Source organism: Carassius carassius, chromosome 49 (genome assembly GCF_963082965.1).
Source record: "Carassius carassius chromosome 49, fCarCar2.1, whole genome shotgun sequence".
Taxonomy (NCBI): Eukaryota; Metazoa; Chordata; class Actinopteri; order Cypriniformes; family Cyprinidae; genus Carassius; species Carassius carassius.
Genome location: NC_081803.1, coordinates 6,379,291 through 6,451,379, shown reverse-complemented (window position 1 = coordinate 6,451,379; position 72,089 = coordinate 6,379,291). Strand labels below are relative to the sequence as shown.

Genomic DNA, 72,089 nt, shown 5'->3' with positions numbered 1-72,089 from the left:
ACCTCAATCACTACGGAGCCATTCTTATCTACATCTGCTTGGGCAGTGAAACAATTGCGGTCAGATTGTGACAACTCACACAGGGCAGGTCTAAGGTAAGATGGCACTGTCAATCAACAATCGTGGGAGCCTGTGTGACGTCACTAAGACAAGAAGCTGAGAATGGCCTGATTTGAAAAAGGGGATATTATTTTTAGGAATTAGATAAAAACCACTGGGTGGATTTTTATCATTATAAGGTACATGTGTACATACACTTCCAACACACATTTATGTTAAAAAAAATTGTAAAAGTGAATTTAGCATCCGATGACCCATTTAAAACTATATAGTAATTTGATCAAATAAATGCAGCCTTAATGAGCATAAGAGGCTTCTTTGAAAAACACTTGATTAATATGAATATGAAAATAAGTCCATACTTACCAGCTGATTAGAGACATCTGAGTGGTCTTTGCGTGTCATTCCTTCACCAATGGCTGACTTCATCAGTCGAGACAAAGAAGGTAGTACATTGATAGGAGGATAGATCTGCACCGAAATATCAACAATTACTATAAAACAGCACATGAGATTCAATCGTACTATATAACTAATGTTCAGACTGTAAGCTTGTTTCTTGCCTGTCTGTTATGCAGCTGCCTGTCCACATAAATTTGACCCTCAGTGATGTAGCCAGTTAAATCGGGAATAGGATGGGTAATATCTGTGTTTAGGTGATGAAAATAAGTAAGTTATGATGAGTTATATCATAAGATTTATGATGGTTAAAAAATTAAAACAACACTAGGTAGGAGTAGGTTTGCTAACCATCGTTGGGCATAGTGAGGATTGGGATTTGGGTGATGGAGCCATTGCGTCCCTCCACACGTCCAGCCCTCTCGTATATTGTTGCCAGATCAGTGTACATGTAACCTGGGAAACCACGTCGCCCAGGAACCTCTTCTCTAGCTGCTGAGACCTTCAAGATGATAGGGTTTAATGCATGGTTGTAAGTAAAATTTAAGTAAAATTAAGTAACATGTTTAACTTTAATGTTAATGGCATCCAGTATAAATTCACACATCATACCTCTCGTAAAGCCTCAGCATAAGAGCTCATGTCTGTCAATATGACCAGCACGTGTTTCTCACACTGGTAAGCCAGAAACTCAGCTGAGGTAAGTGCAAGGCGAGGGGTGATGATGCGTTCAATCCTGCGTCAGGAAATCAAACATTGTGGTCCAAGTCATATCAAAATACATATTTCTGAGTCATTATTTACTCACATTCATGTCATTCCAAACCTGCATGACCTTCCGAAAATGTGAAGAAATGTGTGGCAAAGTATGGTGACCCATACCTGGAATTTAACACTTCCAAGTGCACGCACTCAGTAGTGAACAAAAACACAGTGAACACACACCCGGAGCAGTGGGCAACCATATTGGTGCAGTGCACGGAGAGCAGTTAGGTGTTCGGTGCTTTGCTCAAGGGTCGTACCTCAGTCGTTGTATTGGGTATGGAAGAGAGTGCTGGTTATTCCCTCCCCCACTGACCAGACCCGAGACTTGGGGTTACAAGTCTGACTCTCTAACCATTAGGCCACAACTGCCCCAATGCCACACTACTGGTTGCTCACCTGTTACTCATTTAATTTTGGTCCACTTGGAATCATTTATGGTACTTTTATGCATATTTAAAACAAGGGATGTCCATATTAACCGTTTAACTGTTAACCGAATGTAAAAAAAAAAAAAAAAAAGATTTGACTGATTAATCAGTTTAAATAATTTAAAATGTATTTTTAAAGTATTTTCACCCCGAGTATTTCAAGTAAGTTTGCTGCATGGTGAAAGAAAAGTATGTTATACATTTTTTCCAACCGGGAAAAATCAACCCAGGACAGCATCCAACACGAGGTTGACTGATCATGGGTCGAGAGTAGGATAGATGACTGACAGACCATGTTGGAGTATTTGCTGCTCAGCAGATCCTGAACTCACTGACAAAAATCTGATCTTGTAAGATTAGATGTGCTTCTTTACATCGAGTGCGCGTGGACGCAGAATCAAAAGTGAACAGCGAACGCGCATTCAAAAGTGGTTTCAATACCCAAAATTTGATAGCGGGAAAATTCTAAATAATATAAGAATGTTTGCGGACGTGGTCAAAAAAATAAAAAAATGAGCAGGAGCGGAACTCACACGTCAGGGTCATGGACACTTATCCATTCTATTTTTATTTCATAATAATTTAATATTCTAATTTTATATCAGTTAATGGTTAATGTTCAAAAGTAACGGATGTCGGTCCGTTAACCGAAATGACCATCCCTATTTAAAAACCCAAAAGATTTTGGAATGACATGATGGTGAATAAATGATGACATTATTTCATTTTTTGGTGAACTATCCCTTTACTTTGAAGAATATTTTAGAAGATACTGACGTGGGATCATTGGCCAGATTTAAAAAGAGGCACACGTTGTCCATAGACCCGTTCTCTTCAAAATCAGACTTAAAAAATCTTGCAGTTTCCATGTTGACCTGAAGATACAAGTCAAGTCATGAAGATATCCCATTGGGATGGATGTAGATTGCTAACTTTTAATCAGAGGTGTTGCTCACCCCCATGGCAGCAAACACAATGGCAAAGTTCTCCTCACTGTAATCCATCACATCTTTGGACTTCTTCACCAAACCCGCCTGACGACAGATCTGTGCAGCAATCTGAAAAACACACATTACAATGAGAAAAAAAATAGGTTCAGGGTTCAACTGTAAGGTAACTACATTAGACATGGTAAAATGGCCATTTTGGGTATTTTCCAAAATCGCTTTGATTTGAGCCACTGTGTCTGATTAACGGTGTGTTTATTATTTTTACATTTGCTATTGCGACATTGCATTTACATACAATACAGTTCAAATGTTTGGTTGTCAATAAGACTTTTTAATGTTTTTGAAAAACATCGTTTCTTTTGATCACCAAGGCTGCATTTATTTGATAAAAATTATTGCAATTTTAAAAAACAGTTAATTATTTGAGTGCATTTTAAAATACAATTTAATCATGTGATGCAAAGCTGAATTTTTAGCATCATTAAATCAGTCTTCAGTGTCACATGATCTTTCAGAATTCATTTTAATATGCTGCTCAAGAAACATTTCTTCTTATAAGCAATGTATAAAAAAGATCTTTTGGGGGAAACCATGATACATATTTTTCTCTGGATTATTTGATTAATAGAAAGTTTAAAAGACCCATTTATCTGAAATGTAAATATAATATATAATAATACTATAATTATAAAGCAATACTATAAATGAGTTTACTGTCACTTTTGATTAATTCATTGAATCCTTACTGGAAAAAAATAATTTAATAAAAACAATTCAACATGTGTGAGCATTTTCAATGAGAATCAACTTTTATGTAATCATGTTTTTACATATTCAACATCCTTCATACCTTTAAGTTAAAAATGGAAGAGAATGAAACAAAATAAAACTGAGAGGGGTCTTACCTCATTGTGAGGTAGGCCAGCTGCAGAGAAAATGGGAATTTTTTGGCCTCTTGCAATACTGTTCATGCCATCAATGGCAGAGATGCCTGTCTGGATCATTTCCTCAGGATAAATACGACACTGAGGATTAATCGGCTGACCTACATGAAGCAGGAGGAAATTGGATTGTACACATACCATCGATACTCAAAAATGCCACTGATGACAATTTGTGAGCATGATCATTAACGTGGCCTCATTGAAATTTACCCATAATGTCCAAGTAGTCCTCCGCTAGCACCGCAGGCCCTCGATCAATCGGTTTTCCTGACCCGTTGAAGACCCGACCTGTAATACACTCCTAGTGTTAGCAATACACATGATAAAAACATCAGATGTCTTCAGAACGTCTCCTTTTTTTATTCTTACCAAGCATATCCTCAGACACAGGTGTACGCAAAATGTCCCCTGTGAATTCACATGTGGTTTTTTGGGCATCGATACCAGACGTTCCCTCAAAAACCTACAAATAAAAAAATGAAAGATGCTACTGATGAAATTTCCACAATGGAGGAAAAAAACCTAGTTGTTTCAGAAGGTCTCGTTCCCTGACCTGAACCACAGCTTTGGAGCCTGTGACCTCCAGCACTTGTCCGCTCCTCTTGGTGCCATCAGGAAGAGTCAGATGAACAATCTCAGCAAACCTGGGGAACTAAACCAGATATACACAATGCTACTGAGCAACAGGTTAACGTTACATCAAGAACCTCAGAGTAATCCAGTATTTTCCAAACATATTATGAGATGATTGCCTCGGCTTCTGGATTCCTGATTGTAAAGACAATAATGAACATCTTAGTAATGGTAAACCTCTATGGCTGTAGCTAGATGGGTTATTGTGTAGATGTGGGCTAGCTATCATTACCATTTATATAAAAATGTTTTATATTGTAACATTTTATATTTTTATATTGAATAAGTAAGCAGAGCGTTGTGGCGCCAGATTCTGATGCATTATGTTTCTAAAATACAACACAAATCAAATCAGATGTATAACAATGGTAATAATAATATAGAAATCCAATACCTTCACTTGATCCAAAATCACCAGGGGTCCATTAACACCAGCAACAGTTTTATATGCTGTGCACACAGTAAACAATGTCACAAGAGTGTTTTTAGTCTAAATCAAATTACAAAGTTATTATTTTTTTTTAATTACATGAACAAAGTTCAGTAAGCACTGCATTGATAAAAATAAATAAAGTAAGAAAAAAAAGCACATATCACCTTATAAAATATGACATCATGATATGGTCAAAGTGTCTTTAAAAAGAAAAAAAAAAGAAAAAGAATGAGAATGTCGTTTATAATGTATAAAAACATAAACCCATATAGAAATAAATAACAGACTGAGATGATAATAATCAGAAAATAAAAGTTCATGATGCCTTATAAATGTTATTTGTAAAATTGTATTCATTGTTTGTTTTAAATAATGAGTTTTTTTTTTACTAAAAATACTCCATATTTGAGAATCAACCAGTTTAAATTTACATTTTTTCAAGCTCCTTGCATGTTGTGATGTCATCAGTTCATCTGATGATGCTGCCATCTATGGCAAGCCAATTTAACATTATTTCTTCAACTAACTAATATGTATTTTTATGTTACTAGTAGGGGTGTAACTGTCATGCCGCTTGAAAATGTGTTTGTTTCAGCAGTTCAGTGTGGTTTGTTTATCTTGTAACCATAGTAACTTAGTACTAGTGCATGTGGGGAAATAGGAAGTAAAATTGCCATGCGGTAATCAGCTACAGGAATGTGTGAGCTCTATCAGTCGTTCTGAGTCGATCGCTTTTCCTTTTTCCTTTTTGCTAAGGCAACGTCTGTAAGTATTTCTCATCGTGTAATATTTGGTTACTGCTTACTTTTAAGTTAGTAAGATTATTGAGACGGTTAAATTAGTTTGTTTATTGCTGCTGGTTGTTTCTACTAGCTTGATTGTGTTTATCATATAGGCTACACTGCTATGTTAGTTAAGTGCTGCTACTTACACTGTTATTGTGTATTTGAGTTTGATTAATAATATAGACATCTCATTGTACTGTATTGCAGTTTCACAAAATTCCCAGTAAACTTCATGGAAATGAATCAACTGTGTCCTGGAGTTTCTTGGGAGTGTTTAAGCTGAATGGAACATAGCCCATGACAGTGAAAAGACGGCATCACAGCTAATGAGGGACACAAGGATTGCCATCCTACAGAGCAACTCAATACCAAGAGATAAGCGGCTAACGCTACAGCTCCCTGTCAGCTACATACTAGCTTCCTTCTCCTGATATCGAAAACGCGGTGAGTCACAATGTCACAACGCAACAACAATAAAAAAGGAAATGGAGATAACCAGACTGAGACTGTGCGCTCAAGAAGCAGTCGCTCATCTGGTACATCGTCCAGCTCGAAGATGAGCATGGCCGTCGCCATGGCAAAGGCAAAGGCCGAAGCAGCGCAAGCTAGAGCGGTACATGCGCTAAAGGAAATTGAACTTAAAGTGGAGCAGGCACGAGTTCAAGCTAATCTTGATGCATTAAATGACGAAAAAGAAAAGGATGCTGCCATTGCAGAGGCAAATGCTCTCGTGGCTGGTTTACAAGATATGGGCTTTGAAGTATGCAGTAAGGCTAACAGCCCAGTCCCCCAATCGGTCAAAGACCAGCTCGTCGCCGCCTATGTGTCGACACAAGCCAGCCTATGCAGCAGGGGTCTATCCGTCAGAAGAGGGAGTGACTATGCTTCGCCAACGCTTCATCCTCCACACCAACCAATCAATGTTATCCCTTCAACACACCACCCACTCAATGCAAGTCAAACCCAAGCTGCTGCTTCCGCTGACATTATGCCACACCAAGTTCCTCAGACCAGTGGGGCACTGCCACAACAAAGCTTCAAGCAGCCTCTCAACTCCTCTCCAGCTCCTCAGCTTGGTGGGAATCTTCCGCAACAGAACATCAAGAAAGATTCCTCATCTCCTGCACACCTGCCTGCTCACAGGACGCCTTATGGAGGTAGCTATGGCCATTCTACGTCCACTGGAGACCTCATCAAATACCTTGCTCGCAGCCGCCTGGTGACTTCAGGCATCACCACATATGATGACCAGCCAATGAACTATTGGGCCTGGAAAACATCGTTCCTGAACGCTATCGCCGATCTAGACTTGTCTGCTGCAGGAGAACTCGACCTCCTCACCAAGTATCTGGGAAAAGAGTCAGCAGAACAAGTAAGAAGGATAAAAACAGTCAACATTAAGGATCCAGCGATTGGACTGAACATGGCATGGGGGCGCCTCGACGAAATATATGGCTCGCCAGAGGCCGTCGAGCAGGCTCTGTTCAACAAACTAGAAAACTTTCCAAAAGTCACAACAAAGGATCCACAGAGACTCAGGGATCTAGCCGACCTGTTGTCAGAGCTACAAGCTGCCAAGGAAGATGGCTACCTTGCAGGCTTGTCATACTTGGATACCTCCAGAGGAATTAAGCCTATCATTGAGAAACTCCCATACAACATGCAAGAAAAGTGGCTTTACTTTGGTACCAGATACAAACAGGAACATTTTGTTAGCTTCCCACCCTTCTCCGTGTTTGTAAACTTCATCGCCATGGAGGCAAGGGCTCGCACCGATCCAAGCTTTAACCTCTTCACGCAAGCTCCAGCAGAGAGAAAGAGTAAATGGGAGAGGCCCATAAAGACATCGGTTTATGTTCACAAGACGCAGGTCTCAGGAACTGCTAAGGCCGAGTGCAGAGAAAGTATGGAACGAATTGATCCAAATAAATACTGCCCTTTGCATAAAAAGCCCCACCCTCTGAGGAAATGCAGAGGCTTCCGTGAGAAGAGCATAAACGATCGCAAACAGCTTTTGAAAGAGCATTACATCTGCTTTCGCTGTTGCTCCTCCACAGAACATCTTGCAAAGAACTGCACTGCTGAGTTAAAATGTACAGAGTGTGAGAGCACTGCTCATGTGACAGCGCTCCACCCCTGCCCACCTACCTGGAAATCTAAGTCGTCCCCTTCCACTTCAGAGGACGGCGGCGAGGAGGACAGAGCAGACATCCAGGAGGTCAAGTCGACGTGCACTCAAGTATGTGGTGAAGGATTGAGTGCCAGAGCATGTGCCAAGATCTGTCTCGTCAGCGTGTTCCCAAATGGATGCAGGGAGGAGTCCAAGAGAATGTACGCCATACTGGACGAGCAGAGCAATCGCTCCCTGGCGCGGTCGGAGTTCTTCGAGGTTTTTAAGATCTCCGGAAGCTCCTACTCATATACTCTCAAGACCTGTGCGGGGCGTTCAGAGACAGCGGGGAGGAGAGCCAGCGGATACACTGTGGAGCCGGTGGACAAGAAATTGAGCATTCCTCTGCCTACACTCCTCGAGTGCAACCAAATCCCTAACGTTCACTCCGAGATTCCTACGCCGGAAGCAGCCTACCATCATGCCCACCTGAAGCGCATCGCCGACAAGATTCCGCCTCTGGATCCAGACGCCAAAATACTCCTCTTACTGGGTAGAGACATCTTACAGGCACACAAGGTCCGAGAACAGATAAGTGGCCCAGGAGATGCACCGTTTGCTCAAAGGCTTGACCTAGAATGGGTTGTCGTCGGCGATGTGTGTCTTGGAGGTGCCCACAGACCACTTGAAGTGAGGAGTTACAAAACAGCCATCTTAGAGAACGGTCGTACGAGTTATCTTCAGCCATGCAACAACCAGATCAGAGTGAAAGAGGTATTTGGTCAGGTGCCTAAAACTCAGCATCATCCTGCACCTACCTCCACCTGTGGCTTAATGATGCTCAGTGGAGACTGCCTGGGGCAGACTGTCTTCGCTCGTACTCCCGACGACCACAGACTCGCCCCATCCATGGAGGATCTAGAGTTTCTGAAGATAATGGAAGCTGAGTGCTATCAGGACAGCTCCAAAAGTTGGGTTGCACCTTTACCCTTCCGGTCGCCAAGACAGCGGCTGCCTAACAACAGGAAACAGGCTTTCGACCGTCTTGTCTCACTCCGGCGCTCATTGGAAAAACGACCACAGATGAAAGCCGATTTCCTAGAGTTTATGGAGAGGATGCTTAAGAAGGCACATGCAGAAGTTGCCCCGCCAGTGCAGCTTGGACAAGAGTGCTGGTACCTGCCCCTGTTCGGTGTGTACCATCCTAGGAAGCCAGATAAAATCCGTGTGGTTTTCGACAGCAGCGCGTCATGTGAAGGAGTGTCACTCAACGATGTTTTGCTCACTGGGCCCGACCTTAATAATAGCCTTCTAGGTGTTCTTATGAGGTTCAGAAAGGAACAGGTGGCGATCACCGCCGACATTGAGCACATGTTCCACTGCTTTGTCGTTAAGGAGGACCACCGCGATTTTCTCCGCTTCCTGTGGTATAGAAACAACGACCCTACCTCCGACATAGTGGACTATAGAATGCGAGTTCACCTCTTTGGTAACAGTCCCTCGCCTGCCGTTGCAGTGTATGGTCTGCGACGGGCAGCTAAGGAAGCAGAAGCCGACTATGGCAGTGATGCAAGAAGATTCATCGACCGCGAGTTCTACGTTGACGACGCTTTAAAGTCCTTCGGCACAGAGGAAGAGGCCATCAGCGTCCTCGGGCGAGCACAGAAGATGCTTGCAGCTTCTAACCTCAGGCTGCACAAAATTGCTTCAAATCGACTGGCAGTCATCGAAGCATTTCCAACCGAAGATCGCACCAAGGACGTCAACAACCTAGATCTCTTTGTTGATGATCTGCCCATTCAACGTAGCCTTGTATTGTTCTGGAACATGCGCACAGACACCTTCATGTTTCAAATCAAAGATGATCAGAAGCCATTCACTCGCAGAGGGGTACTCTCAACCGTGAACAGCCTCTACGATCCTCTAGGGTTCCTTGCACCCATCACGGTTCATGGAAGACTGATACTCAGGGAACTCACCACGCAATCAGAGGACTGGGACTCACCTCTTCCCAAAGACATGGAGATTGAGTGGACTAGATGGAAACAGTCACTCCAAGACCTAGAGGGGCTCCAGATACCACGCCCCTATACGTCCTTCTCCACCGCAGGTGCGCTAAGAAGAGAGCTCTGTGTCTTTGCAGACGCATCAGTCAAGGCTATAGCAGCCATTGCCTACATAAAGGTGACAAGCCACCAAGAACAGACTGAGATTGGCTTCGTCTTCGGGAAGGCAAAGTTGGCCCCCCAACCTGGTTTAACTATCCCTAGACTTGAGCTCTGTGCGGCTGTACTCGCCATTGAGATCGCCGAGATGGTAGTCACAGAGATGGACACAACATTCGACAACATCACCTACTACACAGATAGCAAGGTTGTATTAGGGTACATCCAGAACCAAACAAGGAGATTTTATGTCTATGTACACAACAGGATCCAACGAATCCATCAATAACCTTGTTCTGGTCAGTGGAAGTACGTCCCAACGCACCTCAACCCAGCTGACATTGGGTCAAGAACTGTGACACCAGCTTTGCTTAGCAGCACAACTTGGCTCAAAGGACCAGCCTTTCTCCATGATGCATCTTCGTATTCACCTGAGCTTCCAGAGACTTATAACCTTATTGACCCTGACACTGACTCTGAAGTGCATCCTCAGGTGGTGACAAGTCTCACACATGTTACCAGAGATGTGGTGCACCCACAACGCTTTGAACGCTTCTCCAAGTTCAGCACTCTCCTCACGGCCATAGCGCACCTCATCCACGTGGCTCGTTCCTTTGCCCACTCCACCCAGAATGAATTTCAGGGCTGGCACATCTGTCGCTCTACAGAGGAAGAGTTGCTAAGGGCCAAAGTGTGCATTGTGAAGAGTGTCCAGAATGAGTGCTATGCAGAGGAACTTAAGTGTATCAACTCAAGATCCAACATCCCATCTTCCAGCAGCCTGTGGAAATTGCACCCCATCATGGACCACGATCAACTTCTTAGAGTGGGAGGTCGGATTGGAAAGTCAGATCTGAGCACGGACGAGGCTCATCCCATCATCATTCCTGGCCGACATCATCTCGCAACCCTGCTTGTGTCTCACTATCATGAAGCAGTGAAACACCAAGGAAGACATCTGACCGAAGGTGCCATTCGAGCGGCATGGTTCTGGCTGGTAGGAGCTAAACGCTGCATCAGCAGTCTGCTTCACAGATGTGTCACTTGTAGAAGGCTGAGGGGGAAGACTGAACATCAGCAGATGGCAGCTCTGCCGGCAGAACGGTTACAAGTAGCACCTCCTTTCACCTACGTAGGTGTCGACGTCTTTGGACCATGGGACATTGTCTCACGCCGCACAAGAGGAGGAGTCTCCAACTCTAAACGATGGGCTGTGATGTTCTCATGCATGTGCTCAAGGGCAGTTCACATCGAGGTAATTGAAGCAATGAGTACCAGCAGCTTTATCAATGCCTTGAGGAGGTTCTTTGCAGTCAGGGGCCCTGCAAAGCAGATTCGCTCTGACTGCGGAACTAACTTCGTCGGCGCCTCTCGTGAGCTGGAGATGGACAAGACTAATCCAGGCTTCAACAGTGTGGAAGAGTACCTGGACACACAGAGCTGCACCTGGGTATTCAACCCGCCCCACGCGTCCCATATGGGTGGCGCCTGGGAACGCATGATTGGCATTGCCCGCCGTATTTTGGACTGCATGCTGCTTGAGCAGAGGAGGTCTCACCTTACACATGAAGTTCTGACCACACTTATGGCTGAGGTAGCTGCAATCATGAATGCTAGACCGCTCATCCCAGTATCATCGGATCCGGAATCGCCTGTCATCCTCACCCCAGCAATGCTCCTGACTCTCAAGACAGGATCTGCTCCTCCTCCTCCGTCAGGAAGCTTTGAGGAAGCGCATCTCATCAGAGAGGAATGGAAACGGGTTCAGGGCCTAGCAGACATGTTTTGGAAAAGGTGGAAACATGAATACCTCAAAACATTGCAGCTTCGGCACAAATGGCAAGGAAAAAGGCAGAACCTCCAGGAAGGAGACATAGTTCTCTTGAAAGACAATCAGGCAAAGAGAAATCAATGGCCTATGGGCATCATCACAAAAACCTTTCCAGGAGAAGATGGACTGGTCCGGAAGGTTCAAGTGGAAGTCGTCAAGGATGGAACCAGAAAGGCTTTTTCTCGGCCCATTAAAGAAGTGGTTCTGCTTCTCTCTCCAAAGACTGATTCTGTTAATTAATGTAGGATCTTTAAAGACCCCAAGCGGGGAGTGTCATGTCGCTTGAAAATGTGTTTGTTTCAGCAGTTCAGTGTGGTTTGTTTATCTTGTAACCATAGTAACTTAGTACTAGTGCATGTGGGGAAATAGGAAGTAAAATTGCCATGCGGTAATCAGCTACAGGAATGTGTGAGCTCTATCAGTCGTTCTGAGTCGATCGCTTTTCCTTTTTCCTTTTTGCTAAGGCAACGTCTGTAAGTATTTCTCATCGTGTAATATTTGGTTACTGCTTACTTTTAAGTTAGTAAGATTATTGAGACGGTTAAATTAGTTTGTTTATTGCTGCTGGTTGTTTCTACTAGCTTGATTGTGTTTATCATATAGGCTACACTGCTATGTTAGTTAAGTGGTGCTACTTACACTGTTATTGTGTATTTGAGTTTGATTAATAATATAGACATCTCATTGTACTGTATTGCAGTTTCACAAAATTCCCAGTAAACTTCATGGAAATGAATCAACTGTGTCCTGGAGTTTCTTGGGAGTGTTTAAGCTGAATGGAACATAGCCCATGACAGTAACGGTACGTGTATTCGTAGTGGACCGTTTCGGTACAGGGCTTTCGGTACGGTGCACGTGTATACCGAATGACCGAATGCAATATTTTGTTTGCGGAACATATACATTTTCGTGTTTCCAAACGAACATATTAAGTGTCTTCGCGTTCAGCGCAAATCCCGCCCTGCAGCTGATTCTAAGGCCGGTGACACACTGGCTGCGTGGCGTGAGCGTGGCGTTTCTGCTGTTTGTCAGTTGCGTGACGGCTGCTTCACGTTTTCTGTGTTTTTACACACCAGAATCGTGCCTGACGCGGCGCTGACACGCTACTGCTACTGTAGGTGACATGGAGGGAGACCGCCGAGGCGCCGACTGACCAGGATCTTGTCTTCACTACAACAATATCTATACTTCATGTTGAGCATAAATATAAAGCCTACTGATAAAAGGACACCGTCAACAGTATTGACGGTGTTTGACAGGTGCAATATGTGTGTCACCGGCCTGAGGTTTTCAAAAGGCATCACGCGAGTGTGAACATCACTACAACTAGGTAAAAAACGATTGTAATTCAAACGCAGCTCCCGTCGGCATTTAAACAGATCTTTGCTCTTAATTCTGATCGGTCCAACGCAATAACGAAATCTGAGCAGGTCTAAAAACTGAAACTGTTCATGCTGCACTTTATACTTTGGAAAAGTTATATATATTTTTTTAAATATGAGCAGGCCTACAAGCTGGGATTGGTAATGCTGCACTGTAATCATAGTTATTTATTTATATTTTTTATTATATCTTATTATATGATATTGGTTTGAGACTGAGAGTATTTTATTTAGTGGAGAACTTTTAGTAGTATAGTAGTATAGTAGTATTTTATTTCTTATTCTTTTTGTATTTTATATATATTTTATTAAAAAGTATTAAAAAAAGTGTAAACAAATTGTTAAAAAAAGTTTATAGTAATAAACAACCTGCAGTTTAATGTTTGCATTTCTTTCCCTTACTGTACCGAAAATGAACCAAACCGTGACTTTAAAACCGAGATAGGTACCGAACCATGATTTTTGCGTACCGTTACACCCCTAGTTACTAGTACTTATTTTTTGCCTTAAAGGGACTTTGCTTATACTTCTTTTAATAAGCACTAGTATCTTTCCATTTTAGGCCTAAAAAAAAAATTTGTTTGGTTCCGGTTTCCGACCGACCCTGTCAATTTATGTGCGACCCAAATTTATTTTATGAGACTGGGGAAGAACGGTCTTTCACACATCGTTAATTAAATTACAGTTTCCTTTAAATGCTGTTTTACACTTAAGTAATCCGTTAAAAACCATTAAGTATTGCATCAAAACCCTTTAACTGTCAATTCCTAAAGTGAGCTATAACTTAAGGTTTGGAAATCGTAACATTAAGAGAAACACGGGGGGAGGGGGGAGTCAACAATATATCGCGGAACAGAGAGGGCACTGACAACATGCTGACAGACAGGACATTAACATTACCAGCTTACTTTTAATATGAAACAAAGTCTCATTTGGTTATTTCACCTTTCAAATGTGGTCATTTTTTAAAGAAATGTAAACAATAAATACCGTTTTGAGGCTCTTGAATGTGTCGAACAGATCGCTGTAAGTTAGATCATCAGTTAAAACTAACTGATCGTCTCTTGCTTCTAGTTAATTTATAGCATCAAAATCAAATAAACCACATAAATGAACATAAAGAATGTTGTTTGACTACAAAAAGATGTCTGTACACTCCGTTTTTCAAGTTCAAATCCTCCATGTTAATCTACTATGAGATCGCCTGTCAAACTCCCGCGAAGGCTTTTTGTGTGTGTGTGTGCGTTTTGCGTGTCTATGGCAACAACAGACTTTAAACGGGAATACAGAATCACTGTCGTAAAAGTACCGGTACACACATTTAAAATCAGCGCACGTGTGTGTGTGTGTGTGTGTGTGTGTGTGTGTGTGTGTGTGTAAAACTGCCACTGGAGAAAAAATAAATAAATAAAAATAATAATAAATCCCTACCGACCAATGACCTCAACTGACAACCAACCGGAAACCAAACTTTTTTTTTTTTTAGGCCTTACTAGTAACTTCTTATTGAATACTAGTATGTATTTCTTTCCTGTCCTACCTCCAGTAGTAAAATATATCTATTCCATCGTTACTGGTAACAAATTTTACATTTTTGTCATTAAATTTGCTGTGGTTCAGATATTGACTATTCACTTAACCTAGTATTCCAATTGTTTTTGGCACATATGAGTAACTTTTTTAAATAGGTACTAATACTTCTATGTTACTTTATATGAAATATTAAGTAAATAAAAGGACTGATAACATAAATATAGATACTAGTGAAAGTATTAGTCTAATTGTTAGCACCGCTTGCCATGACGCCATCACGATACAGATCCAACATGCTAAAATCAGCACATTTAATTTTTAGTCATAAGTTGTGAAAACCCAAACAATCATTAAACTGAATTTTAAGTACACGAAATTAGACGTAAACTACGCATTCGCAAAGAAAATATAATTTAATTAACAAGCTGTCCCTGGATTCACCTGAACGCATAACGTTAACTTATCACAGATGTACAATACCAGATATGCTAAAAATCAGAAGTGTAATGTCTTTAGCTGAAAATAACATGACGAGGACGATTAGCAGATGCAGTGTAAATACAGAGCATGGCATTCATTCGCTGCGACATACACACATCATTTGATCGTTACGGTGGTGGGTTTCTGTTTGTAAGGGCCCTTCATAGTCAGCACTGGTCACTCACTTAATCTCGGCTGAGAAATGTAGTCACGACTCACGGCGAGGACATTTTCCCGAACGGCGACGTGTTTGCTCCCGGTAACAGCGGATGATATTTCGCTCACAGCTCCGCTCACCATTCCTCTAAGAGCCTTCATGATGACTATACTACACCAAAATCACTACCGTAAGCTAAGTCTGAGAACACGGCTGCACATGCGCAGTAGTGCTTACGCGTTTCTCCCCCCTCCCTTTTCAAAATCGACGCACTGCACTAAATAAACGCTGACGCATTCTAGCAAGAGGGTCTAGCTGCAGACTTGCACTTGCACTCTCCATAGACAGTAAAAGGCACTTGCATTCTCAGGCTTGCACTCTCAGACACTTGCACTTCCGCTAGTGACATCACTTGTAGCCTTTATTTTTTATTTTGTTGAATTTTTTTTCATTACTTTTTGTTTGAATCTCTCAACATTTTATAACAGTAGCTAGGTGGTGAAGACAAAAAAAAAGAAAATAAATGTCACTTGCAATCGCTACTTGCACTCTCCGCTACCTGTGACATCACTTGCAATCAACACAAATCGTGCGTGTTGCCAATGGAGACGAGACGCTGTGGTGGTGATTGAACGATTAAACCTAATTTAGTAATATAACGTACAGGGTCCTGCAAGAAAAAGACAAGACCGGCAAATCTGTGGCCAAAACACCAGAATATGAACGTTTGCGCAAAGTCTCTCGCTAAGCTTAGAAAAACATAAACACTTAACATTGCAGGATTAATAGTAGTTATTAAGATTGATGTAATTTTGAATTGGTAAATTGTGCTTGGAAAAAATATGATCAGAAATATCAACTTGCATAATAATTATGTACGCATTTTATTTTTCCTCTGCTGTTTTCATTAATGCAGGGACTGTTGTTACTGGTTGTCAAAGCAGCCAATCAAAATTTAGCAGCTTCATCTCTAATTGACTGGAATTATGGCATATTGTAATGCTGGGTTCCCTTTCGAGAGTACTCTCGTACTGCGTAAGCTAGCTTACGCTATGGGAAAAGGTCCCCTTTTCTCGAGAATATGAAGCCAAAAATGATCCTTAATTTTTAAATAATGTAAAACGCAGTGCTGCAGCACAGCAGACCCAAGCGAAGCGGCTCGCGCGCTTATTGGCTGTGCTGCGGCAACTGCAGCAACCTATGGTGAGGCGGCGGAGAGTAACGAACCAATGGGGGCGCTTCGCGCCCATTGGACGTCAGAGCGCGCCAAAATAGGCGTGGCTGGAACTATATAAGCCACCGCTTCACCATAGGGATCAGATTTCATCTCCTTCAGCGATCTCACCTGCACTTCGCTGTCTTCTCCGGAGAAGCCTCTACACGCCGTCGAAAAGCCTCTCAGCGGGATAGCACTGCAACGCAGATCTGAGGACGCCGGCTCGTGCTTCATCTCGACGCCGCCTTCAGCACTCGCTTCCTGCTGCGCCATCCGGCGTGACTATATCCTTTTCAAAGCTAGTGTGTTTGCCACTGCATCACACTTTTTTCCTCCAGAATTCGAGGCGTTGTTTCAAATGCCTCGGGCCTGCGCTTCCTGCCGAGGCCCTCTGCCCAGCGAGGACAGCCACATCATCTGTGTCTCCTGCCTGGGCCGCGAGCATGCTGAGAGCGCACTCTTCAAGGGCGGCTGCCCTGAGTGCGACGACATGGCTATATCGACCCTGCGGGCTCGATAAGCTCAAACCAGCCACGATGCTCCACCCGCTCCGCCTCTTCTCTCTCAAGTGCCGCGTAAGAAACGCCGCGATCAGAGAATGCCTGAGCATACTGCTACACGCGAGCTCACGCCGGAACACTCCCCGCGTGCCTCGTCCGCTCTCTCTCCTTCGCCTGTCCTCTTCGTGGACGAGCAGCGCCAGTCCCTGCTCACCAGCGCCCCCTTCTCCTTCGGAGCGCCTGAGGCGGAGGAGGACAGACACGACAGCCTTTCTCTCGCCGCGTCCAGTAGTGAGGAATGGTCGGGCTCCATTGCGGACCCCCCCCCCCCCCCCACAGCACCCAGCTGCACCGGACAACGCGCCGATATCGACGCGGAGCTTACTCGCGTGCTTACAAGGGCTGTCAGCGACCTTCAGCTCGACTGGTCTCCTCCAGACGAGCCCGCTAAAAGCAGGCTGGATGAATGGTTCCTGCAGGGGCGCCCTTCGGCCCCTCCGCAAAGAAACGCCCCCTTCTTCCCGGAAGTTCACAATGAACTCACGAAGTCGTGGAAAGCCCCATTCTCCGCACGCTTGAAGACTTCTGTCTCGTCAGCGCTCTCCTCTGTCGACGGCGCCCGAGACCACGGTTACGAGAGCCTCCCCCCTCTCGAGGAGGCTATTGCTGCACACCTCTGCCCGCCCTCAGCCGCTGGATGGCGGTCGAAGCCCGTGCATCCATCCAAGCCGTGCCGCACCACCTCAGCTCTCGCTGGCCGAGCTTACACCTCCGCTGGTCAAGCTGCTTCGGCTCTACACACCATGGCTGTGCTGCAGGTTTTTCAGGCCAGACTTCTCCGTAACCTGGACGAGTCTGCCCCAGATACCTATGACTTTAAAGATCTCCGCAGCGCTACTGATCTAGCCCTGCGTGCGACAAAGACCACAGCACAAGCGATCGGCCGAAGCATGGCAAGCCTCGCTGTTTTAGAGCGACACCTCTGGCTCACGCTCACGGAGATGAAAGACGCCGACAAATCCGCCTTTCTCGACTCTCCTATCTCGCCTTCCGGCCTCTTTGGCCAGTCGGTTAAGGGTTTCGCTGAACGCTTCACTGAGGCTCAGAAAACGTCACAGGCAATGAGACACTTCCTGCCGAAACGCTCTAGCTCTGCTGCGGGACGCCGTAGAAATGCGCCGCCCCCTCAGACCTCGAAGCCATCGCAGCCAGACTTACAGTCTCGCCCAGCGACCAAAACCCAGCACCGCTCTCGCTCTACGAGCCGCAAACCGCCAGAGAGACGGGGACCTCGGCCCAGGATTGTGCTGAACCCCGAGCCTCCGAAGCCCTCCTGACCTTCGGGCTGAAAAGACCGTGGTTAAGTCCCGCTGCGGCCGGACCACCACACAAGAAACCTCACATGCTTCCTCCAATCCCCTCACTAAAGGCGGTTGGAGATGTCTATACTGCAGTAAACGAGCCTGTTACAATGCACGCACGCCTGCACACAAACGCCGTTTTCACGGCGACCTCAATAAAGCACAAAAAGAGCTTTTTCTATGTAGGCAGTGTGCCCACTACACAGTACGCACCCCTACATGTATACACACTCCCCCAAGTGTCACAAAGACTCACTCGGGTCTCCTTTCATGCCCACCTTCCCGCTCGCGCCGGAGGTGCTCTAAATGTAGCGCGCGTGCCCACTTCTCAGTGCGCAACCCTACAGATAAGCGCTGTCACCACAGTGTCACAAGCACAGCATACTCGAGCTACTGGTCCCCTCATAACAGGCGGCCAGTGCCCGAAGCACATTCAACCCATAGCCGCACGAGCCGCTGCATGGCAGGCCATCCCCGGCATATCAAATTGGGTTTTGAATATAATAAAACGAGGTTACTCGCTCCAGTTCGCTCGCAGACCGCCGCGCTTTCGCGCCGTGGTCGAAACGAAAGTGAAAAGCGAAATGACACACGTCCTTCGCGCCGAACTGATAAACCTTCTTGCAAAAGGGGCGATAGAAACTGTCCCCCCTGCGCAGCGCGAGTCAGGCTTTTACAGCCGCTACTTCCTCGTACCAAAAAAGGATGGCGGTCTCAGACCCATCCTGGATCTCAGACGTTTGAACAAAGCGCTTATGACGCGATCGTTCAAAATGTTAACTACCAAACAAATACTCACGCAAATTCGCCCGAGGGATTGGTTTTTCTCAGTGGATCTGAAGGACGCTTACTTTCACATTCAAATAGCACCCCATCACAGGCCATTCTTGAGATTCGCCTTCGAGGGGCAGACTTATCAGTACATGATTCTTCCATTCGGCCTCTCCGTAGCGCCCGTACGTTTACACGGTGCATGGATGCCGCTCTCGCACCCCTGAGAATGCGGGGAGTGCGAGTATTGAACTACCTCGACGACTGGCTAGTTTTAGCCCATTCCGAGGAACTACTGACGACACACAGATCCTGGATCCTCAGCCATTTAGAATGCCTGGGTCTCACGATCAACACTGTCAAGAGCGCTCTGTCTCCCAGCCAGAGGATTTCCTTTTTGGGGATAGACATAGACTCTGTGACATGTACAGCGCGTCTGACGTCACAGCGCGCTCTCACTATTCAGCATTTAGCCGTGTCGTTCAAAGCCGGGTCTCTTTACCCGCTCAAACGATTTCAGGAAATGCTAGGTCTGATGGCATCAGCCTCTGCGGTTCTCAAACTGGGCCTGCTGCGCATGCGCCCACTACAGCGCTGGCTGAGAGACTGTGTTCCAGCGCGCGCCTGGATTTCCGGCCGCGCGCGCATCAGGGTGACCCACGGCTGCATCACAGCTCTGGCCCCTTGGAAAATAGCCAACTGGTATCAGTTAGGCGTAAGCACGGGCGCTGTCTCGAAATGGAAAGTAGTCTCGACAGATGCATCCAACCTCGGTTGGGGCGCCCTGTACGAGGGCAGGTCTGCCTCCGGCCTCTGGTCGAGCCCGGAGCGACTGTTACACATAAACTGTCTGGAGATGATAGCGGTCGAACTACCCCTGAAAGCTTTCCTCCCAATTTTAAAGGACCACGTTCTGGTCAGATCAGACAGCATGTCAGTGGTGGCCTACATAAATCGCCAGGGTGGTGTCAGGTCAGAAACCTTGCACACCCTGACCGAGCGTCTTCTGACATGGGCACATTACAATCTGCGCTCGCTAAAGGCAGCGCATGTACCTGGCATCCTGAACCGGGGCCCGGACATGCTTTCCAGGGCGAATGTTCCCCCTGGGGAGTGGTCTCTTCACCCACAGACGGTTCAGTTGATGTGGAGCATCTTCGGCAGGGCAGAGGTCGACCTCTTCGCCTCAGAAGACAACGCTCATTGCCCAATATATTTTTCAAAGAGCAGGGACGCGCTGGCCCTCGATTGGCCCAGACGCCCGCTTTATGCCTTCCCACCGGTCGCGATGCTACCGCAGGTCATCGATCGGGTCAGGAAGAGCAGATGTGCTATGCTGCTAGTAGCCCCACTCTGGACGACCCAACCTTGGTTCTCCGAGCTGATGCAGCTGTCCAGTACAGCCCCATGGCCAATACCGCTGCGGAAAGATCTCCTCACGCAGCTGAAGGGCGCGCTCTGGCATCCCCACCCCGAACTTTGGGCCCTTCATGTATGGCCCCTCAACGGGTACCCGGGAACCTCCCTGAGGGAGTGTTAAAGACCATTACGGAAGCCAGAGCGCCCTCAACCAGGCGCCTATACGCGCAGAAATGGTCAGTGTTCTCCACCTGGTGCGGGACACGGAACCTAGACCCTCACTTATGTGACGTGACGGAGATACTCTCCTTCCTACAGGAGCGTTTAGATGCGGGCAGATCCCCGTCTACGCTCAAAGTGTATGTGGCAGCCATTGCAGCTTCTCATGCTCCGGTGGCCGGCCTATCACTGGGAAAAGACGAACTGGTCATTCGTTTCCTTAAGGGAGCTCGTCGGATGAACCCTCCCCGACCCCCTTCAATCCCTTCCTGGGACCTGTCTACGGTCCTAGAGGCCTTAAAGGGCCCCCCTTTTGAACCGCTTCAGTCTGTCGATATGAAGCTTCTTTCGTTCAAAACCGCTTTTCTACTGGCTCTGGCCTCAGTCAAGCGAGTGGGGGATTTACATGCGCTATCTGTAAGCGCTGACTGTCTCGAGTTTGGGCCTAATGACTCCAGAGTCATTCTCAGACCAAGACACGGCTATGTCCCCAAGGTGCTCTCAACACCGTTCAGAGCGCAGGTCATCTCGCTGTCAGCCCTTTCCTCGCAAAGCGACGAAAGCAACGCGAGCTTCATCTGCCCCGTCAGGGCTCTTAAAACCTATATTGCGCGCTCCGCCTTATTCAGGAGGTCGGACCAGCTCTTCATATGCTTTGGTGGGCGCACCCGAGGTCTCGCCACCACGAAGCAAAGCCTATCGCGATGGATAGTAGACACTATCTCGCTGGCTTACAAATCTAAGGGCCTTCACTGCCCGTTCGGCATCAGAGCCCATTCCACCCGAGGTATGGCCTCGTCATGGGCGTGGTCCTGCGGGATACCACTGGATGATATCTGTGCGGCGGCAGGCTGGGCCTCTCCGTCCACATTTATTAGATTCTATAATCTGCAAGTCCCTGCCCTGCAGGCCAGGGTACTTTCTATATAGACGTGCTAAGCCTTATCACGTCCCCCTTTTTTCGTTCCCTATATAAAGCTCACTAAGGTTGGCTGTTGGGACTGGGATTTCTCCTGCTATAAAGCCCCGAGCTCTCGCCTCGGGCTGTGACAGGTCGAAGTTCCCGAGCACGCACGGCGTTTTACATTGTGTTCCCATAGCGTAAGCTAGCTTACGCAGTACGAGAGTACTCTCGAAAGGGAACGTACTCGGTTACTAACGTAACCTCGGTTCCCTGAGATGAGGGAACGAGTACTGCGTAACCTGCCGTGCTATGTGCTCGGACCGGGTGATCGCTTCAGTCGATTTAAAACCTGATCCCTATGGTGACGTGGTGGCTTATATAGTTCCAGCCACGCCTATTTTGGCGCGCTCTGACGTCCAATGGGCGCGAAGCGCCCCCATTGGTTCGTTACTCTCCGCCGCCTCACCATAGGTTGCTGCAGTTGCCGCAGCACAGCCAATAAGCGCGCGAGCCGCTTCGCTTGGGTCTGCTGTGCTGCAGCACTGCGTTTTACATTATTTAAAAATTAAGGATAATTTTTGGCTTCATATTCTCGAGAAAAGGGGACCTTTTCCCATAGCGTAAGCTAGCTTACGCAGTACTCGTTCCCTCATCTCAGGGAACCGAGGTTACGTTAGTAACCGAGTACGTTGTGTTGAGCAAGCGAGCCGTCTGCATTAACAGGTGTATCTCAATAAATTAGATTGTTGTGGAAAAGTTCATTTATTTCAGTAATTCAACTCAAATTGTGAAATTTGTGTATTAAATAAATTAAATGCTCACATACTGAAGTAGTTTAAGTCTTTGGTTCTTTTAATTGTGATGATTTTGGCTCACATGTAACAAAACCCACCAAGTCTGTGCCCTATGTTGTGTGCTCAATAGCTCTTTTAATGTCATGTCCTGAACCTCTATCTCTCCCAACTCTCTCTGAACATTATCCCCGGCTGTATCTCAAGACCACGTGCTCCACTGACTCCTCTTCCTGGCAAACCTCAAACAAGTATCATGTTTTCCCATCAACTTTAGACTCTGACAGTATAAAATGCTTTGCTAGGCAATATTTCATATTATTAGAACAAAAACATGAGTATAATTTGAGTTCTGTGAATTCTGAAAAATGAATTCCATTCATCTAAAAATGAATAGACATCAATTCATATTTTAAACAAACATATTGAAAATCGTATGTCTTTGTTATTTGTCAGCAAATGACTTTCTTAAAACAATTTATTGCAAATTCAACATACAAATTCAACTTTTCAGTACAACATCTAAAGTCCTAAAATCGTTGAATAAAACAACTTTTATTCTTTATGGGCAAAAACAAAGATAAAAAAAAATCTAATACATTTTAGTAATATCTTTTGGGCAAAAATAGAGACAAAACAACAGCAAAACAACACATTTTATCAAATAAAAATACTTTAGAATAAAGAAAGTTCTAATTCTATACATCAAATTATTGTTTGTGATTTATTTTTGTCATTGAATTTAAATGGCTTGTTCGATCATAACCATCAACATCCAAATCTCAGAAAAAGCATACATATATTTATGTACAAAATCTTGACAAAACACATCAATATTGGAAGCTCTTCACATTCAAATATTGGATTAAGGTCTTGGTAAGAGTTCTACCAATACCATCACAATCTTATATGATCTAGACCTGCTTGTGCATCATTATTCTGAGACATGTAATGTATCCTTCTCTCATATTACATCTAATGTATAATTACATTGAATGTTACACAATTACAAGACAGCATGTTGATTCCATTTTGTAAATTGTAACATGATCAAATCCACTAAAAGTTCATTCATTTAGTAACTGCAAACTAATGACAATTTTCAGTATAATACAAATATGACTACCTAGAATCTCATACGGCATAGCCAAACTTGCTGTCATACTTTGCAGTGCTGTAGCTGGTGTTAGTTGAGAGCGGATGCTCATTTTGGGTTTGGCCCACCTGGCTATAGGCCACACCTGAACGGAAGCTGGAGATCCGGCTGGTAGGGCGACTCTCAGGAGCTGGAACGTCCTCTCTTTAAAGACAAGAAAATCTCATTATCATCATCAAACTTTACATAACTGAAGGAAATGGATGGATTCATGAAGAAAAATGGAGGGGTTGATATCACCTAATGTCATTGGAGAACTCTTTCTCATGTCGATTCCAGTTACATCTGAAGATGAGAAGCCATATAATGATCAGAATGATCATGATTAGCAGTAAACATCCAACAACGGTTCCTGTAATGACCCCTGCCCTGTTAGGAGCTGTGGAAGTTTAAGAAAACGATAATGAGGAAACAGTATAAAATCACTGGTCTGATTAGCACTACGCTTCACTTACGCTTCAAAGCTTGAAGGTTAAGCCGACAGCTCTCTTTACCAACAGCATTGGAAACTTCACAGGAATAGACACCAGAGTGGCTTACGGAGTGGTTACTGATTAGAAGTTCTCCTGTGAGGGAGTCTATATGTGGTAAAGAAAAATATATATATAATTAATTAATAACCACAATGATAATGCATGTATCTTTGGGAGTATCTTTCCTTTCCTCCTTGTAGAAAAGTTATTCTAACAGAAAAATATACATTTATTTCAAGTAGCTACTATTTATAACAGTTATATAATTATATAATTATAAAGGGTTGCTAATTACTTAAAAAAATGTAATCTGAATATGAAAATATTTTACAATGTCTATATATAATTATATACATAACTTATTTAATCCTTGCTAAGATTGAATGATAATTAAATTCCAGCATTTCCATCAACAAATGCATGCAGATTTGATTTATTATTTTTTTAAGAAGAACATTTAGAGGTTTTATTTATGTATATATATATTTTTATTTTTTTATTTAGGTCCTGTCACACCTGTTTAAACATCTTTAAATTCTAGTAAATTATATAATCATTTCCACATTTTTTCTGCAAAAGCCATAAGCTCTATTTTGATTATGTGCTGTAATGTATTTATAAGTGTTGTGTATTCTACCTATTGTTGTGAAGCACTTTGTGATTTTTATCTGTGAAATGTGCTATACAAATAAATTTTACTTACTTACTTACTTACTAACAAAAAAAAATATTTAATTTAAAAATCAAAGTGGTGGTTTGTATATTATTCAAAAGTTTGAGAATCACCTGATGGACAAGCAGCATGTCATTACAATACATTTTCAGCAGAGGTAGCACTTACTCTGAATGGCATCTGGAGGAATGGAACCTCCGCTCTCTCTCCTCCATGAATACAGCAGAGGAGCAGAGCCTTGATCTGATCTGCAGCGGAGAGATGCTGGCTCACCCACGGCTTCAACGCCATCAACCCAACACTTCGGCACAGACGGCCTCACTGCCACAGAGAGTCAAACAACTGTTATAATTCACCCATACAGCTTAAATAATTGCACTGTGTAATTTTGTAGAGAGCCAAAAGAACTTCTGCAAAGTGGCTATTATCCTCAAGGATTTCTCTTCAAAATAAACCTTTTGAGGAAAAATACAACATTTGCCTGAAGCAAAAGCGTTTTTCTGCTATTGTAGGCTCATTTTGTAAATGTAATTTATACACAAGCACAAACTGTGTATTTAATGCAAATGTTGATGGGGTCACATTTACAAAGTGGAATGCATAGAAATGAATGAGGTTAATCACTGTCACCGTCAGTTTAGAGTAGTGATCATGTATATTTGTGAAGACTGATGAATGGTAAACCACACACACACACACAATAATGAACAAAGAAAAAAAACACCTGAGCTTTTGGTTTTATTATCTCATCAAATTATTTATACAAAACAGCATTAAGTAAATTGTGTAAAATCCTATCTAAAGTAATTCTATTTTAAATACAGTAGAAATAAATGCACTTTACTTAAAAAGGCTTGGACAACCAGGATTCTCACACAAACAGTTCGTTTTTATAGTATGGTGTACATAAAAACTGATGAGACTGATACAAAGACTAGATATATACATGACATTACCCATCACAATCAGTGATATTTTCCGGCTGTCCACCCCAGGTGTCTTTTTGACTTTGCACTGATACGTTCCATCGTGACTGGCCGTCAGTGAGGCGATCGATAGAGATGCATCTCCCTGGGAAGGGTCTATAGCTGTGAAGTCCACACCTTTCATTAAATCAGGGTCACCATGGGTATATCTCCTTCCACCTGTGTATGATATGATCTAATGGACAAAATATTTAACATCAGTTAAAGCTGATAGTCGTTTTTGAATAGATCATCAGTGAGACTGTTCAAAACAGAGCCTATAGGGAAGCCAATTTGTCATATGTTTCATGGATAAGAAGCAGTGACTGATCTCCTTACGCACCATCTGGTCTTTTTTTGTGGTGTCTGGGCTGACAATTGACCACTCAATGTCAAGCTCGCCTATGTCTGCTTGACTTGATGAGTAGGTGCAGTCTAGTGTAACCGGTTCCCCTTGAGCCATCTTCAAAGTTTGTGGCCCACTTGAGGTCACTTTCATTGCTGCTGTCACATCTGCAAAAGTTTGGCAAAAGATTAATGTGCATCTATCAACATTATGTGAAGAAACTTGAATCTTTTGTTACATATTTACCATGGAGGCCCATTTCCACCCCATGAGAAAAAAATATAATAGTTTTGACAGAAAAAAAAAATATGTATATGACAAAGTCAAAATTAACAGATAAAAAGAAATTATTATGACACAAAAAGTCAGAATTATGAGACAAAGTCGTTAATATAAAAACTCTAGTATCTAAGAGTTGGCTTTTTATGAAATATGTGACTTTTTTGGTCATAACTTTGACTTTTAAAGTGAAGTGACATTCAGCCAAGTATGGTGACCCATACTCGGAATTTGTGCTCTGCATTTAACCCATCCGAAGTGCACACACACAGAGCAGTGAACACACACACACACTGTGAGCACACACCCGGAGCAGTGGGCAGCCATTTATGCTGCGGCGCCCGGGGAGCAGTTGGGGGTTCGATGCCTTGCTCAAGGGCACCTAAGTCATGGTATTGAAGGTGGAGAGAGAACTGTACATGCACTCCCCCCACCCACAATTCCTGCCGGCCCGGGACTCGAACCCACAACCTTTCGATTGGGAGTCCGACTCTCTAACCATTAGGCCACGACTTCCCCATTTATGTCATAATTATGACTTTTCAATCTCGTTATTACTTAGTATTTTATAATGTTGACTTGTTCTTATGACAAAAAATAATACGTGAAAGAAATTGGCTATCCATATATTACATAGTCAAATCTACAATATGAATTTTGTTGCTATATACTGACTAACAACATAACATCACATCCTTGTGGTAGTTGTAGCTCTTCTGATAGTTAATAGCAACTTATTAGCAACTTAGCACACAATGGGTCCAAAATCCACATTTTAGAAATTTTTATATTGTAGAACATGAATTGAAATTAAAAATTGCTATTCCGAAATAAGATTTCAGAGGAAATCAATGGCTTGAAAAAATGCCAGCTGTCTCTTTTTATGATTTACTGACGATAAACATCTAACTTTTTTTGGCCAACAAACTATAAGACAAAAAGACACTTTTCTTTTAAATGTGATATGAAGCTTCAAACAAGTAATAAGTTATAAGCATAACTAGTCTTCGATTTATTCTGCTTTTTCTAGGTCACTTTTTCCCTGTCATTCAAAGTCCTAAGGATGGTCATTTTCAATAAGCCTGTAATTCCAAAATCCCTCATACGCTCCTGGCTTCATGCTGACGGTCTGTCCTGGTGCTCACTCATGAATGATTCATATGAGTTCATATAATGAAACTCTCCAAATTACTAATATCTGGATTTGGTCCAGATGCTTGTGAATAAATCCCATCATACATCCATGGCTTGGATGAAGGAAAACTTTCAGGCCTGAATAAGGAACTTCAGCTGTGTTGTGAGCAGAATGTCAAATTAACCTGATCTAGAACGTGTCAGAATTCAAGTTTCAAAGTACAACCTTTTTTATTCTTTTTGCAAAGAAACTTACTTGCTTTGAGAAAAAGCATGGTGAGCGCAGTCAGTATCATAAATGAGGATGACGGGAACAAACCTGTAAGTCTCACGCAAGGCAATCTGTGACAGATTGAAGTAAAAAGACAGTGAAAGCTAGATAAAAAGAGCACAACTGAAAAGTGACTGTGAGGGAGATAATGAGCATGTCTAGCTGGGTAAAATATTTTACACACAGTACCTTGTGTTGCAGCAGTGTTTTTGTACATTCATGTTTGGACACCTTTCTTTCTGCCACTTCCTCCCATTCAGCTGATTGTAATTTTTAAGACACACACTTGAGTCTAGAAATGAAAAGAGACTGCAAAAAGGACCACTATTTTACACCAATAATTAATGATCAGTTCTATTTTTGTTGGATCTCAGTTTGTTATTTTATTCCATTTTAAACTTAAAAAAATGTTTTAGTGTAATTTATTAGTGAATGTCCATAAAAGTACTGTGAAGTATGGTCTATCACAAAATGAAATGTATTAAATTAAATGTTATTTATATTATGGTATTTTAGTTGGGCTTTTGTCTAACAGCATTTTCCCTTAACATTTGTATAAAGTAAAATATTTTAAAACATTGTACTGTGCAAAAATTCTTTACCTAGTTTGGTTTTCCCAGTTTTTTAAAAAACAGCTTGTAAATCTCTTAGTTATGCTATATGTCACTAAATCTTGGATTCCATTATCTTGTCAGCTTGTTTTTATTTTTAATTTGCACGTTTTGTATTTCTTACTGGAACAGATTGGTCGTAGGCCTCATTTATCTGAGCTAAAAAAAAAAAAGAAATCCCCCAAAAAGTTATTGATAAGTTGTTGAAATCCCCAAAAGTATCTAATTTTGAGAAGTTGTTATAACCAGCGTGTGTTTTAGTCTAATGTTATATCATTTACTAGCATTGTTGGGGAAAAGAAAATGTTCTCCAGGTCAAAATTACTGGAACACCGCAAACAAAAATGACATTTTAAACATTCAGGAAACATAAAAAAAAAAAAAAAAAAAAAAAAAAACCTTGATAAGTTGGCAAAATGCTCCAGCTTGTTATAAACAGTCCAATGGTAGAATACATGTATCTTATATTAAGAGCAAAGATAGGACACAAAACCTGGAAAATATTATACAACAGCAAAAGTCAGAAATACGCACCTGTTGTGACCCAAAGACATTTTTCACAACCACAAAGCGAAAAGTTTCTTATCTGCTTCCCTCTGGTAAGAGAAAAGAACACATCTTTGTTGCTTTTCTTTTTGTAGCACACTCCATTCTTCCTCCTACACTGTTTTGAGAGCCTATAAACTCATTGTTCAGCCAAATATATCCCGTACCATACATTACACAACACAAGAGGAAACATTTTGGCTGCTCTTATGCTGATCGACCGGAACAACAGGTTCCACTATGCAAACATATATCTGAGCAAGAAAATATGCCATAAAAACACAGATATATCTGCAATAATACGTAGAGACTTACACATTGAGGGCCAGTTCATCTCTGATTTAGTCTTCATGCATTTCACCTTCTGAATGGCTCCTCTGTGAGACAACAAGTCCCCTCTGGTATCAAGTGAAGGTGGTGCCATGGTGATGTGGTCCACAGAGACTGTTCTCAGGTGACAGCTGGTTACTCCACTCAGAAAAACAAAGGACATAATAATACATTATTGGAAAGTTTGAGTACATCAACATGCAGGGCAACTGTTTAAATAAATTATGTTTAATGATAAGTTGTTGTTGTATTTTTCTTTCTATGCACAGTGCTTTTTTCATCTAGCTCATATGAAATGAAAGTCCATCTAAAGGTGATTCCTTCCTTTACAAAGAACAGCCAGACTCCCTCATGCCGGCAAAAATAGGCCACTGCAACCTTATCTTTAAGAAATGCCCATGCTTTTTGAGAATCTAACGAGAATTATTAACATAAATGAAACTGAGAATGAAAGATCATGAAAAATACATACATTTAGGACATTTAGCAGCTGCTTCGGCAACTTTGGCTTCACATGTGAGACTCAGATGGTAAACAGATGGCATTTCAGAAATGCTGTTGGGAAAAGAAATATGTTTCTTAAAAAAATATGAATAAACAAAATAACACTGTTTGGGTCAAAGGTTATATGCTATTCATTTAGTTAAACAACTCATGTGTTTTACACACACACACACACACACACACACACACACACACACACACACACACACACGCACACACACACACACACACACACACATATTTTAAATATAAATGTATGCGATTTATTCAGAACAAAGTTAGAAAAAAGTGTTGTACCCCTATAGGTGAAATTATTTTATGCACTTTTTTTTTAAACATTTATTTATTGTTTTGTTTCGTTTCTGTTGCCCAAAAAACAATAGTTTCACTTTTTGCAAGCTGTGTTGGTGATAAATGTATTTTTTGCTGTCATAAAATCTTTTGTTTTTCATATTTGTCTTATTTTATACATTGGTTTATTTTTTGTTTAGATGCACATTTTTTTTTTGTTTAAATTGTTTGGGGGGTTTACATAATACTTAACACTTTAGCCACGCAGAAATCCAAATAGAAACAATGGTCAGTTTGTGGGAGGTCTGAGTAAGGAGCCTATCTTCCGGTGTCCCACCACAGTCATCGATCCGCTTAGTCCAACCCTTTATCAGAGCGAAGTGCCAAGTTCATAGATGGCAGCAACAAGTGTGCATAATAAAGACGAACTTTCAACCCTCTTGTCTTTACAGTTTCTCTGCAGGACAGTCGAGGTATTCTATTAGCCTGTACAACAGATTTCATCGCGTTATTTGTTCAAACCGCTACAGGAATGAATGAGGATCAGTTTGACGTAGTTGTAGTCGGCGCGGGACTTTCCGGCCTCAGCGCAGCTCGCAGGCTGCAAAAGAGAAACCCTCAACTCAGCGTCCTGGTTCTGGAGGCCAGAGGTCCGTCTCAAGAAAAAAAAAAGACTTTTACTGTGGATATTCTTCTTAATAAACTATATAAGTCCGCTTGCACAGCTACACAAAACAATTATTTGTTTCTTACTCTGCACAGACCGTGTCGGAGGACGTACTGTAAGTAAACAATTGCCAGCTGCGAATGGCGTTGACCAGTGGGACATGGGGGGACAGTGGGTGTCCAGGTAAGCTTTAATTAATTAATTAATTATTATTAATGCATAGTTCAGGGAGGGTTTTTAATGTCAATTTATGCAGTTAACACCACACGCTTTCAGGCTCCTTTTCATGCTCTCGCATCATAATATGATTCATTACGCCAAATAACAAAAATAAATTATTACAAACTGCACATGCATGTTCTATACTTTTAAGTTCTAGTTTCCTTTTGGTGCTCCGGTTTCCCCTAAGTCCAAAGACAAGATAGGTTAACTGGAGACACTAAATTGTCCATAGTGTGTATGTGTGTGTATGTGTGTCATCTCTGTGGCTTGGCGCTAACCCGATCATATATTGACAACAGCCAATTACCTTGGACCACAGTTTGGCGCCTGAGCTAGGCTATTTGCATAAACCGATGTGATTTGCTGATGCCTCCATTGGCACTTGAAAAGTTGAGAAATGTTCAACTTCTGCATGAGCAATGCTAGTGACAAGATGATGATGGAACCAAAATTCAGTTAGGCAACGTATGACGTCAGTCATTCAAAGTAAATGAGTTGATGTCCCCGTGTGAATGTATCATGAAGCTTGGCGCTGTCGCGATTGTCAGAATGACGACAGCCAATTATATTGCAGCTGATTGGCCCAGGCCTCCGTTGGCACCTGAAAAGTTGAGAAATTTTTCAACTTCTGCCATGAGCAACGCCAGTGACGCAATGCCAATTCAGTTTGGCAATGCATGACGTCACCCATTCAAAGTAAATGAGAAGCATTAACGCTGATGTACCGTGTTAATGTACAGTGATAGACTGGCTATCTGTCCTGAGTGTTCCCTTCGGGTCATTGAAGATGGCTTTGTGGGTTATCCCCTCCTTCCTTAAATCTATTAAAGCCTTATGAAATCTCATAAGAATTTGCTAGTCAATGGCCATTAATCTCACCCAACCCTTTAGGAAGCCTTGCTTCTCATGCACTCCCCTCTAGAGCTTCTGCCACTTGCTCACTCTCATAAAATGCAGCCCCCCGCCTCAGAGCGGTGATTGGTCATGTAGAGAGTACAAAGCGTTCCAGCCACTCACTCACTCATGCAATATAAGCATCTCCAGTATCAAAGCACTGGTCTGTCCTATATAAAATGTTCTGGTCACTCGCTGTCGTTCTTTCCACTATTCTTTGCCTTTAAACACCAGCTAGCCATGGTTTTTCATAACGGGACATAGTGTCACTTTACACTAGTCACTGTACACTGTACACTGACACTGGCCATAGCCCTCATATGATGATGCACCTGCTAAACCTGTTTTCAACACTATGTCTCTCCATACTCGCTCTATGCAACTGTTATCTTGCTCTGCCTCAGCCCTTTGCATAGGGCCTGAGCCAGAAATGAATCCAGAGAATGATCGTGGCAGAAACAGCGTCTTTTGTAATCAAAAACTAGTTGCCTTTGAGCAATGACTGTTCCAGCTGACTGTGACATCTGTAAGACAGAATACAGAAATTATTCTGTATTGGATCTCTTTTCTCTGGTAAGATAAAGTTCCAAATAAAAGCATGAACTGCTTCTGTCCATGTTGGATTGTATGGAGGTGTGACATGCTCTTCCGGAGACTCCCGAGAGTGCATTATCAGAACACTCCCCCAGACTGTTGTGGAAGAAACAGATCTTCTCAAAGGCTGGAAAGAGGACTTGTACAGTATTTCAGTGTATCTGTGCATCTGCAGAATGCCTGCCTCTATAGCCCCTTTCAAACTGAAATTCTGGATAGTACATGGGTAATGTGTCCCGGCAATTGTTCCTGGATTGTTAGATTTTGGTTCATTCAAACTGCCAGTGATTTCCCGGAATATGTGTGTGCGTTCACACACAAACCGTAAAGGTCCCGTAATGGTAAGGTGTATCATCACTACGACACACCCTTTACTGCATAGGTTCTGGCTTTTGTTCACACAGAGCTCATTCTTGGACTGAACCCGGCAATGTTACTAGGTCCCGGGACGTGTTTGCGTTCACAGAAGGCAATCTGGCAGTTTTCCGGGACTAACGTGCAATGTGAAAGGGGCTTAAGTTAAGTTGATGCTGCTTCATAGAGTCAACTGCCCAGAGATTCGTCTCCTCTCCACGAGGAGTCTGGCTTCATCTCGGTCTTGAACTATGGGACCCGACGGGTTCGGGCTTAATTTATATAATCTTACACAGGCTCGGGCTTGCGCTCCGGTTTGCGAGGTAAACGAGCGGTCATGTGATGTGTTTCGAAATGGTCAAAATGGATGCTGATTACGACAATGGAACGATTACCTTTTGGTTGCACCAGCAACTAAAGCAAAGTCTGAGGTGTGGAAAAGTTTTGACCATGTTTATGCGCTGAAGCCATCTACAGTGGATTCAATAATTTTCCTCCACAAAAACATGTAAGTTTAGCCTAATCTCTGTGAGTAAAGGTTTTTCAAATGATAACTAAATATTAATTGAGTCTTAAATGCATAATGTGGACAGAGTATTTACGCTAATGTTGGCATTATTCTTTTATTAAATGTCAGCTGCTAGTGGCGAAGCAAATCCGGCGGAGCCTTTATCTCAATTTCGTTATTGCCAAATACCCATCTTAGTTTAAAATGTATCTTAATTAAATTTTTTAAAAGACTTGTTTTTATTGGTGCGTTGGTCTATTTATAGGCTAAATGAGCCTATGCCTATTTAGAGTGCTGAGATGTTAAGATGTCACAGAGGACTAGGTCTGTCGCTGAAACGATGGGAGGTCGTCCCAAAACCTAATGTCATGTCTCCAGTTTGGGAACATTTCGGCTTTCAACCCAATGAAAAGGGCGAGCAAGCGAATTTAGATGAGCCGATATGCAAAATTTGCGGCAAAAAGGTTCCTGTGATGCGGCAATACATCTAATTTGAGGTCATCGGGACATTCTAAAACGCTTAACGTGGTTTAATGTAGACTACTAATCTAATACAGTGATATTAACAGACCAAACTCACTAAACATCATTTTAATAAAGTATACTATCTACAAAAAATCAGATGATCCCTGAATATGAATTCATCGCGTTTAATAACATGTTAAGCCTTTTCCTCCCATAGAAAACCATCATAAGGCTTAACGTGTTATTAAACGACTTTCATTCATATTCATGACTCTTTTTTTTTTTTTTTTGTACATAGTGTACTTTATTAGTATAATGTATAGTGAGTTTGGTTTTTAAAAATAACTGTCTTAGTACATTAAGCCACATTAACAGTTTTCTTATAACGGTTTTCTATGGGAGGAAAAGGCTTAACAGGCATACCTGCTGAAGTCACGGACAACCTCCGCGTCAGTGCCCATACCCAAGAGAGCGTGAGCAGATAACGAGCTCACACACGCTATCTGCATGAGAAGTGCATCGACTCCAACGCGAATCCACTGTCCTGGTGGACCAGTGCCGCGATAATCCGCTGCTGTCCAAAGTCGCACGCAAATACATGTGTAATACGTGTAAGAACTCTTGGATTTCTTAAAAAATTTTTTATTGGAAAACGCATGTTCTTGTTGCTGTTTGGCATTTAACAATAAACAAAAATGTTTTAATACGTGTCTCTCTGTCAGTTAAAAAAGCAACAATATATGCTACATAACTCAATGATAAAGCTTTGTATGCAGCAAAATCAGGATAAATTAGGTATGTTAAAAAAAACCCGGCGGTAATAGGCCTACCGCATATCGCGCTATTGAGCCACCCATAATAACCGCAGGGGAAATTTCTTAACCGCGACAGCCCTACAGAGGACTTATTTTATTTCTTTATTCCAAATTTCAAGTGGTCTAGTCTACATTAGTTAGAATTCAGAATTCAGAATGAGCTTTATTGCCAGGTATGTTCACACATACAAGGAATTTGTTTTCGTGACAGAGCTCCGCAGTGCAACATAACAGCGACAGAACAAAAAACACAATAAGGAATAAAAAATACAAAAAAATACAAATAGGTGGGTAAGGATTGACAATATACAAATTGACAATGTATGGCAGGTATATTAAAAAGAGCATTTATGTATGTACATGTATATTATGTGGAAAAATTGTAACTGTACGCTAAGTATGTGTGTTTGGATAAATAAGTGTATGTGTATATAAATATAAATATAAGTAGTATAGTGTGTTCCATGTATGTACATGTATATTATGTGCAAAAGATTTACGTGTACGCTAAGTATGTGTGTTGGATAAAAAGTGTAGTGTATATAAATATAAATAGTGTAGTGTGTCCCACAGTTATTATCAGCTGTTCATAAGATGGATTGCCTGAGGGAAGAAACTGTTCCTGTGTCTGGTCGTTCTGGTGCTCAGTGCTCTGTAGCGTCGACCAGATGGCAACAGTTCAAAGAGGGAGTGTGCTGGATTTGAGGGGTCCAGAGTGATTTTAACAGCCCTTTTGCTCACTCTGGATAAGTACAGTTCTTGAATAGATGGGAGGGTTGTACCGATAATTCGCTCAGCAGTCCGGACTACCCTCTGTAGTCTTCTGAGGTCCGATTTAGAAGCTGAGCTGAACCAGACAGTTACTGAAGTGCAGAGGATGGATTCGATGATGGTGGAGTAGAACTGTTTCAGCAGATCCTGTGGCAGGTTAAACTTCCTCAGCTGGCGAAGGAAGTACAACCTCTGCTGGGCCTTTTTCACAATGGAGTCAATGTGAATGTCCCACTTCAGGTCCTGAGAGATAGTGGTGTCCAGGAACCTGAATGACTCCACTGCAGTCACAGTGCTGTTCATGATGGTGAGTGGGGGGAGTGCAGGGGGGTTTCTCCTGAAGTCCACGATCATCTCCACTGTTTTGAGCGTGTTAAGCTCCAGGTTGTTGAGACTGCACCAGACAGCCAGCTCTTTAACCTCCTGTCTGTAAGCAGACTCGTCACCATCCTGAATGAGGCCGATGAGTGTGGTGTCATCTGCAAACTTCAGGAGCTTGACAGAGGGGTCCTTAGATGTGCAGTCATTAGTGTACAGGGAGAAGAGCAGTGGGGAGAGAACACAGCCCTGGGGAGCTCCGGTGCTGATTGTACGGGTGCTGGATGTGTATTTTCCCAGCCTCACTAGCTGCTGCCTGTCTGTCAGGAAGCTGTTGATCCACTGACAGACGGAGGTGGGCACAGAGAGCTGAGTTAGTTTGGGCAGGAGGAGGTTTGGGATGATCGTGTTGAAGGCAGAGCTGAAGTCCACAAACAGGATCCTCACATAGGTCCCCGGTCTGTCTAGGTGTTGCAGAACATAATGCAGTCCGATGTTTACTGCATCGTCCACAGACCTGTTTGCTCTGTAGGCAAACTGAAGAGGATCCAGCAAGGGTCCAGTGATGTCCTTCAGGTGGGCCAGCATCAGTTTTTCAAATGACTTCATGACTACAGACGTTAGAGCCACAGGCCTGTAGTCATTTAGTCCTGTAATTTTGGATTTCTTTGGGATGGGGATGATGGTGGAGCGTTTGAAGCATGAAGGGACTTCGCACAGCTCCAGCGATCTGTTGAAGATCTTTGTGAAGATGGGGGCCAGCTGGTCAGCACAGGATTTCAGACAGGCTGGTGTAACACAATCTGGGCCTGGTGCTTTTTTCCTTTTCTGCTTCCTAAAGACCTGGCGCACCGCATCCTCGCTGATCTGTATTGCAGGTGTGGGGGAGAGGGGGGATGCAGGAGGTGTGAATGGTGAGAGCGCTTGATTGGAGAGGTGTTCCGGGTGGGTTGCAGGAGTTGTGAGTGGTGTGAACAGTTGTTTGGAGAGGCATTCAGGGTTGGTTGCAGGAGTTGTGAATGGTGAGAGCGGTTGATTGGAGAGGTGATCAGGATGGGTTGCAGGAGCTGTTAATGGTGTGAACGGTTGTGTGGAGAGGCATTCAGGGTTGGTTGCAGGAGCTGTGAATGGTGTGAACGTTTGTTTGGAGAGGCATTCAGGGTTGTTTGCAGGAGTTGTTATTGGTGTGAACGGTTGTGTGGAGAGGTGTTTAGGGCAGGTGATGGGTGTTCTTTCAAACCTGCAGTAAAACTCGTTCAGATCGTCTGCCAGTCGTTGATTTTCCACAGTGCTGGGGGGTGGTGTCTTGTAATTGGTGATCTTCTTTAGGCTTTTCCACACTGATGCGGAGTCGTTCGAAGTGAACTGAGTCCTTATTTTTTCAGAATAATTCCTCTTTGCCACTTTGATCTTCTTTTCCAGTGTGTATTTAGCCTGTTTATACAAGACATTGTCCCCCTTCACGTAAGCATCTTCTTTGGCCTGACGGAGCTGTCTGAGTTTTGCAGTGAACCACGGTTTGTCATTGTAGGTAATTTAGTTGAGTCTTGGTAGGAATACACATATCCTCACAGAAACTGATATATGATGTTACGGTCTCTGTGAGTTCGTCCAGATCGGTGGCAGCAGCTTCAAAAACACTCCAATCAGTGAGGTCAAAACAAGATTGTAAATCCTGCTCTGCTTCATTAGTCCATCTTTTTACAGTCCTTAATACAGGTTTAGCTGATTTTAGTTTCTGCCTGTAGGTCGGTATAAGATGAACCAGAAGGTGATCAGAATGTCCCAAAGCTGCTCGTGGAACAGAGTGAAATGCATCCTTTATTGTTGTGTAACAGTGATCCAATATATTACTGTCTCTTGTGGGACAAGTAACATGCTGTCTGTATTTTGGCAGTTCACGGGAGAGATTGGCTTTATTAAAGTCCCCAAGAATGATTAAAACAGAGTCTGGGTGTTGTTGTTCTGTCTCTGTGATCTGCTCAGCGAGTTTCTGTAAAGCTGAGCTCACGTGCGCTTGAGGAGGGATGTAAACACTAACCAGAATGAACGAATGAAACTCCCGCGGCGAATAGAACGGCTTGCAGTTAATGAAGAGCGTTTCGAGATTTGAGCAGCACGTCTTCTTTAACACAGTTACATCTGTACACCACCGTTCATTGATGTAAAAGCATGTCCCGCCGCCGCGCGATTTCCCCGTTGATTCTGCGTCGCGATCCGCTCTAAACAGCTGAAAGTCCGGCAGATGGAGCGCGCTGTCCGGTATGGTGTCATTCAGCCAAGTTTCCGTGAAACACAGAACAGCAGAGTGGGAGAAATCTTTATTTGTCCGAGAGAGCAAAAGCAGTTCGTCCGTTTTGTTGGGTAGAGAGCGGAGATTTGCCAGATGGATGCTAGGCAACGGCGTTCGAAATCCGCGTTTTCTGAGTCTCACGAGCGCTCCCGCTCGCTTTCCCCGCCTGCGCGTCCTCTTGAAGCGTGTGATCAGGGCAGCCGCTCCGCCGACAAGAATGTCCAGCAAAACATCAGAATAGTCGAAAACCGGTGAAATATCGGGAGATGTGTGTTGCCGAATATCCAGCAATTCGTCCCTGGTGAAACTGATTGCAGGAATATAACTAAAGACAGGACAAACTAACAAAAACACAAAAAAAACTGCAGAGCACGTCACGGAGGCAGCCATCCTGTATCGGCGCCACTCAGAGTTTTGAATAAATTATGTTAAAACCGAGCGCCAACCTCCCGCTCTCTCTCGTGAGGCCAATAAGGAAGTGACTAAAACTGCAATTCATCGACTGGCCGCTTGAGGCTGTTAAAACCGAGCGCCAACCTCCCGCTCTCTCTCGTGAGGCCAATAAGGAAGTGACTAAAACTGCAATTCATCGACTGGCCGCTTGAGGCTGGCTGCAAAAGGGAGTCAGTCCCATAGACTCCCCTTGTTAAAATGCCCAACTTTACAGCAGGAAAAAACATGCCTGGTTCAGAAAATGATTTTGGTCTAAATAGCTAATTTTGCCCTTCATGACAACTGTGAGGGGGGTGAATTTTTTTATAACTCATCCGTTTAAATTATATTAAGACTTAAAGTTCTGCATAATTAAGGGCGTAGCCACTTGAGTGACAGGTGGATTGCCGCTGCTGACACTGCCGTCGGGCTAGGTGGGTGTGGCTACAGCAACTAGCTCCCGCCTTTTTTGCCCATTTTTGATTGTCCGGGAGAGTCGCGCGGTGAAGCACTGCCAAGATGACGACGGCCCGCTCTACACACTTTAGGCTTCAAAAACACACTTCAGGAGTCTACGGGTGACGTCACGGACACTACGTCCATGTTTTTATACAGTCTATGGTTAAAACATGTCTAAATTACTCATTCTTGACAAAAGGCAAAAGAGCTGTGTGCGTGCGCACATTTGAATAATGTCGGGCTATAAACGGGTTTGGGCTTTTAAAAAGCTGTCAATCAAAATGTACTTGTCGGGCTCGGGTCCTGTCGGGCCTAACTTTATGGCCTGATTACAGCTCTAGGCTGAGCAGCCACTGGATGACTGTGAGATTTCATGGCCATGCCCCTCTCTGTCGTGTGTTTCAACTAGGTCATATAGGCTGATGTGCAGTGGACTTTGTGCAACTTTGCTCTGTTGTGATGTGTGCTTGCATTTCATAGGGGCACTCACAGATTGTAACCTATACTTCATTCATTTCGAGCAGAGAAGTTTCTGACTTTAAGAGTTCTCAGGAAGCACTCAAGCTGATGGCTGCAGCTTTGGCAGAGTGCTTTGCTTTGCTCTCACTCATAAGGCGAGACTGTCAGCTCTCTTATGGCTGTTCTCACGTCCCTCGCTTGTTGTGAGTGACAGGAACTCTAATGGCCTTTGTGTCCGGATTGAAACCATCATGTTTATAGTTTCCCGGCAAAATGTCCTGTCAATAAGAATTTCAAGTGGCACAGGAAGGCCGATAACCTCTCACCCTTCCACATGATCAACTCATGCTGGGCACTTAGGTCAGTTCCGTGATTTAAATGTTTCTTCACTCGCATCTTGACTTTGCCTTTGCCGAAGGATTATGTCTACAAATTGAACTTGAAGATTGTGGGTGGTGTCAAATAGGTCATGTGGATGACTGCGGCAGTCATTGAAGTTGTGTGTATTATGTTCATGACAGCACCGGCATCACAGTTGCAGTGGACATCAGTACTAGGTGTTGGCATGACTGTCACCCTTATAGCACGGTCAGGCTTATCTCCGGTTGTAACATTATGCAATAGTGTCTGTGTTAGTGCTGCAATCATTGGATTATTATTTGGCCACTAGCACATTGTGATTTTGTCAGCTTTACTCTGCTTCAGTCCAAAGATTCTGAGGCAATGGCGTTCAGCGCAACCTTATAGTGCGGGAGAGCCCACTTCTATTTTGCTTGCTTGAACATCATTGGCAGGTGAATTCTTACCCGTGATATTTCTTAGGGCTTCAGTAGATTCAAGGAAGGAAGGGATAACACCGCAAAGCGACACCTCAGATGACGCAGTATCTCATTCACTCCTCTCAGGGAACCAAGGTTACGTTAGGTAACCTGGAGATGTTTCCTTGTCCACAGTCCAAAAAGTTGAGACAGGCTCCAGCATTCCAGCATAAGAAAAGCAGTTTGAAAAATTTATGGACGGGGGCACAGGTCTCAATTGGGCTAAACACCAAAATAGTTGTGTGACCCCCAAACCAGGGTCTTATAAATTGTATGCGTTATTTCAGTGACATGAGAAATACTTTCCGCAGCACATAACTTTTACATTTTATTTTTATGTTCTAGATTCTGAAAATTATATGAATTTAAGGTAATATTCTGCCTATATTTCTATTCCATTCAAGTATGTCATAACAGAACGCAAGCAAGTCGTTGTTAAAACTCATAAATGCATGTGCTTTCTTGTCAAACAGGCACCGCAAAACGAAGATAACAGCAGAAACAAACAATTATTAAGTCAAAATGTAATAGGAGATTACTAATAGTGATTGTGACAACTAGCCCCAACTTGCTTGTTTTTGAGGTGTGATAATTGGAAAATCCCAAAAGCCTACAAGCAGTAGAAATGTGTTTTCAAGCGAGATGTTTATTGCTGTAATCCACTACCCGAACTATTAGAAAAAACCCAGAGCTACTTTCAGAGTCTGACGAGGTCAATAAACAGCAGTTGCCTGGGGCTGTGAAAGCCTTCACTTTAGATGAGGGCAAGCAGGGTTTTCATCAACTTACACCAAGTCGATTTGAGGCAGACGTCTGGCTGCCTTTAGATGTCCGAATATGTGCAGAAACACGGTTACTGGTAATTTACTTGATTTTCATGTCCTGTAGCTCGCAGACCCATGTCATGGAACTTATTCGAGAGCTTGGTTTGGAGGTCTTCCCACAATACACTGAGGGCAAGAAGGTGCATCACGTGGGTGGTCCGCATGCCAAAATCAAAACGTACACCTCTAGCATGCCGTCATACTCCCCACTGGCCCTGCTGGACTTCACCCAGGTTCTGTGGCGGGTATGAGAAACAACACCATATCATCTGACAAAGTGCCGGTCCACAATAAAATACTTATTTTTTTTATTGAGTACTAGAATGTGACTAATAGCCATCATTTCATATCTTAATGGATGAAGGCTTCAGGTTCCATATTGTTTTTAAGATGCATATTTACCTTGTACGTTCAGCCACAATAGATCTTGTAGATTGCTCAGACCTTTACAGATGTATGAAAGCTTTTTAGCTGCTATTACTAAGAGTGGCGAATGGATTAATGGGTTTGTTCAATCTATTGAGGTCATTTTTGACATCATGCTAGTTTCAAACTCAACCGTAAGGTGAGAAATGTGTTGTTAGTGTACTAAAAGTATTCTTCAAGTGGATTAGATGCACTGAAAATATGAGCTGTAAATGTTCAGTGCAGTAATGCATGGATATTTAATAATAATAACTAAAGTGTATTGGCTTGTGTTTTTTTTAATTTTTTTATTCAGTATCATTAATATTATCGAGTTAAATTTAAAAAAAAGTAATATTGGAACATATTATATTGTTTCAGTTTTTTGGCCCAGAATGTTCATTTCCGTGCATCCCTAATTATGTGTATATCACCTAGATTAACCATCTTACTCAGACCATATCAGTTGAAGACCCAATGAGTTCTCCTAATGCTGAGCTGTATGATGGCATGACGCTTCACACCTTCATGGAAAAATACATCTGGACCACACGTGAGCATTTGCATTTCTTGCATTTTCAATTGCTTTATGCAAAGTAGCTCATTGACATCTGTCGATACTTATCTATCTGTGTGTCCTAAAGAGGTGAAAGAGGAGCTGGCTTTGTGTAGCCGTATCGTTTTTGGCTTGGAACCCTCTCAGATCTCCTTCCTGTATTTTCTGATGTACTCCGCTGCAGCAGGGGGCACCCTACGACTCCTGGAGACCACACCTGGCTCGGGTCAGGAGTTCAGGGTCAAGGTATGGGAGAGAGATAAGGTGGATAAACAACACAGAGACATGACAGAAATCATTCACACTTTCTACAATTGCTATTCGCTCAGTTACAAGGCTAAGCATGGATTAAAAGTCCAGGTTTTTGTAATACCAACTGGTTTTTAAGGAATAATTCATACAGACATTAAAATGTTGTCATGTATGCATGACTTGTTTTCTTCCACTGAATACCGAAGTAAGCATAGTTCCAACAATATAACAATAGTTATAGCGACCAGGGCATGTCGAGCTCCAAAAAGAATTAAAACCACCATAAAAGTTTTTTAAAAGAAGTTACAAATATAGATTTCAATGTCAGCCTGTGTTAGTTGAATATGGAATAATTTTAATAAATAATATTAAATGTAAAGAAACTGAACGCTTATATAGCATCTTTCAAATTAAAATGATTACTTAAGATTAAGGTAAATGTTTGTGTATTTCTGAATAAAATGTTGTTAAATATGCCCTTTAGACCTACCTATAAATGGGAATAAATGTATTCTGCAATTCTGTCAGAATTGGCAGAAGAAGAAAATAATCAGAATTGTGAGCTACAAATTTGCCATTGCGTTTTTTGTTTTTATACCATGGTGGAAATGGGTTTCTCTATTAATATGAGCATCCCCAGTTTGAATTAGTTTTTAACAATAATATAAAGAAACATACATAATTCAATTATACAAATAACAAAAAGATAATAAAGAAATACAAAAGAATAAAAATACAATAGAAATGACAAAAAGATAATAAATAATACTTATTTTAAAATAAAAATATCAAATTAAATATAAAAGCTTCACTGTGGCAGATAAGAAGCCCAGTGGGGAATCATGCCACAACACAGATATCTGTAAGGAGGTGTTGTGGTGTGTTTTTGTGTGTTGAGAGCAGCAGCAGCTGTGGGTGAGCTCAGTATGATGGCCATCTCTCTCCACAGGGGGGCACTCAGCAGCTGTCAGAGAAGCTAGTGGAGCAGATCGGCAAAGAACGGGTTCGGCTTGGCGCCGCCGTAATGACCATATGTCAGGTAACGACTCCATCAGTGCGAGGTTGACACAGAGATAACGAGCATTTCTCCACCAGCGGTGCGGGAGATAAGTTCCTTTCCTTTAAACAAGATACTCTAAGGAAACCAAGACGTAGGTCCCGCTGTGTGCTTCTCGTTTGTTTTGCACAGCCTCTTCCTTTCCATTTCTGTATTGTACATTATTGTATGGTGAAGTGCTTGTCAGAACTGAAATATTTAGATAAGCTAAATCAACTCCATTAGATGGCTCTCATTTAAGGATTGGTGACACAAAATCTTTTGAAAGCCTACCTTTGGGGAATTAGCCTATAATGTTGCTCTGACACATAGAGAGGTAAAATCCATTAGCCATCTTAATGGTGTTACATCAACATACCTGAGTAGAAAGTTGTACTCACCCCACTGTTTATCCACATGAACTCATTGATTTATATCAAATATATATATATATATATATATATATATATATATATATATATATATATATATATATATATATATATATATATATATATATAATCCTCTTTTTGTGTTGACTATGGTTTCCTTCACAGCAGGGCATTGTCAGTGTTCTCACAATTCCTCACAATTCCAGCCTTAATAGGGTTTCAGTTTTTAATCAATTCTAATACGTTTTTCTCTTACAGAATTCAGAGAACATAAAAGTTACAACTTCTGCAGACACAGTCTTTTGTAAAGCTGTCATTGTTGCGTGTCCTTCTCACTTGGCAGGTTAGTGCACGCACACACGATTCTATGTGAATCACATGGTTCATACAAAACAATCTGTCGCACTAACCCCAAAACAGCTGTCAGTCATGTGCCCCCTATAGTGCACTTGCTCCTGGAGTACCGCCATCCTGGCCTCAAGTTTGGCTGCCACGTTTTGTTTAACAGATAGAGCGCTGCAGTCTGTTGCGCGGCTGAGTCTGGCGAGGACACTTTTAATGTGACGGATCTAAGGACAGCTCTGAATTACACATAGTGTCTGAACTGCCTCCATCCTTCTGGCCTTAAATCAGAATCCACAGATGGCAAGCTGACAGGTGACGGGAATTTTTAAAAACCAGAGACTCTGGTGAGATTAGACAGCCGTCCGAAAAGAATTAAGCGATTAAATAATGAAGGCAGTGTGCTTAGAAGTCCACCCTCTGGCCTGTTTTCTCATCTTTAAAAACCTGATAACTTTGAATAGTTTTACTGGTTTATTGATGCATGATACAAGCTGTATTTTTTGAGTGACTATATACACATACATACATAATTGCATTTATGGTTTATGGGGACTCTTCATAGGCGTAATGGTTTTTACTGTACAAACTGTATTTTCTATTGCCCTACACCTAAACCTACCCCTTAAAGAAAACTACTGGCAATTTTTGAATTTCATAAAACACCATTCTGTTTGTTTTTTAAGCCTTTTGTTTTACAGGGACACAGGAAGTGTCCTCATAAACAATGTTTATGTTGTATTCCCCATGTCGTTATACACATTTTTGTCCTCATAGACCATATACGTGACCCCAGTCTTAAGTCGCTGGGGTATAGTTTACTGGGTCAAAATGTATGATTTTTCTTTTATGCCAAAAATCATTAGGATATTAAGTACAGATCATGTTCCATGAAGATATTAAGTACATTTTCTACTGTAAATATAAAAAAACTTAATTTTTGATTAGGAATATGCATTGGTAATAACTTAATTTGGACAACTTTAAAGGCGATTTTCACAATATTTCGATTTTTTTTGCACCCTCAGATTCCAGATTTACAAATAGTTGTATCTCGGCCAAATATTGTCCGATCCTAATAAACCATACATCAATGGAAAGCTTATTTATTAGCTTATTAACCCTTATGACTGATTTGTGGTCCAGGGTCACAAATACCAGCACACACACACACACACATAGGCATATTAATATATTAGGGAAGTCGTGGCCTAATGGTTAGAGAGTCGGACTCCCAATCGAAAGGTTGTGGGTTCGAGTCCCGGGCCGGCAGGAATTGTGGGTGGGGGGAGTGCATGTACAGTTCTCTCTCCACCTTCAATACCACGACTTAGGTGCCCTTGAGCAAGGCATCGAACCCCCAACTGCTCCCTGGGCGCTGCAGCATAAATGGCTGCCCACTGCTCCGGGTGTGTGCTCACAGTGTGTGTGTGTGTTCACTGCTCTGTGTGTGTGTGCATTTCGGATGGGTTAAATGCAGAGCACAAATTCTGAGTATGGGTCACCATACTTGGCTGAATGTCACTTCACTCACTCACTCACTTAATTATGATACAATGCAAAAAAAAAATGTCTACATGCTTTTGTAATTCCATTTCGTAATTCACACAAAATACTGTTTTAGTAGAGTATTCTTTAGATCTTTAGTAGAATGTTCTTCGACAGCTTTTCCATTCAATTAAAGTTTATGCCAAGTATAAAAAAACACCAACAAGCTTATAGCTTTTTTTTTACTTTAGTAATGACAGTCAGGGAATGATATGTTTTTTGTCAGTTCAAAGCTACTATACAACTTCAGAATAATTGGGATATAGCAGAAGAAGTCATACAGACAACTTTCACTGTACTTTTTTCCTTCTTTTATACTTTTGAGCCTGGCAGTTTTATTCACCATCCACTTTAACTGAATGGGAAAGCTGCTCAAGGACTTCTGTGTTTTATTTATATGAATATGAAAAAATATTAAATAAGAAAATAGAAAATAAAGTACTGGAAACTGCATGAGGGTGAGAACATGATACCAACATTTAAAGAAAATGTTTTCAGAAAATGTCTTAAATGTAGTTGATTTACATTAATGTTACTATTGTAACATTTTGTTACTGTTAATATTTATTATCACTAATAATATTGTATTAACATACAGGTTTCGGTTAGCTATTTCGGTAACACTTTACAATAAGGTTCATTAGTTAACAGTAGCTACATGTATTACTTAACATGAACTAAGCACGGAAAAATACTGATCTTTGTTAATGTTAATTTCAACATTTAATAATACATTATTAGAATAATGGATTATTAGGAAGTTACATTTGTTGACATTAGTTAATGCACTGTGAACTAACATGAACAACGAAGACCTGTATTTTCATTAACATTAACAAAGATGAAAAAATACTGTAACAAATGTATTGTTTATTGCTAGATCATGTTAGTTAATACATTACCTAATGTTAAAAAATCACACCCTATTGTAAAGTGTGACCACTATTTCCTAAGGGATTGTTTTCAGAAAATGTCTTAAATGTAGTTTTTAATTCCAGTTTTTAGCTGCTGTCTGTGATATACAGACTAATCCACTCAGGGAACTGAACACCTACAGGTCTTTTAATGCCTATTGCCTCTCTCACTCGAGTGTTAGCTTGTCCCGCTGCGTGTCGTCTTGTCTTCTGGGCTGATGGAGACCAATGTTTTAACCTCACATCCATCTATCTTTTATAATGAGTGAAGTCCCTCCCCCACCACCTCCATTTCAATGATTAATGAACTGCTTGACTTGATATACTTCATTATGCATGCCAGGTAATAGAAGACTTCTGTTCATTGCAGCCCACAAGAGCTGCGTCTCACTGTATATTCTCAATATTGATTTTCATATTATATTCCATTTTTAAAGAAACAGTTCACCTTAAAATGAAAATGGTTACTATAGTATCATTCCAAACTCATTTATTGTTTTGTTTTTACAGAACGCAAATGTTCTTGCCATTCAAGCTCTAAACAAGTATCATAATAGTGGTCGTGCTCTATATTCCACATATACCTTTTATTTATGTAATTTTAATGTAATCATGCATAATGATTTTTTGTTTTGTGACCAAATATATATATATATATATATATATATATATATTGCATTTATTTGTAACATTGATATTAAGATTTCACAATTATTTTAAGTCTAATTTTCTGTTTCACATATGAAAAATAACAGCATACAGGTTTGAAACAACATGAGGGTGAATAAACATTGACTGAATATTAAAGTGCCCCTATTATGCCATTTCTAAGGTTCTTTACAGCTTTGCGGTTTGTTTACATTCATATTACACACTGCATGGAAAGGTTATATTCGAAGTGGCAAAATTTGGGTACTTTAAATTTGATGTGAACCATTTCTCCAAAATGACTGAAAATGTGAATTATACACTCTTTCCACTCTTCCCTATAAATTTGTTTACTTCAGAAGTCACAGGGAATGCCTGTCATGAGGAAAGTCAGCGAGATGGACGTCTTCTAGCGATCACTTAAATACGTGTGTTAAAGCCTTACACGGCAATCCTGGAGTTCTCTGTCAGTTGGGGAGAGGACAGAATATGAAGTGTGGGTGTGTGTGCGTGGGCAACCATGAGAAACGAACGTGTGTGTGTTTGCTGGAACTGCTGTGTGTGGGTGCGTGTGTAGCTGTATAAACCCATGAAGTATTCATGCTTTGCTGCACCAAGCCTACAATATGCCTGCGATTAGTCAGGTTGTGGGATGCATGTGCTTTTTGTCTTGGTATTTTGTTTGGCGTTCGGATGCTCAACCGAGTTTGGACGCATTCCTTCGGTGGGTTTGTGGCATGTCGAAGCATAACCGGGTGCAGCTGGTTGGTTGTTATATTTAACTCCCAAGTCGTCCTCCAAAACGCTGTACCTGACTAAGCTGGCACTGCAGCTGCATGCAATTTGAGCTGACTGACAGAGAAAACGGTCCCAGGCCCGGCCTCCCATCGCCTCCACTTTGATGAGAGAGCATATCCAGTGACAGTGGACTACGGCGGTGGCAGGAAACCTCACAGACGCGTCACTCAGAGTTTCGCTTTGAGGTCTGTTTATACTGTAAGAAAGCAGGGAAGCATTAGCATCCGTCTGACTGTATTTTGGACTGTGTGTTAAATCTACACAGTTATAAAATATGTTTGAACTGTTACATTTTATATATAAAAAAGTATGTAAAATGTATGTGTATTCATTTATATTAGAATTTGTTTAGTTATTCAAAAGTAGAGTGAAACACACTTCTTTTTTAAGTACAGTTTTCCCCAAGGCTCCAGGCGGGTGGGCGAATCCTACAGAAATGCTGAGAGCACCTGTGGTCCATTAGCCTGAGGTTATGTTAGAAATGTCTGTTCCACCACTCACCCCTGAGTAACAGAGGTGACAGATATGACAACGAGTGAGGGAGAATAGAGACAACACAGATACAAAAAATAAATAAATAAAATACCTGAGGGCACGAAAGCGAGAGACAGACTGACAGAAGCGTAAGTGGAACTAAAATATGGTCTGTAAAATAACCAGTGGATTCACCAAAGCATGATCTGCAGCCACATTGCTTGTGTGTAGTGTCGTTTATTTGCATTGTTGTGTTATTCTGACAACTGGTTCACTAAACATTTTCTAATAATATGTGCTGAATGCAATTTGCACGGCACAGTTTCCGCTGTTATTGAGTATTCAGTTGTGGAGGACACAGCAGATTACAACAATCTGGTGTACTTCACTGGCCTCTACAGCATCACTCATTGAATGGCTTTTTGAAATGGTGAAACTGCGCTTTTGGACACAGTACACGCCTGTTTAACACTCCCTCCATCATTCGATTGTTATTAGATGAATAACTGCTGCCACAATTGATATAAAACATACACAAATGTCTAATTTGTTCAAAAGCTGCATAAATGAATTCACCCTTCTGTCTTTCCGTTTGGCTGCCAGAGAGGTGGTGTTGCGGCATCGCTGTTTCCTAACGTCTAGCAAATTTAAGCAAGCAGATAGTCGCTGTCGCTTACAAGCACACATTTATGATGAACTGCCAGGCGCAGAGTGATCGCTCTCAATCAATGAGAGCAACTCCACGCCTCAGTTACTGCGGGATAAATTAGATCTGTTTCCCCCGTCTGCCATCTCAGCCCTTCAGAGAGACAGATTCATGTGGGTTGACATAGGACTGTCGGTCACATGTAAACCATTGCACATATTCTGTGAATCATGGTTAAGAAATGATACAGTGTGTTGTGTGGTTTGTTGTATTCATTAACATGTTTGAAAGTGCATTGGGAGAGAGTCAACCCAATGGAAATGTGATAATCAGAGCCTCTTGTTCAATTAGAAATATTTGTGAAACATAATGCAATCAAAATATATTTTTCTGATTGCCATCGCTTAACAAAATTACACACGTAGCGCTTCTCTGCATCGCTTGTCCTGTTTGATTTTTCAGTGCCTGGATAGAGACGTTTATTAACATTAGCTTCAATTAAAATGCCTTTCTGTGTATTGCCAGATCCACTTGAATAAGATGTTGGGTGATATGAAAAATATTTTTACAGATGGACTTAGTGACAGTTTGCTTCCCAACAGTATCCAAGTGCACTTGTATGTCCCTTTTGTTATAATAACCTTGGTATTTTGTAATTGTTTTGCATATCCGGCTTTTTAGATAATCACATTCATATCAGGCTGTTCTTGGGACTTTATCTGAGGTATCATAACACACATTCAGCTGGTATAACAGTGACTAGCCATTGGTCCTAAGAAATATTTTTCCCACTCACTTAAAAACAAAAATTTTTTTCAATGAACAGTTTAAAGCTAGGAAAATTACTTGCCAGTTCCCAAATGAATCACAACATTAAAACATTTGACTCTAAAAATAATTTAAAAACAGGAAAATGGGGAAGTGTATAACTGTATACATCATAACATCTTGAGGGAATGAACTAGTCGTCCATTTACATTTTGGCATCAAGACTGGGAAGAAACAAAAACAACAACTCATGTTTCATGTGTTACATGTTTTATTTGATCAGCTTATTGTGCATGTTCATACACTCAAGTTCTCTGATTGGTGGATTTTTCTTGAAAATTGTGGGTATTGAAGTACTTCAAGACTTTTATCAGCTATTAATATATATATATATATATATATATATATATATATATATATATATATATATATATATTTTTTTTTTTTTTTAATGTGTTTATAAACGTACAAAAACGCTAAGTGCTATTAGTATTTCAACTGTAGTGTGCCATTCAATATTACATTTAAAGTTCATGTAATTAAATATGTAATATATATTTTTAAATATGTGACCAACAAATTTCAAAGACAATTAGAGTAATTACATATAAAGGTATACATGAGCCCTACTTAAGTGGAACCAAAAAAGCACTTTTTAAGAACGAATTGCTTTATATTTAAATTTCAATTATAATACATTTTCATTTCCATTATAAATAATATACTATAACTACGTCTCCAAAAACATTCAGTTCAGTTCGTACTTAAGTATGTTCTTTTAAAGTATATTATTTCCATAAGGTTTTTACTGTTATGGTTTAGCATTTTAATTTCAAGTGACCAACTGGGTAGCAAACGACTATTTATTTGTGTGCCTCGCTCTTCAAAAGGCTAGCTGACAAGTTGGCTTGTCGCCAGAAGGCTGTCTCGTCAAAAATGAGGTCAGTGTCCCTTCTGGCACTGTTTGTGTTACTCAGGCGTAGAGATGGCCCTGAGGGCTGCACATAAAGTTATTGGATACCCTACACTTACACTCGCAAAATGGGCTAACCCTTAATTACGGCTTTTAGGAAAACAAAGTAGTAGTGTTAAATCAAAGAATTCTTTAATATATTGGCAATTTCATGGAGAGCTAGTCATTGGGGTATTACATCCAATTTGCCAAAGTGCTGCTTGATTAGAAGGTATAGCCACCTGAATCAATACCAAAGGATGATCTGAGACCTATGAGTTATTCTATACCATATTCTTCATGTCTGCGTTCCTCTTCTCACTATTTTCCCCTTCCATATCTTTTAATCCATTTGCTTTTTTCAATTTCTCTTTAAAACATGCATTTATTTTCAGTCCTGTCCTCTAACAGCAATAAAGTATCCCATAATCCCCTATCAAGTGAGTGTCAGTGAGACATTTGCTCTGTTTCAAAACCTAGTGAGCTGCCTATATAAGCAGAATTTTAAGGCGTTGTATGCATGTACTTGATTCTGAGGTCGTACTAAAATGTACACTCTAAGAAAAGTCTGTAAAAAATAATGCACCCAATGTACCATAACACTTAGTACATTAGTCTCAAATCACGTCATTATTTCATATTACTAGCAAAAGTTGTTACCAAAAAACACACCTTATCACTCATAAAACAATTCCTTAAAGGGATAGTTCACCCAAAAATCAAAATTAGGTCATTAATAACTCACCCTCATGTTGTTCCAAACCCGTAAGACCTCCGTTTATCTTTGGAACACAGTTTAAAGGTCCTATGACATGAAAATTTCACTTTCTGAGGTTTTTTAACATTAATATGAGTTCCCCTAGCATGTATGTGGTCCCCAAGTTTCTAAAAATTTTAATCGGTGCAAATCGAGATTTTGCTATCTTTCTCTGCCTTTGAGAAAATGGAAGCTCAAACGGTCTGATCTGGAATCTCCTCTTTGTGACGTTGTAAAGAGAAATGTTACCTCCCCTTTCTCTGCTTTGCCCGCCCAAATATTTACATATAATTCAGTCGCAATGTCAGCACAGGCGTTAAACAGACTTTTATGATATGGATTCGACAGCACCGGCACAAACAGTGAGTAACAGTGTTTATTAATGCCTGATCTGTGATCAGTGATTTCTGATGTGCAGATAATTATTCAAGTTCACACAGACTTTCTTTCTAAATCGTTTAATACTGTTTATGCATCAGTGAATCAAGCCAGTGACTAAACGATCAACTTCACGTTCTTTCTCTTAGTAGCATGAAACAAATCTGTTATTTAAATTGTGATTTAACTACAGAGAGCGATCAAAGAACGCTCCCTTTTTTTTCGGAGCTGTCACACATCGCGAGTATATATTATCTGCACTCTTGCCCAAACTGCCGTTACAATGAATGACGCTGCTATGCTGCACAATGGAGTTCTTACTGTATTCATGTGGTGTATTCATTTGTTTGTCGTTAGTTGTGGTGAAAGCATTATGTGAGAGAAAACGTGTTGCAATAATGACGAGATCACTGCATTCACGCGATAAACAGACTCTGTCTACTCAGCTCATCACTGCAGCCTTTCATGTGATGGGAAAAGATCGAAAAAATAATTATATAATAAACAAATCCACGATTCGTTAATCTTGACAGCTGTAGTATTTGAGAGGGTTCCACATGTAATACGCATTTCAAATGCAAAGATGTCAGCCAATCACAACAGTTGTCGTTTACTCGGAGTCTCACAGCAGACACGCCCCTTCAAACAGAGCATTCAAGCCAGAGGGCTATTATCAGGATATAAAAATGCTTTTTATTTCTACATTTTAAATGTAAAAATCATACTAAATATAAGTACACCTAAGGAAACATTAAAAAGCATTTAAAGAAAAGGAAATAATCCATTTCATGGGACCTTTAAGATATTTTAGATTTAGTCCGAGAGCTCTCAGTCCCTCCATTGAAGCTGTGTGTACGGTCTACTGTCCATGTCCAGAAAGGTAATAAAAACATCTTCAAAGTAGTCCATGTGACATCAGAGGGTCAGTTAGAATTTGTTGAAGCATCGAAAATACATTTTGGTTCAAAAATAGCAAAAACTATGACTTTATTCAGCATTGTCTTCTCTTCCGTGTCTGTTGTGAGAGAGTTCAAAACAAAGCAGTTTGTGATATCCGGTTCACGAACGAATCATTCGATGTATCCGGATCTTTTTGAACCAGTTCACCAAATCAAACTGAATCATTTTAAACGGTTCGCGTCTCCAATACACATTAATCCAAAAATAACTTAAGCTGTTAACTTTTTTAATGTGGCTGACACTCCCTCTGAGTTAAAACAAACCAATATCCCGGAGTAATTCATTTACTCAAACAGTACACTGACTGAACTGCTGTGAAGAGAGAACTGAAGATGAACACCAAGCCAAGCCAGATAATGAACAAAACATTGACTCGTTCACGTGTTTGGGTGAACTATCCCTTTAAAAACACTGACAACAGATAACATTATACAGTGTTCCCAAATGTTCCCTTTTGAAAAAGTGACCAAAGTTTAGAGAAATGGGTTCTAGCAAATGTAAGAACAGAACTGTCTTTCTCATTGAATGTAAGTATCATTCCACTGTTCTTTTCTAGCGTTAAATGGCTCTTATTTAATTCAGTGGCACGCTGACTATGCCCTCTCTTTCAGCCAAGATCCTTTACGAGCCTGCCCTGCCAGTGGAGCGTCAGCGCCTCACCCAGTGCCTGCCCATTGGCCACATGACAAAGTTTATCGTCACTTACCCCACTGTGAGTAACACGCATAACCCATCCACTTACCAAAAGCCAGCTTACCGGCTTTCCCAGCACAGTGCAGTCACTTCCCCTACAGCTCTATTGCATTAAACTCTATAATGAAGTTAAAATGAGCAGAGGCATGGAGAGCTGCCTCCTAGTGCTCTGTCTAGCATATTCCTTATAAGCCCTCACTATAAGTTAATATCTTGGCTCTGCACTGACTGGAGATCTTAAGTAGAGGCTAAGATTTGTCTGTCAACTGTGAACGATGTTTTCGAATATTTTATATAAGATAATGGGTTTCATTCACTGACAACTTGTGCATAAAATGTTGAAAGTAATGATAAGTTCACACTATTTCTTTTTTTAAATTTGAACTAAAACAGACACAAAAATCACTCCCTAAAGTTGCCTCTGAATATTACAGTTGCATTAATGTAAAATGTTTGTGTTATATTTTTTAATTGTTCCTATAGCTCAATTGGTAGAGCATTGGGGTTCGATTCCCCGGGAACACGATAGGTAAAAATTGATAGCCTGAATGCACTGTAAGTCACTTTGTATAAAAGCGTCTGCATAAATTCTATTTAATTTAATTTTTAATTTAAATGTAATAACCAAGTAACTCTAGAGTAAGTTTTATTTCAGAGTAACAAATAATCGTAAATGTTTCACGTGAGGATCTTTTATGTGCTTTAATATCTTTTATGTGTTTTAATCTTTTAAAATATGTTTTAATCTTTTATTATTATCTTTAACCTCATATATTTACACATTTATGAATTTTGAACTTTGTAATACATCACTTATTTAGTTATTTCATTTAATAGGCTTTATGGGAGAAACAGCATGCACACATTTTTTTCTGGAAAAACAAAATGCTTTTTAACAACAATTTAGTCATTTATATGCGTTAGAGTGTTAGATATTTTAGTCTAATAGAACAGTTTCACTTAAAGGGATAGTTCACCAAAAAAAGTAATATTCCTTCACCATTTATTAACCCTCATATAATGCCAAACCTGTTTAACATAAATCACTATCTGAAGGAGTCATGTTGCCCCTTGGTTTGAAAGGGCATGACGTTTGATTGATAATAATTATGTAGATATTGTATATAACTGATCATAGAGCTTCAATTTAATATTCACATTTATGGAAAAACAGTTGACATTTATGCAGATAATGTCAGTTTCAGCATAGCGCTGCTCTCTTTTAATAAAGAAAGAATGCTTTTCATTTTCAAGGCTGTTTTTTGATCTGACTTCACAGGCCTTTTGGAAGCAGAGAGGTTTCTCGGGGGAAATCGTGGTGCGTCCCTCTGAGGACTGTCCTTTAAGTGTCACATTTGATGCCACCAGCCCCAGAGGCAGTCCTGCGCTGGTGGGGTTCATCACTGGAGTACAGGCCCATGACTGGTGCGACAGAAAGGTGAGAGACAGATAGAGAGAATGAGTTTTGGAAAGAGAGTGATGTATTTAAATAACATAGCAAGCTGTTCTGGAGTGAGAAATGGAAAGAGGGAGTGCTAGATACAGAGAAGGAAATTTAATATGTCAGGTCTATTCTCAGTTTCACACTTTCAGGGAATACTGAGACAATGAGTCAAGAGGTGAAAAAAAAAATTATATATATATATATATATATATATATAGACATTTAGTTGCTCAGAAACGCCTTTGAAAAGCATAACAGTCAAGCGCTGGTCAATAAAATGATAATGATAATTATTGTGATATAATTTTCCTAAATAAAACAATAACGACATTTATACTAAATGTATGTAGAGTGCTGTTTTTCATAGAAGAAGCTAGAAACCATATAGATACATTTTTACCATGGCATTGAGGTGCTATATGTGTGGTTTTAACTAGTTATCATGGTCTAAACGTATGCTACTTTTGAAGAAAAATGGTTAATTTGAATAAAACTTGAACAGTCTGAATAATAACATTTCACTATATAAAAGTTAGGTTGTTACAGTTATTTGATAATGAACACACATTATCATCTGCATATGTCAACACAAGCTGCTGTGAAATATGAACTTCTAAGAGACCAAAAAATGTAATATTATTAATATTGCAGCCTGCACTACAAACTGTGCCGAAGGTGTGCATCATCAAAGAAAGAAACAAAAAAATCATTACTATTAAGATACTATAACTATTAATAATAAGATATTTATTTTGTTAAGCAAAGGAGCAAAAATCTGCCTTTACACTTAAAAAAATAAAGATTGAAGTGTATCCTGAGAATTAACGATATTTACTGACACAATTTTTTTTTATCGTGATCATTTTTTGGGCCATATCGCCCAGCCCTATAACCGTCACAATAACCTGCTTCACAACCTTGTTGTGTTTTGAAAGCTAATGTGCTGGTTTTCTTCATCTAGCCTTACTTGAGGTGGTCAATAATATGTGGAGACAACTGTTAGCATTCCCATTTCAAAGTTCATTTCACGCTCTTAAGAGCCTTCATAAACATGCATTATAATAAATGAGTGGTTAGGCATTTAATAATAATATTATTTCCAAAAGAAATTATGTAATATTACCATTTTTTTTGTCAGACTGCACAACTACTGTACATTTGAAAGATCTTTTGACCCCAATTACAGCATCTAGGGACTAACTTACTTTGACCACTTATTGCAGCTAAACTAGCAACATTTTCTTGGTCAACCAGTGCGACAAATTTATTTATTTTTTTAAGTTAAATATATATATATATATATATTTAACTTTTTATTCCATTATCATTTAGACATGCTGATCAAAGTAATTCCAAACTTTGCTGCACCTGGAGACAGACAATGCCATTCTGCCATATACAGTCAATTTGTTTACACGTTCCACAGTGCATTTAGATTCAACGGTTCATTTTAGTTTGCGTGATTCACTACATTTATGGCCAGCAAAGCAACATTTTAGTGAAATTCGAATAGTGTTTTTATTTTTCAAATAATTATTGTACATTGAATATTTGACTATTTCACTATCCATGCACACCCCTAACTAAAATGACTACAACTGAAATAAAAATAAAGCTATTAACACTATATATAAATAATTAAACAAAAGCTAATGTCAAAGTCATGTAACAGAATTACTAAAACTAAATGAAAACTGAAAATACTGTGACGAGTCAGCTGCCTCCTCCCTGATTGTCACCGGCACCCCGTCCTAAATCGGCGCCCTTCACCAGGCTCCCGACTGCAGTGGGTGTGTGAGAGGAGGGGCGCTGGACGAGTCAGGGCTGGGGGGCGTGTGATGGGGTACACCTGAAGGAAATGGAGCCTCATCACCGCCGCTGTTTAAAAGCCCAACGCGCCTCTCCTCGGGAGACCGGTATCTTCCCCGTGCATGCACATTGGTGTCCTCGTGGGTCCAGGAAGGTTGTGTTGAGGAACTCCCGCGCCACCAGAGACGTGAGCTGCCGGACCCGCGATCTGGATGGGAACCACACCCGTTTACACGGCCGACGGGCCAGGATGCCGGGCCGTCCATCCCCTACCAGCGCCGCGGCCAACGAGAGTGATGCGGCCACTGGAGGAAGCCGGACTCCGCCCCTTACCTGCACCATTCCTACATGAACTCTGCCTGCCCCACACGAACCCCGCAGCACGACGAGGACACCAGATTCCCTGTTTATTTTGGACACTCTTCCCCTTTGGCCACCTTTATCCCGTTTTATTTGATTTTCTGTTAATAAAAGCCTCTCCGAGGCCTGACGCCACGCCCACTGTGTCTGTCTTGTGCTCCTCCCATCACAATACAAAAGCTAATTCAAAATATTAAGTCTGTAATAGTATAAATAATACTTGTATGGTAGTCTAAGCTAGTCTTTCGGCAACCAAATTGTCTGTAAACAAGCAATATCAGACTAGGGATTAGAAATGTCTTTGGTACGGCATTAAACTGAAAGTGTTATCTTGGGATAACAAATATTTCCAGCTCTGAGTCTTCAAAGAGTCTTTTCCTGACTGATAATGTGGCAGACTATTGATTTATCTGTCACTAGTCGCTCAATCAAACAAAGATGGCCACCCATCTTGCATGCAGAAAAAAGCTTGCCTATAGCTAAAATCCATGAAAACCAGACGAGACCAGAACTCCCTCTTTGAGATAAACTGGTCTGATAAACACATTTCCATCTCGCTTTTTATGATAAAACTCCCTGACTGCCTGTAGTCATGCATTATAGACAAGAGGGAGTTTATGGTTCCTTCATTCATATTGAATCAGATGGACAAGCCAGTCTGATTCTCATTTGCTAATACAACATTACTAATTTGCATTTGTCAGTATTTTATGTTGAAATACCCATTTATCACCATGTCCGTAAAATGACGAGTCATGTACTCTGCAAAGCATTTGTGTTATGAATTCAGACTGACAGCGCAATACACCCGAGCCCTGTGCTTTCTGCTTTTACTTGATATTACCTTCACATGAATGAGCTGGCAAGGTTTGAAGTGTGGACATGAAGTGTAATTTTGTGCGGTTTGTTTTATGGCTAGGCATTAGAGATAGTGGCTAGCCCTCCAACTCCTTATGGAGCACTTTTATAACCCCCCCCCGCAGATGGTTCCTCTGCCGCCCAGCCCCACACCTGGTCCGAAGCCATAACTGTAGGATGAGTTATTGCCCTGGACACTCGGTTCAAGTAGAAGTGTGCGCAACATGCAGATGCAGGGTTTTATACATTCCCTTAACATCTGTCACTCGCTGGCATAGTAACGGCAAGGGTGCACAGCCCGGCCACTTTCTACCCATAACTCATGGAGAACAGAGACCAAAAAGGAAATTGATTTACTCAGATCGATGGAGGTTGGAGAACCAGACCCAGCCCGGATCTCACCCTTGTAAAAGAGAACTACAGATTAGCATAAGTTGAAAAAGAATACTTATTATATATACTTTAGAAGAGCATAAGTAATGTTTTTGGAGACATTATTTGCAATTAATTGAAAATGTACTATAGTTTAAATTTAATGTATTTAAATAATGTACTTAATTTTTCTTAAAAACGAAGGGTTCTTTTTTGACCCTTTTAAGTAAGACATAAGTACATCTTTATGGAGGCAATAAGTTATAAAAGGCCCACTCCGCGTCGTGATTAAAAACGCCCTTCAGCCGTGACTCATTCACAACACAGCACACCTTTAATACTGATTGCTTTTAGAAAACTTACCACACAATAAAATATTAAAACCAAAAATGTATAGATTGATGTTACTTTTTTTAACTAAATAATAGTTCCTGACAGCAACAGTAAACAGCAAACGACATGCCCCATCTTATGGAGCTCAAATAAAAACAGAGAATAGGAACTGTTCTCATCTGCTGTCATTTATTTGTTTAACACCATAAAGAATATTTCCCAGACACATACCGTATTTTCCGGACTAGAAGTCGCACTTTTTTTCATAGTTTGGCTGGTCCTGCGACTTATAGTCAGGTGCTACTTATTTATAAAAATTAATTTGACATGAACCAAGAGAAATGAACTAAGAGACATGAACCAAGAGAAAACATTACCGTCTACAGCCGCGAGAGGGCGCTCTATACTGCTCAGTTCTCCTGTAGTCTACACTGAAAACAGCCCTCTCGCGGCTGTAGACGGTAATGTTTTCTCTTGGTTCTTGGTTCTAAATAAATGTGACTTATAGTCCAGTGCGACTTATATATGTTTTTTTCTCATCATGGCGTATTTTTGGACTGATGCGACTTATACTCAGGTGCGACCTATAGTCCAAAAAATACGGTACATCTACTCTCAGCATGAGAAAACGTCTGTCTTCCATCTTTTTGTTTAAAACGGACCGATTCGCGGCACAGTGTGAGTTTGCAAGCGTCACAATTGACAATTAAGGGTGAATGATGCAACACAAAGCCATCAGCAGTCACTCATACTTCATTAAACAAATAACCAACAGTTAATTGTGCTGAAATATATACATGGAACATTATATTATTGATTGTTTATGTTGGGTGGTGGCTAAGGGTGTTGCGCATAATTATACTTTTTGTGATATGATGATAAACAAATGTTTTTGTGCTCATTTTAGATGGAGGAGAGAAGAGATGCTGTGATCTCCAGCCTGGTGAAGTACCTTGGTCCGGAGGCGTCCACCTACATTCACTACGAAGAAAAGGTATGTGGCGAATAAAAGCCAATTCGTGTGGTGAGTCACAGAAAGTATAGTCATTGCCTTGCGAATCCCTTTGCTTCAGCTTTATTTAGTAGCAGCTAGGAGTACCTGGAGTGTATGGGAAAACAGTGCTGGGGGAAATCGGAAAATTATGCAGAAAAATATTTTCTGGTGGCTTGCGTTGTTAAACACAGCAATAGACTCAGGCAGACACTAACTCTTTAATTTTAGGTCATTTTGAGGACACCACTGAGACTGTGGAGGTTTTTCTCTGCAGCTGGCTGACTAACTTATGTTAATGTTTGATTGTGGAGAAATAGTGGTTATTTTATTTTTTACAGCATTATTCATTTCAAGAAAAATATGCTGTTTTAATAAATGTTAATTGATTCTTAGCTAACCCCATCCACTTTGGTAATTTTTGTTAACTAAGATAACTCAGACTACAGAACAACCCATAGAAATTAGCTGGACACAATAAACAAAGTGATTTTCAGTCAAATGTGCTCATAAATTGGTTAAAATGAATCGGATAGTATTCTTAAGGGGTATGGATTGAGTTGTAACATTGCAAATAATTCTAAATTCTGCTTTTGTTTAAATACATTGTTAAATTATACCGTAAAAACTGTAGAGAAATGGCAGACGACAACAGCTGCTAAGGTAGGACTGACCTGTAACTTTTTTAAAGTGGGGCTCAAAGGATTTTTAACAGATTTTAATTTGAATAAACTCAATTCAACAACAAATTATCCCAACTGTACTGCAAATGTATTCATGGAATACAATTTCATTTAGATGGCAAAACAAGTATTTTATGCATTTATGAACTGAACCTCAGGCAATGTCAACAGCATGAACCAATTAATGGGTGGTTTCCATTTTTGGAAATGATATTACAAATGTCATTCAGACAGAGCTGCAGAAACGTTTCATATGCAGTTTGTAAAACTTAGGCTGCTAAGCGTAGGTATTTAAGACTCCCTCATTCCTTAATTTCGATGTCCTCCGGGGGTGCAGTGTTTAATTGTTTAATTTACATCAGAACCAGTATGATGTCATTTTATTTAAACTCAGTTCTACCAGTTATTGATACATGCCGGCCTGTACAAGTGGTTTGGAAAATGTATGGACGAAAGAGTGGCAGTGAAAGCATCTTTTAGTCTTGAATAGGTCCAAATGTCAAAGCTCTCAGTTTGCAGTTCCTGTTCCCACTGAATGAGTCAGCATATGAAAATAACACACATTGTCTAGAATCAGGCATGAGCCTATTAAGACCTGCTAGAGTTCATCACCTCTGTCCAGTCTCCTGTATGACTCTGACAAGCCTCCGTGTGACACTCACCACGGGCGTCAACTGAAATGGAAATCTCTGCGGCCACCGCTATTCACCATTGACCAAAGCTGAGAACCAGTCCTCCACTGTGCCTGAAATGCACCATTTCACAAAAGAGATGGGAATTTATTTCTCCCTGAGCAGTAAAAAGGTGCCATAGACCATACAGGAGGTGTAATTTAGATTGACAAACGGGCACATTGGTTTGACAGCAATCAGCTTCAACAGTATGTTAACATTTTACCACCTTGGTGTGAAAGGAATGTCAGGCCACTTTAGCACTGTAAGTGAAAAGGGGGAATAGCCTTAAGCAACTCTGTGGCCTGTGGATAGAGAGCGGGATAGGATGATGGGACTACTGATGGCAAGGCCAGTTTCAATGAGCTGCAACTGAGAAAGGAAATACACTACCTATACCTTTTCAAGTAGAGAATTACCCAGAGTGCCATGAGAGGTCTCATGCACTGGGCTTATGGTGCATTGTGAAAAGCAAAGGTGCTTCAACTCAAAAATATCCATGGTGTTACATCCATATAGTCTGAAGGAGCTGAAGAAAATTAATCAAATTAATTAATTAAAGGGCTGGGCGATGTGGCCAAAAATGATATATCTGTATTTGTTGGCTGAAATGCGATATACAGTATATTTATCAGTATTTTCTACATTTTCTATTAGGATTTATTTTTATTTATTATACAGCCTGCCCAGTGTTGTCCGATAAAACAATGTTTATATTAAAGGAAATGAAAACAAATATAGTGAAAGTAGGCTATACTATCTATTATGTGCAAAAAAGGGGCTAAATTCACATTACATTCTAACATTGCAACATTACAATCTAAACATTTTTTACAACAGAAGTTCAATCCACTAAACTAAACTAAAGTAAATAAACACAAGAGCACAGTTACATTAGTTGCATTATATTTTGATCACCCCATTACTGTTATCTGCTATCAGAACATACACTTGTAAAAATTCTAAATATGACAATTATTGCGCTCTTATTCTATATATATATATTTATTATTAATCTTGATATACTACTGTGTATATATATAATTACAAATGTCTAAATTGTTCTTATTTTATACCTGATAACTGTCCAACTGCATTTTTAATAAAAAATTATAAATCAGAGAAATATTGATATATTCTCCATTGTTTAATTCCCATATCCTGCATCATAATTCTCCAACAAATAATGCACTGCATTTCTCTGTTGAAAGCAGTTTTTTTTACTAAAGGCTTTTGGCATTAACTGAATTGGACAATGTTGAAGGGCCCTTCGCCAACTACATCTGTTCGTTTATTTTTTGCTTATTTATTTATTGAATCCATGTCGGTTATGTATTGTATGTTCCAGATTTTTAATTTATAAAGTGAATGCACTATATGTAATTTTTGCATCAAGTTTTTATTTTTCAGCTGTATTAAGCTAATAATGGTTAACTCTAATGGTGTTAAAAAAAATTTCATAGAAAGGTGAAGCATACCACCAAGAGAGCTGCTTGAGATGACACAGCTGCATTTTAATATAATCATCTAAGTCCAAAAATGTATTATTAACATGCAAATCATTCTGACAGGCTTGGAGAGTTTAAGGGTTTTCCTTCAAGTGCCTTCATAAAATCTACAGGCGCATTTAAGAACATTCAACATTAACAAAGATGCCTACTTAAGACCATCAGGGTATTTCTTGAAGAAGGGCTACAGGGCTCTAATGATGAATAATGACATGAATAATGAATATTTCTTCATTAAATTAAATTAAATTATAAACAATTTCTAGACCTTTTTTTATTTCGTTTGAACATGAACTGAAGGGAACATTTAGTCGAATCCACACAGAATTCATTGAGGTGGTTGCAGGGAGTTTGTGATGATTTGAAGCTGCAGTAATATAAAAATAACCTGCTCTTTGTGAAGAGAAACAAGAAGACAGTCTGCCAAATGTTGTCTGCCAGAGATTTAAAAGTTCTGTCAGTGTCAATGCAAATAGCACCTGCATATTAAAGCTGTCTCTTGGGAAATAAAGGACAAGCCGCATCACAACCACAGAGTCCAAATGTATGCTAGATTATTTATTAGAATGACACTGACTGCTGCAAAATGTTAATTGTTGTGTTGTGTTTTCAGGACTGGGCAAAAGAAGAGTGGAGTGGAGGCTGTCCTGTGAATGTAATGACCCCTGGGATGCTAACATATTACCACCCAAGTCTTCGAAAGCCCTTCGGCAGGTAAACCAGTCCACTACACTGGCCAAATCCCTTTATTTTCAACAAAGCCTATTTCAGATGAGTGTTTCACCACATTCTCTGTCTTTAAAGGAGTAGTTCACACACCAAAAAAAATGACAATTGTGTCATTATGTATTTACCCTCATGTTTTTACAAACCCAGTGGTATTTTTCGACGGAACACAAAAGGAGTTTTATTTTTCCTAATACAACGGCTACTCATAGTGTGACCATAGCTGTCAAGCTTCAAAAAAGCATTAGAGTAGCCCATTCAACTTCAAGACTGTATTAAAGCTCAAATTCCCATGACTTTAAATACAGAGCACAGGTCATGTAGATTACTTCTATGTCGTGGAGTGAAAAAACTAAATAAATAAAAATACGGTTCCAAGTGGCTCACATCTCATTTTGGTTCATTTTAGTTGTGATCAGAGCATTTTTTTGTGGTGCCTAGACCAATAAATAGTAATAATAATAATATTTACAGTAGTCCAGGCACCAAATAAATTGTAAAAATTATTTAATAAATTGTTATATAAATTGTAATATTTATCAGTCACTGTTACTAATACTAACAACAACAAAAGTAATAATATATTTAATAATAATATTTATTACTTTTAGAATATTAAATAATAATAATAATAATAATAGTTATTATTATTGGCTGAATACCTCAAGCGTGTGACGTAAATTTGCCAACAAACAGCCTTTGTGCCACGGACGTATTGTACTGGTTCAGGAAACAGTCCTCATCCTCCATTAAATGTGCTGCACACATCTGAATATTTGGGTTGGACTGTTCTGGAACAGTGTTGGTAATACAACTTAACCACTGATTTCTAGTCCTGTATTCTTTTGGAAGGCCAAACAAAGTATTTTCGCTTTCACAACAAAACACAGCATCTCCACGACATGGCGGCAACGGCAACAGCGAGAATAAAAGTAACGCTTTCTCTCTTTGCGTGAACATTTTGGTGGCGTTATGCAAATCTTCTCACATCGTGACGTAGACATGTGGGGGCGTGTTAGAACGAGCCGTTTTAGGAGGGCTTGGTTGATGCTTAACTTTTATGCACCAAGAGATGACCCCTTTAAAATTATTAATTTACTTTTGCAAAAAACTATAACATACATGTTTGGAATTACATGAGTAAACTGACAGTGTTCTTTTTTGCGTGAACTATTGCTTTCATCACATATCTCTGTGACTTTAGCAGACGTTACCGGCAGATAAAGATAAACATGAGAGAAATACATAAATGCAGATTTTACCTCAAAGTGCAAATGCTATCCGAATGCATGACTAGATGTCAAAAGGACAACGCTCTCAGGGGAAAACACCTCAAAGGCTATTTGAAATTGTCCGGTTAAGCAATTGACAGGGCTGAACTAATGCTCACCCAAGGAGAACATACAGAAAGAGCGTGCAAGACAGAAAGCGAGAGTGTGCTGTGGCTGGAATTGAGGAGAAATTTCCATAATAGAATTAAATCCATAGGGAGAGGAATGAGTTCATCATATAAAGGTGGTTGAGGCATGTACAGACTTCCCATTTTGTCTGGTACCTGTGTGGACGATGAGCTGATCCGGAAGGTGGGCTGTAATCTGTCCTTGACCCACTTGAAAACAGATGAGATCTTGAAGCTCTTGATCTCTCGGATGCTACAAGACTCTTTCATGCATTAAATCTCCATCCATTCTTCCTCACTGTAGCTTCTGAAAATGTTAATGATTTCTATTAGATGTGAATAATTAAAAGCAATAAAGCATGAATTAATGACTGGTTCGCTAGCACGTATCTCAGTCAAGATGTCTCAAGAGAGTTTCGTAGTACATTGTAGTACATGAAAAGGTTTTGTAGAACTTTAATACTTTAAAATCACAGCTGTCAATTTAACATGTTAATTTAGTGCATATAACTCTAAATAAAGAGTTCTGCTTTATGAATTTTATGAATACATCTTTCTCTGCTGATAAAAATGAAATAAAAATGTTTGTATACATCTCAATTTTGCATAAAGGCATTTCAGTAAGTTTCACTGTATCTTTCAACATACAGTACCTTCTGATGTTCTTTCATGTTTATTTAACATGAATGAATTTGTAACTTGTATTAAAGTGGATAAAGCTTGAACTACAGCGATCTGTCACTCCACATTTAAGAGCATCAAAACGGCATTTATCGTTTGAATTTTGTGATAAAATTTACAAGGTTTGAAAGCTGAGATCATAAACGTTTCTAGGCAATTAAGTCAAAAGTACAAAGGTAGCGCTCTGATATACTACACTGAAGTTACGTAACATACAACATTGAGATTTTGCTCTCAGCCAAAACTATTTGCTCTGGAACAAATAATAAATTCATGAGACGAAAGACTGTCTATTAGGTTTACCCAAAATGAATTTTATCTCATGTTTAACCAGTATAGAGACATCAGAGCCAGCGGCAAATTCCAGAAGATGTGGCCGAGGTGAGGCTGCTCTCAGAGGGTTCATGAGCGCTAAAGGGCTGCTGACACCCTAGAGCTCACATCTCTGAAAACACTGAAACAAATGTTCAAATAGTTATCTTTTTCTTAACAAACTGCGTTTTTGAAGTCTAAACAACTACAATCTCACCTAAAAAAAAACTCTTAAAACTACATTTTGCAACAAAAACAGCATTATTTATAAAATTATGGTTGATTTGGGCATCTGTACGGAAGTTCTAAGCAGCCATGCATTATAATTTAAATTTTTTCTTGTTTTCTCGTTTTAACGACTTAATTTTCTCGTTATCTCGACATAACGAAAGTCGTTTTCTTGTTATAACGACTTATTTTTCTCGTTATCTCGACATAACAAAAGTTTGTTTTCTCATAACGACATGACAGTTTTACTGTTGCTATAGTAACGAACTCAACTGACAGGCATCTGATGGACAATCATGCAGGCGCTCTTACTGTAGCCTATATCTCAGCAAATTTTGCTTCGCCTAGGTAATAACGTCTAAAATACTGTACATAAATAAAGGTTGATCAATCACTGTTGATTTTTCCAGAGACAGTATTGTTTTTGTAATTAACATGTTTAAATGGCAACACCGCGAACACTTCAGAAGGGTGCAGAACTATTCTAAGATCTTAAAAAAAAAATTTAACTGACTTTTAATTTTCCCTTTATTTGAAATAAAATGATATATAATTTGTCATTTTTAGAAGTCATTTTATGCTGTGGCAGATATGTGCGTTACAAGCTTCTGTTTGAAAAGATCGTTCATGTGCACCAGAAGTGTATGTGTGTGTGTAGAAAAAAAACGATTACAACATTATAGAACAAAACTGAAGTAAATTAGCCTATGCATTTTACATATACAGCGCATTTCTCATCAATATGGTTAACAATAAAGTTTATAATAAGGAAAAGAAGCACATCACAAATAGCCTATCGTTAAATCGTAGATAAACAGAACATCTCCGCTTTTTAACTACCTAATCATGTGCCTAAAAGAAGCAAAAATAAAGATGTAGGTGCAAACAGAATACAGTGACGTCAACCTTGGTTTTGATAAGCAGTTATTTTATGACAAGAACCTGTTGGTGAAACTCATGCATCTAGCAAGAACTTAAAACACAAAATAATCATATTGATTCAAGCATTTATCATTTATGAATTAAATGTCAGTAATGAACAAGACTTTGCTCCACGTACAGTAAAGTGGATAGTGTACAACACCCCATCAGTTATATTCAGGTCTATAGTGCCACCTGCTGGCGCAGTTTTGTAACTTCTTAGAGAAAATTAAGTCGTTGTAATGAGAAAACGACTTTCGTTATGTCGAGATAACGCGAAAATTAAGTCGTTATAATGAGAAAACAAAAAGGAAAAAAATTATAATGCATGGCCGCTTAGAACTTCCATACATCTGCCATGACAGTTGCTGTGAAATACCGCAAATGGTGTGAAATGGTTGCAGCTCTGTTATCAATAGAATATTGAACTCCTCTCAACCAATCAGATTCTAGAACCAGAAAAACTAATTAAAAATTAAAGTTGTAGTACACTTCTAATTTTTTTTTTATTATTTTTTTATACTTGAAACACCGTTTTATATATATGTGTGTGTGTGTGTGTGTGTGTGTGTCAAAGACAAAAAAAATAAAAGTGTACTACAGCTTTAATTTATTTTCCACCATACATGTGTCCTGTTTAATTTGATGTATTTCTGATGAAAAAATTCTATCTATCTCTTCTATCTTCTGTCTATCTTAACTTTATATAAGGATCACAGTGCACCCCCTTAAATAACGATTTACTTAAATTTTTAGATCTAAAAAGCAAGTTTGTTAAATGCTGTCCTGCCGCCATGGGCGCCGTATGGGGGGGGAAAGTTAGGACAATTCCAAGGGCCCCTGACTGACAGGGGGCCCAAAAAATAGGTAACAATTAATTGTAAAATTTTTATTATATTATACACTATATAAAACATCATCATTGAGTATATTTCAAATAATAATAAAATGAATGATGTCTTGGATTTTACTTATTTTGGCAATAAAAGTTAAATATCACCATTGAACAAAAAATAAAACATCCATATTGACCGACCACCCCCCTGTATCTACATGAAATGGTTTGGCCCTGCCTTAGCACACTCATCAGTGACGGTGTTTCGTTAGTTGCAGACAGTCAATTAATGATGAGCTAAAAATAATATCTGATGACAATTATGATGAAATTTATGCCGCGTTTTCGTTAACTAGCCGAGATTGGACTATAATGTTATTTGAGGACTACTGGACATTCAAAATGCATCCTATAGGCTATTGTCTTTCAAAATGTGTGTCCCTGTCATTGGATTGCGATCGGATAAGGGCCGTTTGGAGATCTAGTCAGTATAACAGCTGCAGTGGATGGATAGACTACCAAAATGTTAACTAGCGATCTGAAACAATGGCCTCAGCACCCGAAGGGGCAGGGATGAGGTGACCAGATGTCCCGTTTTTCCTGGGGGTCACAATTCATTGTCGATTAACAAAGTTAGTGGGATAGGCGAAATTACGCTGACACACAGAAGTGTTCTCTCTCTCTGCGCGCGCGCACCACTCCCTCAGTTCTCATATACAGTGCGCGATCAGTTCTCAGCGCGAACAGGTGTGTGAAAACTGAACGTGTGTCAGAATTTAATGCATGCATTCCGTCTTAAAAGGACAGCATTCTAAATTAAATAGGCTACCTATGTCATTAATTTTAACCAACAAAATACGTTAAATAAATTTATACATGTTAAGTAAAACCTACAGTATCTGAAAAATGAGTTTAATTTGTGTCTCTATTGTATTTGTCTTATTGTGCTTCTTTAAAACACACACACACACACACACACACACATATATATATATATATATATATATATATATATAAAATATTATTTATAAGTTGCTCCTTTTTCACTTCTGTTAAATGGATAGTTCACCCAAAAATCAAAATTGTCATAATTTATTCAAGATTTTCCAAAATGTATTCCTTGATTCAAATTTCTCATAAGCTTAATTGATTTGGTCTAAAGAGAGAATAATTAATTATAATTTTAATTTGAAAACTACATATAAATTAGCTACCACTGTGTTAATGACTTAGCATCATTCCAGGGAGGCATAAGTGCCTTTCACCCTGTTACAACTTGATGAACCACTGAAACGATTTTGGAAACATTATTTTAAGGTAAAAAATGTTGCTTTAAGGACATTTTTATGGTGGCTTTTAATCTTAATCAAATAGTGAACTGCTTACTGTATGCAGACTTGCATTTACAAATCACCAGCAGTAAATATTGTGCTACTAGTATTGAACTACAAGCAGCAAGACAGTTGCAAGCCTTTGGTTAGAGTTATGTAAAGCTTTTGATGGGACAGTTAGGTCCTAGAGATGTGGTGACAACAGCTGTGCAGAGGGGGCCCAATTCAATTTTTTGTCATGGGGCCCAAAATTCCTGTCAGCGCCCCTGCCTGCTGCTAAAAAACAGTTCCTGACAGCAACAGTAAACGGCAAGAGAATGTGCCGAACATGCCTCATCTAATGGAGCTTAAATAAAAATAGAGAATAGCTCTTATCATCCATATATATTTTAATAAATATACTGTTTTAGTTACTACTTTAATTCAAGTAACAAATTATTTTTATGATTTAAATATATGATTTAAAATAAATATAATAACCCTGAAGGGAGTAATGACCAGGTGGTACTTCTGATGTCCTGATTTTGATTGAGGTGATACTTACCCAGAAAAGTTTGAAAACTGCAGGACCAGACTGTAAGATTTTATGCTGGCTGTTTTTGATGCAGTATTTCCAGAGTTAGAAGAACATATCTTGCATGCTATTGAAGGTTGGAAAAGAAAACAGACCTCTTTTATGTCTTAGTGATTCACACAGACAAAGAGCATAGGTGAAAAGCATTGTGGGTAAAGGATGTCCCTCAGGGTTTCACGAATGTCCACGCATCCATAATGCATGAAGGCTAAACTGCGTGGTGGATGGGAAACTGCCTTGCATGGAGAATGTTGTTGAATGCAGCAATAAGCGTTTTTTTGTTTTGTTTTTTTGAGAACCCCAATTAAAAAGTTATTTTTGTTAAATTCACAGCAGACATGAGTGCATTATCTTCTGGAGGTTTTCTGATCCGTTTTATATGCCCATAATTTTTCATTATTATTATATAATTATATATTATTAATTATATTCTTTTTTTTTGTGTGTAAATCACTTTTTAATAAAAGCGTCTGCTAAATGCATAAACTATTCTTTAACCCTACACTTAATAAATACACATACATTTGTTTTAAATGATAACATTATTATTATTATTTTGATTGACAGCCAAGCTATTAATAATTGTGTGTGTGTGTGTGTGTGTGTGTGCGTGTATTATAAAGTTTATCTAAGACCTTTATGTGTTCAATGACAAACCTAAAGACTCATGACTGCTATTAGCACAAAGTTAGATTTAGTTAACTAATATACCCATTATTCATTTTGACAAGCATCAATTAGAAATACAAAGTTTTTTATTACCAGTCACCTTGACATTTTCCACATCCTGGGTCTTGATACTCAGTCATAGTGGTTTCAAAGGATACAGGACGTAATAAGACTTGATTAAACACTTCAAACATGATTAATGCTTAATTGTCTTGTCTCTTAAATGTCCATCTCTTTTGTCAGGATTAATTGGGCCGGCACAGAGACGGCCACCCAATGGTGTGGATACATTAATGGAGCCATTCAGGCCGGTCAGCGGGCAGCTATGGAGGTCCTGGCTCAGATGTGTCCTTCTTCTCTGTCCCAGGAGGAACTGGACGCAGTGCGAGCTTCCCTGAAACACAGTGACCCAAGAAAGGATTCAAAGTGTTCATCGTCTAAGTGTTATTACCTCTTTGGGGTGGTAATGACAGCGGCTGCTCTGGTGACAGCCTACCTTTTGGCCAAACCAGAACTGGGATTTGAATGGTTTTAAAATAATTATTAGCAGCACTTAGCCATTGTGCCTTAAAATGCACAGCTAAAATAACAGTAATTTACAGATTCATGTCAACCTGACACATTTTACATTTACTTACAATGCATTTCTGAATGAAACAGAATATATACTGTATATGCATAGATGCACAATGCCACATCATTTTAGTTAATAACAATAATATGGTCAGTGAAAATGTGTCCAACTATAATAGACCAGACATTTAATCTGAAACCAACATTATTGAATTTTTTAACATATAATATTCAATATCCCAGAAACAGTATCATTATACAATATCAACATTAATAAGTCTTGACACTAATATTTATTCTGTATACTCACTTATCACATGCCTTATTACATTGTACTGCATGTTCTTTACAGACTGCTTACTGTTAATGCTTAGGTTTGTTCATGTTCACCTGCGTCCATGCAAATTATAAGATGGAAATGCACTACGTTAGCCAGTGAATACATTTACAATCCGTTATTCATCCAAAAATAAAAATAAAATAATTAATTACCCACCCTCATGTCTTTCCAAACCTGTAAGGCCTTCGTTCATCTTCAGAACATAAATGAAGATATTTTTGAGAGCATTCTGACCCTGCATAGACAGCAGCGCAACGGAAACATTTTATGACTCAGAAAGGTAGTAAGAACATCGTTAAAATAGACCATGACCCATCAGTGGTTTAACCTCAATTTTATGAAGCCATGAAAATATTTTTTTTGTGTGCAAAGAAAAAAAAAAGGACTTCCGTGTCATTATTTGACGTGCTTTTACAGCAGTATCACGATGCATGCATGTGATCCTGCTGGAACGACATGAGGATGAGTAATTAATGACAGAATTTTCATTTTTGGGTGAACAAACCCTTTAATGCTATTTGATTTTTTTTTAAATTTATAATTTATGCTAAATAATAGAGCACAAAGAATCCATATTCATTTATATGTAACATCTGCACAAAAAGGCACTTAATCCATATTGTTTTTTTATATATATAAAATGTCTTTTTTTTTCTTATATTTTCATCAACGGTATGTTTAAAATCATTAAATAATAATCTTGATCCCTTTGTCTCATCTTCATTATTTGAACACAATTGTAATTTGGTTGACTAAATGAACACCGCTTAGAATAAATCTTAAAAACCACAATATTTCAGAGCTATCAACATCGCACATTTTACTTCTGTCATGCGACATTTTTGTGTGAAACGAGACATTCATTTTACAACACCCTGAACTGAGACAGTTTCACAGTGCTTCATGGGAGAGGGCAGAGTTTATATTGCGATTCTCTGATTGGTGGAGATTTTTGCAGAATCATGGATAATACAGTTTTTCATCAAAAATTCCACTGCTAAAGATAATTAAAAAGGTTGAAATAATGTGGTCTGTTGGCTTCAACAAAAACATTTACCATCGATTAACAACCTCATAGCTCACAGTAGGCCTGTCTTTAACGATTTAGAAGTTACCGTTAAAAATCTATTCCCCTGTGGAGAAAATAAATGAATGGGATTTTCACTTCCAGAAGCTGTTGTGCTACATAGAGCCAGATGGTTAAAAGAAAAGACGTGTTTAATATGTGCAGCAATTTGGTGTTAAGTAAAACTGTTGACTTTAAACACAAATCTTTTCAAATCAAATTAAACTGGAACACCATT

The 72,089-nt window shown here is 40.2% G+C and overlaps 3 protein-coding genes across 4 annotated transcripts in view; 1 reads left to right on the top strand and 2 right to left on the bottom strand.

The window, feature by feature from the left end:
- atp6v1b2 (ATPase H+ transporting V1 subunit B2) overlaps nt 1-15,291 on the bottom strand; it is a 37,962-nt gene extending 22,671 nt beyond the window's left edge. The window contains exons 1-12 of the mRNA XM_059544986.1: nt 15,084-15,291; nt 4,574-4,629; nt 4,100-4,198; nt 3,916-4,009; nt 3,757-3,834; nt 3,508-3,647; nt 2,609-2,710; nt 2,430-2,527; nt 1,072-1,195; nt 811-961; nt 624-706; nt 427-531 (exon numbers count right to left, since the gene is read on the bottom strand). Of these exons, the coding sequence (XP_059400969.1) occupies nt 427-531; nt 624-706; nt 811-961; nt 1,072-1,195; nt 2,430-2,527; nt 2,609-2,710; nt 3,508-3,647; nt 3,757-3,834; nt 3,916-4,009; nt 4,100-4,198; nt 4,574-4,629; nt 15,084-15,216 (1,263 nt within the window). The 5' untranslated portion in view covers nt 15,217-15,291. The remainder of the gene's footprint in view (nt 1-426; nt 532-623; nt 707-810; nt 962-1,071; nt 1,196-2,429; nt 2,528-2,608; nt 2,711-3,507; nt 3,648-3,756; nt 3,835-3,915; nt 4,010-4,099; nt 4,199-4,573; nt 4,630-15,083) is intronic.
- Nucleotides 15,292-22,731: 7,440 nt separating this feature from the next.
- vsig8a (V-set and immunoglobulin domain containing 8a) lies at nt 22,732-29,091 on the bottom strand. 2 transcript variants are annotated; one of them, XM_059544637.1, is made up of 10 exons: nt 28,946-29,091; nt 28,619-28,680; nt 27,654-27,782; nt 27,459-27,544; nt 25,787-25,956; nt 25,435-25,639; nt 24,647-24,799; nt 23,788-23,910; nt 23,573-23,711; nt 22,732-23,476 (listed from the first exon to the last, which is right to left on the bottom strand). In XM_059544637.1, the coding sequence occupies exons 2-10, from the start codon at nt 28,636-28,638 to the stop codon at nt 23,311-23,313; spliced, it is 1,191 nt and encodes a 396-aa protein (XP_059400620.1). In that variant the 5' UTR covers nt 28,639-28,680; nt 28,946-29,091; the 3' UTR covers nt 22,732-23,310. The 2 variants fall into 2 exon arrangements, with proteins under 2 accessions (XP_059400620.1, XP_059400619.1); XM_059544636.1 differs by lacking the exon at nt 28,946-29,091 and having other exon boundaries at nt 28,619-28,793.
- Nucleotides 29,092-30,109: 1,018 nt separating this feature from the next.
- Nucleotides 30,110-70,529, top strand: si:ch211-127i16.2 (amine oxidase [flavin-containing]). Its single transcript, XM_059544712.1, has 12 exons — nt 30,110-30,405; nt 30,518-30,605; nt 40,713-40,893; nt 41,492-41,606; nt 41,698-41,855; nt 42,811-42,900; nt 43,548-43,632; nt 53,086-53,186; nt 54,447-54,605; nt 59,251-59,337; nt 62,810-62,910; nt 70,116-70,529. Exons 1-12 carry the CDS (start codon nt 30,288-30,290, stop codon nt 70,405-70,407), a joined length of 1,575 nt encoding a protein of 524 aa, XP_059400695.1. The 5' UTR covers nt 30,110-30,287; the 3' UTR covers nt 70,408-70,529.
- The last annotated feature ends 1,560 nt before the right edge of the window (nt 70,530-72,089 follow it).

Bases quoted from the DNA above. Each gene is read 5' to 3' on its own strand.
- si:ch211-127i16.2 (XM_059544712.1), top strand. From the start codon at position 30,288: ATGAATGAGGATCAGTTTGACGTAGTTGTAGTCGGCGCGGGACTTTCC. The intron at 59,338-62,809 runs GTATGTGGCGAA...TTGTGTTTTCAG, and splicing joins ACATTCACTACGAAGAAAAG to GACTGGGCAAAAGAAGAGTG. The intron at 62,911-70,115 runs GTAAACCAGTCC...CTCTTTTGTCAG, and splicing joins CTTCGAAAGCCCTTCGGCAG to GATTAATTGGGCCGGCACAG.
- vsig8a (XM_059544637.1), bottom strand. From the start codon at position 28,638: ATGTCTTTGGGTCACAACAG. The intron at 25,957-27,458 runs GTAAGTTTCTTT...AAACTTTTGCAG, and splicing joins CATGCTTTTTCTCAAAGCAA to ATGTGACAGCAGCAATGAAA. The intron at 24,800-25,434 runs GTAATGTCATGT...TCTCTGTGGCAG, and splicing joins AATATCACTGATTGTGATGG to TGAGGCCGTCTGTGCCGAAG.